At 47.0% G+C, this 72,089-nt stretch overlaps 1 pseudogene; it reads left to right on the forward strand.

The window, feature by feature from the left end:
* Positions 1-5,487: 5,487 nt before the first annotated feature.
* LOC146871822 (ras-related protein Rab-2A-like) lies at positions 5,488-36,503 on the forward strand (annotated as a pseudogene).
* The last annotated feature ends 35,586 nt before the right edge of the window (positions 36,504-72,089 follow it).

The following is a 72,089-nucleotide window of genomic DNA, read 5'->3' on the forward strand; positions in this document are numbered from 1 at the left end:
GAATCAGACATCCTGCATACAGCACAATCTTGGTTCCATTCCTCCTACAGTACTGAAACTGCACTGGTGGAGATTTCCGAGGCCAACCCGCCCTGGAAGGGCGGGTTCAACAGGTCTGGCTGCCGCCGGTCGCTTCAGCTCCACAGCCGGTTACCACAGGTGTCCCTCAGGGGTCTTCCCTTAGCCCCCTTCTTTTTAACATCTTCGTTACTCCTCTGGTCTATTTGGCCGAGGACTTGGGGGCTAAGGTGATAGCCTACGCAGACGACACCCAGCTTCTCTTTACATGGAAAAAGGATGAGGATTCTGTATCTTTTGTCAGCACTTCTCGTCTTCAGACTTTGATTGGCTTGCGGCCGCTCAACTCAAATGCAACGAAGACAAGTCCGAGATCCTCCTCTATGGTAAATTCCCTCCTGGCTTCAGAGACACGATCTGGCCTTCAGGGTTCCCTTTACCATCTTCTAACAGAAATTCCGCTAAGAAGTTGGGAGTGTGGTTAGAGGATAACCTTTCCTTTTCCACCCAGGTAAAGAAGCTCTCCGTCAGCTGTTTTGGCCTCCTTAAAACATTAAGGAGCTTTCTCCCTCTCCTCCCCATGCTGGCTAAAGAGACTGTCATCCGTGCCTTTATCCTTTCCCGATTGGACTACGACAACGCTTTGTATGTTGGCATCCCTGGATACTCTTTGTATAGACTCCAGGTCATTCATAATGTGCCCCCAGGCTTCTGCTAGGAATTTCCAAGAGGAGTAGTGTGTGTGAATATCTCCGCACACTCCACTGGCTTCCCGTGGCTGATCGGGTCAAATTTAAATCCCTGGTGATTGCCCATCGAGCCCTCCATGGTCATGGTCCCGCTTATTTGCAGAAGCGGTTCTCCTTCTACGTCCCACGGAGACAACTACACTCATCAGCTCTTCTTCTAGTTACAGAACCCCGCTTCATTCGCCATAAGTTGGTCGGGTGCTCCCTGGCCGTCAAGGCTGCTCAGGCATGGAATACTCTTCTGTTTCCTTTGCGCAATACTCAAGACCCGTTAGCCTTCAAGAAACTTTTAAAAACCTACCTCTTCCCCTAGTGACAGTTAGGTGACCCCTCTTGGACCCGCCCCGGGACACTCCTCGGAGTAGCTGTGCGCGTTATAAGAGTATGTAACATAACATAAAAGGGAAAATATTGTCAAAATCTGGTCAGACAGTGCAGAGGAAAACATTTTGCATTGATAATTAAATGTTACATTGAAATATTTCTCGACATTTTGCCCAGATAGATTACCAAAATTTCAACACATTGGAACAATCGTGTAGTAGATGAATTAAAGTGCCTGTGAAGGAAGAACAAGACCATTATAGAGGAGAGGAGGTGGGGGAGAACTTTGATATGCATTCAGGAGTAATGAGAACCCTGTTATAAATGAAAAATAAGGATTGTGTAATACGAGCTGCTTTGGATGTTTATAATAATTTTAGCCAAAATTGATTCCAAGTAGGGGTATAGAGTGAAATGGATAAATCAACTTCCCACAGTAGCTCATTAGGTGTTTTGGATCTTTCAGGGATAGGTGACAATAACATCTTATAGAGAAATGCAGCCTTTGGTATAGAGTCAGTAGCGATGTTGTATAATGGTGTAGGGGGAATAAGTTATGGAGTGGCGGGGGAAATGTTATTAGTTGTTAAGTAAGACTGCCAAGAAGATAATAAAAGATATTCATGGAAAAATGAATTTGGTAAATTATATTGTGATTGCAATTGGCAAAAGGGAATAACAGAGTTAGGTTAGACAAGCTGATAAATCGACAGAATACCCTGTCCCTTCCAGTGTTAATAGTAGAATGATCTATGTCTAAATTTGATAAATGTGTTATATCAAATAGAGGAGGTCAAGAAACATTGATAAGGATCGAAACCAATAGAAAATACATTGTGTACCAATTGTTGGGAGTATTTCAGTATAGGGTTATTTGATATTAAGGTGCAGATAGATATATAAATTATGTTTTCAAATGAGAAATCCTTTAATAAAGAGCATTCAAATACAATCCATCGTGGCATGGAAGTGTCACCAAATTCATGAGTTAAGGCAAAAAACTGTCTAATTAGAAATGCAGAGTGATATAATTTAAAATCCAGAAAATGAACACCACCCTCATTCTTGGGACGTTTGAGTTTAGCTAAAGCAATACGGAAATGTTTATTATTCCATAGAAATTTAGTGCAGATGAAATTAATTTGAGAGAAATAAGAACTGGGACTCTTAAAAGGTAACATAGACTATGTATAAAAGACAAGTGGAACAATCATCATCTTAATAGTATCCAGTCTGCCCCACCATTATAAGTGGAGAGGAGACCATGTGGAAAGTAATTTCTGGAGTGTGGTCATTAAAGTATTAAACTTGTAACTAATCGTGTTTAAAACATTAGGGGAAAACCATATTCCAAAATATTTTATTTTGGTAGAGCACCAAGTATAATTAGTGTTAGTGAACATATATTGGTGACATGAAGGATTTAAGGGTAATACTTCAGTTTTTGGAAAAATTCAATTTATATCCAGAGATGCTGGAATACAAATGAATTTTGTGTAAAAAGGGAGATAGGGAGGAGAGGGGGTTTGACATATAATCCAAAATATCATCAGCATAAGCAGACAGTTTAGTTTCATTGGAATTATGAAAAAAACCCAGATAAGTGGGTTAACACGAATGTGTTCAAGGAAAGGTTCTAAACATAAAACAAATAGCAAAGAGGAACGAGGATATCCTTGCCGAGGACCTCTCTGTAACTGAAAATATTTGGAAAAATTATTAACAAATATACTAGCACTTGGAGCAGAGTATATTACTTATATAAATAAAATGAAATTAGGGCCAAAGCCATACCACTGAAGAGTAGTAAACATAAATTGGCAATTAATACAAGCTAAGGCCTTTTCGGCATTGAGAGACAATGCAGCTAGAGGAGATTGATGTTTTTTACCAAAAGCAAATACATTAGAAAACAGACTAGCATTATCAGCAGTCAGTCTGCCCTTAACAAAACCAGACTGATTGGAGACTATAGTTCCGTTACTGGTCAACACCAGACAGGACGCAAGGATTTTGGCAAATATTTTGCAATCATAATCAATTAATGAAATGGTACGGTAGTTTTTACAAAGGGAGTGATCTTTATCAGGTTTGGGAATATGGACAATCCTGGCTTCTAGAGAGGAACCAGTGGCCTTAGATTCTGCAAGAAAAGAGTTAAAAAGTTCAAGTAATTTAGGGGCAAAAATGGAGGAAAAAGCAGAAAAAAAAATCAATAGAAAGGCCATCAGGACCAGGAGCCTTGGATTTTTGTAAGGTTCTGATGGCATCTGTTATTTCCTGGAGAGTAATATCAACTTCCAATAGATCAAATTGATCAGGTAAAGATTGGGGGGGGGGGGGTGGTAGGTAGACCATTAAAAAAGGTGTGCATATTTTGTTCTGAGGGGAAAGTGTAATCAGAGTACAATAACTGGTAATATTCTTGAAAAACGGTAGAAATATCTGTATCAGAGGAAGCCATTTTGTTGGTATGCTCATTTAGAATGGGACCGATATTTTTATGTTCAGATTCGATTTTTAAAAATTGGCCAGCATCTTTCCTGTTTTGACCTCCGTGATATATAGATTTGACGTCGGCATCATCAGTGGCAAGTTTGTTAAGAGCAGACTTGACTTTAATTAACTTGTGTAATACCGAAAAGGATTTAGATGAAAAGTAAATATGTTTCAATGCTTTAAGTTGTTGTACTAAAGTAGTATATTTGGCATGGTTGGTTTTTTTCTTTCTTGATGTGTAGGCTATAGTGAAGGCACAAAACGAGGCCTTAAAGACATCCCAAGTATTAGGTACAGGTGTGTTCGAAGGTTGATTGATTTAAAAGAAATTGTTAATAAAGGTAGTAGCTTCAGATAAGAAGTTATTATCGGATAGAAGAAAGTTATTTAATTTACTCTGACCAGTTTTAGGATTGTTCAGAGAAAGGTCAAATGAAGAAAAAACAGGAGCATGGTCAGGAATAAAAATAGAGCCAATCTCTGATGATTGGATGGAGGAAAGTAGAGGTTTACTAGCCAGAATATAAACCATTCTGGAACGAGTATGGTGGACATTGGAGGAAAAATGTGAATTCAAAAGAGTCAGGATTACAAGTTTTCCAAACATAAAAAAATGGACGGGTTGCAACGGCAGATTGAAATGGTTTGTGAAATTTGTCAGGATTAAATTTACATTTAGATTGTCTGTCTATAAATGAGTCTAACTACTGATGGAATTCTCCTGCAACAATGATGTCAGGGTTCCCTAGGGAGGATAATAAAATCTTGATGATGTTCCAGAAATTGGGATCCGGTTTAACAGGACCATAAATATTAAATAAAAAGATTTCCCTGTTATGAATGAAAATCTTGGCGCTTACCCAACGTCCATCATTATCACATTGAGTTGATCAAATTTGTACATGCAACAATTTATGAAAAAGAATAGCAACACCACCTATATTACTTGGCCTACCCATTTCATTTGATATTTTAGAGATTCTACATCATTATAAGGAGTTTCTTGCAAAAAAGAAACGTGCGTTTAATCTGGACAAGTGAGAGTGTACCTTTTGTCTTTTGACAGGATGTACCAGACCACGAACATTCCACAAGACAACGTTACACATATTGGGGAGTGGGATGAGAGATACAGGGATAAAGGTGATACGCGGCATAACACTGCCGCAACCAGAAAAACACAATTTATTCAAAAAATATGTAACACGATGTAACCAGAACAAATAAAGAAAAAAACATTCATCATGCGGTATAAAAAAAGAGATTGAAGAACTAGGAGAATAGGAAGAAAGAGTGATAGTAAGAAAAAGAGATAGACCAAGGAAAGAGATCCAGATCTAAGATGAAGAGTAGAAAAGATATGCATGGGAAGAGATCCAGATCTAAGATGAAGAGTAGAAAAGATATGCATGGGACGTATCAGCACCGAGAGCAAGAAGAACGGCAGAGGAAAAGAAACTAAGACATAAATGAGATAACAGCCATATAGAAACAATATAGAAAGGAGTAAAGAGAGTATGAAAGTAACAAGAATTAGTTAGAATAATTTAGGAGCGCTGGGAAGAAGTATCCACAGAGTGTGGCGATATACTTTGGGGAAAGGATTTTAGTTTGGATTGTCAAAGGAGCGTGTAGTGCCCTCATGAGCAATTTTACTTAAACATGGATGTAAAATGCCATAACGAATATGTAATTGTCTCATTAGTGGACGAAGAGCAAGAAATTATTTTCCTTCTGGCATTGGTGGTATTAGAGAGATCTTGAGGTAGATAAATGGTGTGGCCAGACCATGCAAGATGACATTTCACTTTTGCTGCCTTCAGCACAAGGATGACATCTGTAAATTCCAAGAATAACATTATAATTCCTCTGGGTCTCTGGTAGAATGAGGTTGTAAATGACCAAGACGGTGTGCACGTTGAATGTTCAGTGGCGGATCATCTTGAAGGTCCAAAAGCTCAGGCAGGAACTTCTTCAAGAAGAGAAGAAGGTCCGGGCCGTCCAAATTTTTGTTGGGCCAGATAGACAAAGGTTATTACGTCTATTTCGATTTTCAAGATCCTCGGTATGCAGCTTGAGTCTTTGGATCTCTTTCTCCAAGATAGAAATCTTGGTAGTTGCATCATGTAAATCACTTTACAGTTTCTCATTTGTAGCAGACATGAAGGGTTTTAATCCCTTCACCTCGTCAAGAATAGAATCAAGAACAGGGTTGTGTGATGACAGAATGGACGAGAGGGGGGTCATTTTTCACCCACTTGGGATTTGTGCCAGATGATGAAGGCTTAGCAGAGGATAAAATATCACTGGCCATTGTAGCGTGATGAAGAGGATGATGTGTTATTTTTGGTGAGCCTGCCCATAAGCTGTATGAACAGCACATAGAAGTATGCCTATATGAAGGAAAAATATGTATCAGCTGGCGTCCAGTATCCAGAGCGAAAAAAATACTCAAAAAGAAAACTCATAAACCCAGCATGTGATAAAAGTGGCAATGTCTATGTAAAAACAATACTGTATGAATACAACAGAAAAGAAAAGAAAGAAAAAGCTTTTTTAAATGGCATTTATGAAGTAAAAAAACAAACATTAGATAGATAAAATGCCATAAAAGCACAGCAAATATGCAGTATAGAGAATAGTGCTACAGAAAAGCATACAGGAAGAGGGAAAAAAACATTCCCAGGCGTTAATTGATAAAACGCCTGTATTTCCTCGGCTAGAAGCCATGGGACGTAAGCGGCAGGATTATATAACGGCAGCCACCTGCGTCTGAGGAGAGAAACTCAAGGCCGGGGCTCCGGGTCAAAGAAGTGTGCAGAGGAAGTCTGGGCAGCTCTAAATGCCACTCCGACCATTGAGGGCATCATGAGAAAGAGTGCAGCTGCCCCAAAACACAATTAGAAAAGGCTGCAGATAGAAGAAAGCTTGGCGCTCGAGTGGAGCTCAGCCGAATGCCATCCTCTTCGGAGTGCAGACCAAGCCCCCTCCTGAAATCCTTTCTTATGCAGCCTTTAATACTCGCAAGGCAAAAGCTATAGTTAAAAATAATTGCTGACCCCCCTCAATTCCTAATTCTTGTTTACTTTAGCAAAAGCTACAAAACTGCCTTACAGACGTGTGTTCCGTATGTCTTGCTCCAAACTTTCAAAGTGAGATTCAATCTTGTCTGCAAATTGCAGGATACGTTGAACACAATAATCAATAAAACCTCAGAGTTGCCGTAGATCATCCCTGTCTTCCAAAACCAGAGCTTTAGCAACTGATATCAACAAGCTTCCTTCTGGTTTAATGCCCCCTGCTGAATTAATATGCTGCAATTACATTACAAAACACACCTTAATCTGGCTATTATCTTAACCGATGGCTGAGCCACTCTACACCAACACCTCAAGCACCTCCTTTACCCTGCAGCAATGCTCTTGTCATCCCTACCACACACCAATTTGTCATCCTGGAAGAATATTACACCCGTGTACCGTCAAACCATCTGTGCTTGACGCTCTGAAGCTTGGTTTAATGACAAGGTCAACCCCAAAAGCATAATTGGAACTGGTACACTCAGAAGGGAACTGGTATTCTCAAAAGAATACAAGGTGACAAACTCTGATTTGTACTCTGGATATTACCAGTATTCCGCTCAAACATTGAAAACTACTCTGCATGATCCTTATTACTGAAATTTCAATGATGTTGGGCACCAATGACCATCCTCTCAGTTGCTTTTATTTATATGTTTTAAAAAACATGAAAGTCTTTGTGCTGACCTTGCAAGTAGCCACCATCCAACTAGTGCCAAATGCTTCTGGTTCCTTGGTGACTCCTAGTTTCAGTAATCTTTTCAACCCTGCCTTCAGTTTCTCGTGTACTGTTACATGTATATTGCACAGTTTATGACCTACAGTTATAGCTGATTCTTTTATTGCCATATTTTGACAAAACTGTTTTGTTCTACCTAAATTGATTTTAAACACATACATCGGTCAGTGGTCTCACCTCACCTACTTCTCTACTTAAAGTTTGGTTCCTGAAAACGAAGTGCTCATACAAGCACCAGTGGACTGTTAATGCACTGCACAGATAAGTGATCCTCTATACACTGGCAGTCCTTCCACATTTAGCTGTATAATGAAGCACCTGTTTCTTTTAGATAAGTGATTATTCATTTGTAGAAGTCTTCTAGAGCCTTTACAGAGCATCCACAGACCATGAAGCTTATTGCAACAAATATAGATGTAACACATAGAAGATCCATTAATATTTGGTGAAGATTCATTGCAGGAAGCCCTCATCAAATCCAGCCATTGGTAGCACACCAACAAAATTAACTAAAATGTGATTAGCACTGTTTTGAAGGGAACATTCTACTCTACTCCACATGTAAGGATTCATACACATTACAGCACCAGTCCAGAATTGGTTGTTCTTAGGAACTCACTTTCTCTTTACCTTTTCAGGGGTCGAGTTTGGTGCCCGAATGATAACCATTGAGGGAAAATCCATCAAGCTACAGGTCTGGGACACGGTGAGAAGGGGAACATTTGACTATCCTTGCGGGCCCACTCATCTCTCACCAGGTCATTCTCATCAGCCTCTCTGTCCTACTGTCTCAACCTTGTTATGCTGCACCCACAACCTGATCACAACCACCCTTGCTGAACTGGATGAGTGCCCAAGTATGCCAACGCCCACTGACACACTGGAAGACCTGCCATTTTAGGCAGGGGCGTAACACAGGGCCGCTGCGGGGGGCCCCGCATGTGCCCTTACTCTGGAGGGGGCACCCCATCCACTTCCAAAGCCTACATGCAAAGGCTGCAGTAAACACGGCAGCTGCACGGGATGGGACTCTCAACACAGTGAAAGTCACACATAACAAACGTGCACAATCAATGGTTGTTGGCAGAGAAATGAAATGAAATGAAATGAAATGAAATGAAAGAGGCATTTGTAAAGCGCATGGCTACCCTAGGGCCTCCCAGCGCTGAGAACCAGGTGTACAGAACGCTGACTGCTTATGCGCTGGGGAAAAGATGCGTCTTCAGTAGTTTCCGGAAGGGTAGGTATTCTTCCTCCATACGAATGGAGTGTGGGAGGATATTCCAAGTCTTTGATGCAACGTAGGAAAAAGAGCGACCTCCGCATCTGGATCTAAGGATTCTCGGGACCATAGCCAGGTGTTTACTACCAGAGCGAAGGTGTCTATTGGGATGGTATGGGGAAACTATCTTTTGAAGGATTGGAGGGCCATTCTTGGTCAGGACCTTATGCGTAATACATAGGGCCTTGAATTTGATTCTTTCAGAGATCGGAAGCCAGTGCAATTGTCTGATTGCTCCTTTAGCTGATTCTCTCCGTGGGATTTGTAGGAGGATTCTTGCTGCACAGTTCTGGACCTTCTGCAAAATGCTTATTGTAGATAGGGGAGCTCCTAGATATAAGGCATTAGCGTAGTCCAGGCGTGACAGAACCAATGCTTGAAGGAGCAGTTTTTTTGCATGGAATGGGAGAAGAGGAAGGATCTTTCTAGCTGTTTTCATGATCCCGAAACAGCACCCAGCAACCTTGTTGGCCTGTGTCTTCATATCCAATTTTTCGTCCAACCACACTCCTAGACTCTTAATGTGGTTTTTAGGAGTGGGTGGGGATCCCATGCAGCTGGGCCAGGCCAGGAACAGTTCTGGGGGCAAGGGCTTTCCCAGCAGCATAAGTTCTGTTTTTGCTCCATTCAGTTGGAGGCAGGACTGTTTCATCCAGGCTGATATTTCCTCAAGGCATCTCGAGAGATTGCATTGTGGCTGTCCAAGATTTTTGAGAGAAACAATCAGCTGAGTGTCATCGGCATACATCACTATTTGTATGCCGAATGCCTCCACAATTTTGGCTAGAGGACTCATATAAATGTTAAAAAGAGTAGGGCTAAGAGAGGAGCCCTGGGGCACTCCACTCTTCAGGGGTATCTTCCCAGAGGACACGTTCTCCTCGAAAACCTGGAAAGTGCGACCTTCTAGAAAGGAGGCTAGCCAACTCAGTGCTAAACCAGTCACCCCCATCTCGAAGCACCTTGAAATCAAGGTTTGATGGTTGACGGTATCGAATGCTGCACTGAGGTCAAGGAGGATCAGTGCAGCTGATCCTCCTGAGTCCATAATTTTCCTTGTCTCCTCCAGTACTGCGACCAGGGCAGTTTCCGTACCTTGGAGAGCTCTAAAGCCGGTCTGAGTACGGTGCAGGCAGTTATATTCCTCCAGATAGGAGGAGAGGGTAGTGTTAACATGCTTCTCTGCAATTTTAGCTATTCCCGGGAGCAGAGAAATAGGGCGATAGTTAGCCATTAATTCCGGATCCGATCCTGGTTTTTTTAACAGGGCTTTCACCATGGCTTCCTTCCATAGTGCGGGGACTGTGCCTGCTGCCAAAGAGGAGTTGATCAGTGTAGCGATGACAGGAGCTATTTCTAGGGCAACCTTCTGTAGCACAGTGGGAGGCGCCTGGTCATTTGGGGAACCTGATTTTAGTTTATTGAGTATAGACACCACTATGTCTGCGTTTAAGGGCGGGAAGAATTCCAAACTTTGATCTCGACGGCCTCTATTTTCCACCGTTGAGAGGTCACGATTAAAGTTATCGACGGTCGAGAAGGCTGAGTAGATCGCCTGAACCTTATCGTGAAAGAATTCTGCTAGATTGTTACATCGCCCTTGTAAATCAGTCGGTGTCAATGATATTACGGGAGGGGAGGTCAGGGCTTTAAATATTTTAAAGATTTCTCTGGGTGCATTGGGCGCAGATGGAATTTTTGCCTCATAAAACGTAGATTGGGCTTTGGAGATCTTTGTTTTATACAGTTTTAATGCATCACGATAAATTTTCTTTTTCTGAGGTGAAAAATCTTTCCTCCAGTGCCTCTCGAGCACCTTGCAGTTCCGTTTTAGGTCTCTTAGCTCCATGGTAAACCATGCCACTTTTTTTGTGCCTTTTTTGATGTCTTTAAGTTTTATCGGGGCAAGTACATCCAATGAATTTTTAATCCATTGATTAAATTGTAGGTTAGCAATTTCGGGGTCAGATTCAAGACTGGGGCGTGTTTCTTTAAGAATGGCAACCCATTCCTCTCTGGAGATACTTGACCATCTCCGGTTCGGGATTTTGGTGTGGCTTTCGACCTTCCTGCTCACGGAGGTCAGCCAAGAGAACGAAATTAAATGGTGGTCCGTCCAAGGGAGCGGCAGGGGATCCTCCATTTGGAGGTGGATATTGGAAAAGATTGGATCCAACAGGTGTCCCTTGACATGGGTAGGGCCCATCACTTTCTGGGACAGCAGTAAGACCTCTAATGCGTCAGTTACTTCCTCCACATAGGTGGCCGAGCGGGTTTCGAGATGTAGGTTAAGGTCTCCCAACACAGTGTAATTAGGCAAGGAACTGACCGATGTGGAAATATTCTCCACCAAGTCCCCAATAAAGGATCCTATAGCTCCTGGGGGTCGGTATATTAGCATGCCTGAAAAAGTACATGTGGGAGATAACTTGATAGAAAAGGAGCAGCTTTCGCAATCCCGGATAAGTCCATCCGAGATTCGGCAGCCTAAGAACTCCTTGTGAATAATGGCAAGTCCACCTCCTCGGCCACTGCATCGATCTTGCCTCTGGATGGAGTAGCCTTGGGGGAGCGCCTGGACAACCGAAGGATTAGACCAATCCGTAAGCCAGGTCTCAGTAAGAAATATTACGTCTGGTCTGGTCTCCTCTAGAAGTAGTCTAATTTCTAGCGAATGCTTAGGTAGAGAACGACAGTTTACCAACTTCATATTGAAGTTGGTTTTTAGGGGGCAGGTCTTATCTGTCTGATCTTCAAATTTCAGGGCAAACTTACAATTTGTACATTTACTCTGTTCAAAGGGAGGGCCCAAGCAGTGATGACACTTGTCCATGCCCCGGAGTTTCTTCAGTTGGTCAGCTGAATATGAGTGCAGACTTATGGTTGCAGGGGCAGGGGAAATGGCCTCTGGTCTCGGTCGGGCGCAGACGGGCTTGCGCCAGCGGCGCGCCCGCTGCGCGCGTCCGCTGCGCGTTCGCCACATCCGCCCCTTTTGACCGAGGACGTGCAAGCTGTCAGCGCCAACTGCACCGCTAACCCCCTCCTCCCAAGATGTCAGCCGCCCAGTCGCCCCCGGAGTATTGAACACAACTCCGTTTCTGTCCCCACGCTAGATGCCCCAACTGTCCAACAATTCAATGAAGGTGAGGAGTGCAAATAGCAAGTTTAAAAACAATTCAAGTGTTTTTAAAAGTCGATGTTTAAGAACAAAGTTAAAACGATGTTTTTTTAAAATAGCAGGTTAACACAATAGAACGCACAGCTTACAGACGCACAGCTTCCTTTACTGCCGCCTGGTTCAAGTGCGCGCTCGCCACATCCGCCCCTTTTGACCGAGGACGTGCAAGCTGTCAGCGCCAACTGCACCGCTAACCCCCTCCTCCCAAGATGTCAGCCGCCCAGTCGCCCCCGGAGTATTGAACACAACTCCGTTTCTGTCCCCACGCTAGATGCCCCAACTGTCCAACAATTCAATGAAGGTGAGGAGTGCAAATAGCAAGTTTAAAAACAATTAAAGTGTTTTTAAAAGTCGATGTTTAAGAACAAAGTTAAAACGATGTTTTTTTTAAAATAGCAGGTTAACAAAATAGAACGCACAGCTTACAGACGCACATCTTCCTTTACTGCCGCCTGGTTCAAGTGCGCGCTCGCCACATCCGCCCCTTTTGACCGAGGACGTGCAAGCTGTCAGCGCCAACTGCACCGCTAACCCCCTCCTCCCAAGATGTCAGCCGCCCAGTCGCCCCCGGAGTATTGAACACAACTCCGTTTCTGTCCCCACGCTAGATGCCCCAACTGTCCAACAATTCAATGAAGGTGAGGAGTGCAAATAGCAAGTTTAAAAACAATTCAAGTGTTTTTAAAAGTCGATGTTTAAGAACAAAGTTAAAACGATGTTTTTTTAAAATAGCAGGTTAACACAATAGAACGCACAGCTTACAGACGCACAGCTTCCTTTACTGCCGCCTGGTTCAAGTGCGCGCTCGCCACATCCGCCCCTTTTGACCGAGGACGTGCAAGCTGTCAGCGCCAACTGCACCGCTAACCCCCTCCTCCCAAGATGTCAGCCGCCCAGTCGCCCCCGGAGTATTGAACACAACTCCGTTTCTGTCCCCACGCTAGATGCCCCAACTGTCCAACAATTCAATGAAGGTGAGGAGTGCAAATAGCAAGTTTAAAAACAATTCAAGTGTTTTTAAAAGTCGATGTTTAAGAACAAAGTTAAAACGATGTTTTTTTAAAATAGCAGGTTAACACAATAGAACGCACAGCTTACAGATGCACAGCTTCCTTTACTGCCGCCTGGTTCAAGTGCGCGCTCGCCACATCCGCCCCTTTTGACCGAGGACGTGCAAGCTGTCAGCGCCAACTGCACCGCTAACCCCCTCCTCCCAAGATGTCAGCCGCCCAGTCGCCCCCGGAGTATTGAACACAACTCCGTTTCTGTCCCCACGCTAGATGCCCCAACTGTCCAACAATTCAATGAAGGTGAGGAGTGCAAATAGCAAGTTTAAAAACAATTCAAGTGTTTTTAAAAGTCGATGTTTAAGAACAAAGTTAAAACGATGTTTTTTTAAAATAGCAGGTTAACACAATAGAACGCACAGCTTACAGACGCACAGCTTCCTTTACTGCCGCCTGGTTCCCTCGGAAGTGCTGTATCTGTGTCCGCGGCTAGTATTGGAGAAGGCCCTCGGTAAAACGTCCCTCCATGTCTCTTTATATCAGTGAGGATGGTAACACCTGCAGAGCCCCGGGTGAGAGAGAGGAAAGGCAACACAGGGAAGGACAAAGGTAAACGAGAAATAGATCCTTACAAGGCACATTAGAGAGGGGGAGAAAGAGACAGAGAACTGCGAGGCAGATGCGGGAGGAGACAGATGTGAGACAGAAACAGGCGAGAGACAGCTGCCAGAATGAGAGTAGAGAGGTAATAAAGAAGCAGGCAGGTGAGAAAGGGACAGGGTAGAGAGACAGAAGAGACAGGTGTGTGAGTGATAGGTGAAACACCATGGGTGCGTTAGAGGGGAGGCCAGTTAAAAAGGTACAATAGAAACTGTGAGAAGAAAAGAGAGAGAGAAAGAGTGAGTGAGATTGGGGCTGGGGTTGGTAAAGAGACAGCCATGTTATAAAGGACAACTGAGGAAAACAGGGTGGAGGAGACAGATGTGAGAGAGATAGCAGACAAGTGAGAGACAGTTAAAGATAGAATGGGAGAGAAGTGATCGAGCTAGAACAGTAAGAAAGAAAGACAGTTGAGAAAGAGAGAGACCGTTGTTGGGAGGAAGATAAGTTAAACACAGCTGAGAGATATGGAAGAAGAGATTTGTGTGGGAGAGGTGATAAAGATATAGAGGCAAATGGGAAAGAGACAGCTTGAAGGACACGCAGCTAGGGGCATGGGAGAGGGAGAAGGGCTGGGCGGGGAAGACAGGTGAGCGGGATAGATTGGGTGATTAAGAGAGAGAAGTGAAAAAAGGACTGCAGAGTAGATAAGAGAAACCAAGATAGGGAGGAGACAGACGTTTGAGACAGATGAAAAGAGGTGAAAGACAACTCAGAGAGGTAAATATGGTAGCAGATGAGAAGGTTATAAAGAGACAGCCAAGAAAGCAATAGGCTTGAGAGAGCATAAGTAGTCACAAAAGAGAGCAATGAGAAAGAGACATACAGGTTAGAGAGAGAGGTGAGAAAGGGAAAAGCTAAAAGAGGCGATTAAGCGACAGACAGGTGAGTATGGGGCTGCAGAGAGAGAGAGAAAGAGGGGAGAAGGGATGGTGGACAAACTGAGGGAGAGACAGAGAGTGGGGAGATAGGAGAGAGCATGGTGATAGAGACAAATTAGAAAGAGGAGAGAGGGGGTGGAGTGGGTAGAAATAGCTAGTTGATAAAGGGACATGCATGATATAAAGAAACCGGTATGGAGAAGAGGTAGAAAAGAGGTAATTAAATTATAATTATGTGTGAGCGATAGCTGAGCAAGAGTGGGGAGAAGGGTGAAAGAGGTAATAAATAGACATATATGTAATCAAGAAATAACTGATAGGGAAAGTTAGCAGTGAGGATAAAGAGACATTTGAAAGAGAGGGAGAGTTGAGAGAAGAAAATAGGTGACAGAGACGAGTAATATGGAAGGGGGAAAAGACAGACAACGCAGTAGAGAAAAGATGACAAAAAAAATCCCGGAAGAAAGGGCAGAGGGGAGGAGTAAGTTAAAAGACAGAGAAAGGGAGGGGAGAATCATAGGACATGGAAGACGTTGAGGAGAGAGTAAACAGAGGCCGCATGAGTTAGATTATTAGTAGGAGAAGACACAAATGGGTAGAATAGCTATGGGAAGGGAAAACCTGCAGAGGAGTAGAACACAAACGAGAAAAGTGAGCATGTCCTATTGCAAATATAGATTAACATTCTGGTGTTCTAATATGGAGAATGTGTATGTATGTAGAGCGTTGGCCACTGCACTGAGAACAGCATCACCCGGTAGAGCAGTAACTTATCCTTAGCTATACATTTTCTTGAAATGGCTGTTTTTTAACATTTTCTCAGTTTCCTAGTTATCCGAAGGCAATATGTAACATAGGGAAACCACGAAGATGGCAATGAAGGCTCCACTGTAATGACTTTTACAGTATCTCAGAGAGATAGGTGTCATTGGAACTGAAAATCTCAAATTTCTTCAGGGGCAGTACCTTCTAATGACTTTTTAAGGCACAAAACGCCTTTGTAATAAATAGCTCTATGGGCCAGACATAGTACCCTTAATTCTATGGAGCAAAACATAATGTGGATTCTTCACTCTGTAAATCAATCACATAGTTTGGTCTTGAGCCATCTGAAACATGTAAATCTGTCCAGCAGTTATCTTGACAAGAAGGACACTGTCATAGTGCATACTAAATAAAATGGTAACTCTCATAAATGGAGCCCTTTTCACTGAGCCCAAGAATGGAAGAAGATTTCTGGCCAGCCTGGACTAAACCTTTCACTTCTGTCCTAATTTTGGGAACTAAAGAGAGTTGATGGCCAGTATAGAGACTCCGGTTCTTAACGGCAGAGCTGGTTCATGATGCTGCCATAAGGAACCCCGACCAAGAAAACAGAGACTAAGATCGAATAGCCACTCCATTTTGTGACATTTCATTTTGTCTGCCACTGAAAGTTGGTTTACTTACTCTCATCCCCTAAAGAAGCTGTTATTTGCTCTCTCTCTATTGTCAGACATGAGAGGATAGAATACAACAACCTTCACTCTAAAATAGCGCATGCCTCCTGATTTAGAAGAAGAGGCAGCACCAAGCCTCAGGATGATGGCAGTCTAATTTCTGCCCTTCAAGATTGAGTCTTCGAACTTGCCACTACAAATGGTTCTGGAATGAAATGGTAATCAGTAGTAGAGTTAACCAGCTGTAGACTAGCCAGAGATGGCCAAGAAACCAGAAGCCTGGAGTGGCACACTGCTAGTTGAAATTCTGATCTGAAAATAGCTGGTAATAAAGGTATCTGTCTGACCCGGGCTGAATAGAGTAGGCAAGTAAAAAAGTAGCTCAGTGGCACTGAAAAGGCAAAGAGGACCATTTGGAACTTAAAGACTGTAGGAATTCTGGAAGAGTGAGAGAGTACATGCTAAGGGGTAGGCAAGGAGAAGAACGTGGAGCAGTGGTGAGCAGGAGGATGCATAGATGAGCTGGAGAGGTTCTGTACTGCAACAAAACACTGTGGAACACTGACAGTTGGAGCTAAACTCCTTTTTAAGTGTACTGATACTTGAGCATGTTCAAGTGATCAGAGGTTTCTTAAAGGCATTTGCTGTATTCAGTTTACTGACATGCAAGACAACAGCTAATGCTGTGCTTGGTTTGGTTGTTGATGCTGGCTCTTGGATGAAGGCAATTATTCCATGATTAAATCTTGCCACTCAGAGGCCACAATCTCTGTGAGCGATTAAGAATGTGGGAATACAGCCTGGCAACTACCTTCCTCCAGATGAAACCTTATTTGGGTGTCATATTTAGTGCTGAAAGTTCAGTCTAGTTGGAAGTCCAGACATATATCCTTTAAAAAACAAAGGATAAACTGCAGAACCTTGTGTTAAGTAAAACTTACAAACATGCTGCTGGATCATTTCATGTACCACTTCCTCCAACACATGGTCAATACTGGCAAATAAGAACTTGGTCTAAAATTGTCAGTCATCCGTGGGCAGACATTCTTTTTTGAAGGTGAGGATTCACAACAGCTATTTTAATCTATTGTGAGACCACACCCTCTTGCCATACCATGGGCAGATACCACAACATGCTGCTGGGCAGGAACCCAACAGTGCCTCATCCAGTGAGATAGGGAGGAAAACAAATGAATTCCTGACTAGATAATATTCATATTTTGTGCTGGATTATAATGATCTTGTGTTGAAAAGCAAGAGTCCCAGTTGGTCACCAAACTTTGTGAAGGCAATGCCATCAGGAAGAGGCCGGATAGATGAGTAAGCTAACGGAACCCCTAGCAGCACGATGTTATGGCTTCCATTATTGTAGTAATATAATACATATGTTTGCCTTTTCCACTTCCTAATGGAGCTGTAGGTGCGTCCTACAGCAAGCTCTGTCTTCCTCAAATTCACTCTTCCTCCACCTTCTTTCTGCTGTTCTACACATCTCCCTTTGGTGATAAATGGACAAACTAAACAAGGGTTTAGACTTATGCCTATCAGATAGACTGGCTGTCTCAGACAGAGGCACCATCTTCAAACACGTGTTTATGGTTTAATAAAAAGCCTCAAGTGTTCTGCCTACCATGTCCCCAAATCCTGAAACAAAGTATTGAGCTTACCAGTTGTAAGACCTGGGGTCACCGGGCCCTAAGGGGGTAACGTGACTCGAGCGGGTGGGCACCCGAAGGCTTAAGTGTAAAGCGACCACACAACACACACATCCCCTGAAGCAGGAAACGCACACAATAATGGACGCCACACAGTAGGTTCAATGAAAATCAATCAAGTTTATCTAAGCAGTTAGATGCAAATGCAGTTCATGAGATGGCAATGGGCATTACTTGAATACATTAGTGTTAGATTCACCAGCAATTCATTATGATGCACTAGGCAGTACCTGAATACATTAGCGTCAGATTCACCAGCAATTCATTATGATGCAATAGGCAGTAACTGACGAACCTGGGGGAGCGGTAAACCCAGCGGTTAACCAGCACGCTGCGCCCCTCCCACCACTAGCGTTTCAGGGCACCACTTGCGGGTTTACCGCTACTCGTGACACCGTTGGCGCTTCAGAGCAAAACTGGAGATCACAGCGCTACACGGGATAGTCAAGCATTAAGCACTTCAGAGCAGAACGTGAGGACACAGCGCTACTCGTAATAAGCAAGCATTGAGCACTTCAGGGCAGAACTTAAGAACACAGCGCTACTCGCAATAATCAGCATTAAGCACTTCAGAGTAGAACTGAAGAACACAGCACTACTCGTAATAATCAGCATTAAGCACTTCAGAGTAGAACTTAAGAACACAGCGCTACTCGTAATAATCAGCATTAAGCACTTCAGAGTAGAACTTAAGAACACAGCGCTACTCGTAATAATCAGTCCGTAAGCGCTTCAGAGCAGAACTTAAGAACACAGCGCTACTCGTAATAATCAAGCATCAAGCACTTCAGAGTAGAACTTAAGAACACAGCGCTACTCGTAATGATCAGGCCTTAAGCACAAGGTCCCCTGTACGCGGCAGTCACGAAGCAAGGGGGCAATCCCACGGAGGGGAATCAGGGTCTCCGATGCAAGGGGGGAATCCCACGGAGGGGAACCAGAGTCTCAGAGTGCGGTGCCGCTCCTGATCGACAGGGGGCGCACCGGGCCCTCCACCAACCTCCCGGGGAGCAGGGGGGTGAGTCCCAGGCCTCTGCACGGCCACGCTACCTCCCAGCCCCCGGGGGTTACCTTGATCTCGGCGTCCTTGGGGTCGGGCAGTCGCTCGGGGGTTCTTCACCTCGTCGGGTCCCGCAGACAGTGCGCTCAGCGGCAGGGGCGGTGATGCGCAGTCCGCCCTCGTCACGTGGGTGCCGGAGCCGGCTTCACGGCCTCTCACGACTCCTGCAGACGCTGCGACGGCAGCGACGGGGCCCCGGGCTTCTCCGCAGGCCCCGTGTCCATGGGGGTCACAAATTAAGCGGGGGCGACGGCGAGCTCAGCGCCCGATGGGGGACTGACTCGGCGGGATCCCAGGCAAGGTCGGGGAGCGCGGGGGTCAAAGCGCTAGTACCTGGTTGATAGTCCAGCAGTTACTTTCAGCTTAGGTTTCAATAGGGAGCTTCAGCCTTAGGTTTCCGCATTCAGTTTCAGCATGAAGTTCCAACGTTTAGTTTCAGCATTCAGTTTCAGCATGAAGTTCCAGCGTTTAATTTCAGCATTCAGTTTCAGCATGAAGTTCCAGCAATCTTAATGGCGCAGATGTCTCTGGCGCCCTTAGGGATTCTGTTTCTTGGGGGTAGGGATTGAGTTGGTGACTAGTTCCTTCCTAGTCAGGTCTGGCAGATGGCCCCTGGGTCCTCCTACCGCTGGGCTAGATCAGTGGGCTGTACAGGATCCCTCACTCACTTAAAAGGCAGTACCTAAGTCCTGTCACTTTCAGAGGCATAAGTCCCTGGCTAGGCCCTACCGTCTACACTCCTGCGTGGATCCTCCAGGTCTGCTTTACCCCAATCGGCCAACTGACTAGAAAATGTTCCCTCCCTCTGTTAAGTAGCCCTAGGTCAGGTGACCTCTATCCAAGGCGGCAAAAGTAAAAACCCCACCTCCCTTCTAGAAGGTTCCAGCACATTCCAGGAGCTTCCCCATTCTACCCATGGGACAAAAAAGGCGGGCTGGTGTCGCAACATTGTTGTGGGGTTCCAGCCAGCTCCTGGCAGCTAGGGTGCTACTAGAAAGACCACTCTGCAGTAGCAGGGGCCTGTGGCAGCCATCTTGGGAGAAGGGAGCACCTGCACCTTAACACTGATTGGCAATGAAAAGGCGCCCGGAGACCTAAGTCCAACATAAAAATGAGGGTGGAAAAAATGAGGCACGACCAAAAATAGAGGGGGAGACCACCCTAGGGCTGACAGGTCTAACACGCGTCCCCCCCAGCCGAAAGAGGGGAGAGCTACCCAACCTCTAGGGAGTTCTCATCGCTAAGGCGGAAAAACCTGGAGAGACCGTCAGCATTGGCGTGGTCAACTCCGGGCCGATGTTCCACCCGAAAGTCCATCCCCTGTAGGGAAATGGACCACCTCAACAACTTGGGGTTTTCGCCTCTCATCTGCATGAGCCAGCGAAGGGGGCGGTGGTCGGTCTGAATTAGGAAGTAAGATCCAAAGAGGTATGGCCTCAACTTCTTCAGCGCCCAGACCACCGCGAAGGCTTCTCTCTCAATGGTGCTCCATCGCTGTTCCTGAGGGAGGAGTCTTCTGGAGATGAAGGCCACAGGTTGATCTTGGCCCTCGGTGTTGAGTTGCGAGAGCACCGCACCTATGCCGTGCTCTGAGGCGTCCGTCTGTACAATGAATTCCTTACTGAAATCTGGAGTTGCGAGTACTGGAGCGGTACACATCGCATGTTTCAGCGTTTCAAATGCCTCCTGGCAAGCAGCTGTCCATATGACCTTGCGAGGTTGCTTCTTAGATGTCAATTCTGTCAAGGGGGTTACGATGGTACCATATCCCTTGACAAACCGGCGGTAATACCCAGTGAGGCCGAGGAAAGCTCGGACCTCTGTTTGGGTCTTGGGGGGCTCCCAAGCCAAGATGGTCTCTATTTTGGCCTGGAGGGGTTGCACCTTACCTCCGCCCACCAGGTGTCCCAGGTACACGACAGATCCCGGGGGCAACGGCGAGCTCAGCGCTCAGCGCCCGATGGGGGGACTGACTCGGGGGGATCCCAGGCAAGGTCGGGGAGCACGGGGGTCACAGCGCTAGTACCTGGTTGATCCCCCAACAGTCCAGCAGTTACTTTCAGCTTAGGTTTTAATAGGAGCTTCAGCCTTAGGTTTCAGCATTCAGTTTCAGCATGAAGTTCCAGCGTTTAGCTTCAGCATTCAGTTTCAGCATGAAATTCCAGCGTTTAATTTCAGCATTCAGTTTCAGCATGAAGTTCCAGCAATCTTAATGGCGCAGATGTCTCTGGCGCCCTTAGGGATTCTGTTTCTTGGGGGTAGGGATTGAGTTGGTGACTAGTTCCTTCCTAGTCAGGTCTGGCAGATGGCCCCTGGGTTCTCCTACCGCTGGGCTAGATCAGTGGGCTGTACAGGATCCCTCACTCACTTAAAAGGCAGTACCTAAGTCCTGTCACTTTCAGAGGCATAAGTCCCTGGCTAGGCCCTACTGCCCACACTCCTGCGTGGATCCTCCAGGTCTGCTTTACCCCAACCGGCCAACTGACTAGAAAATGTTCCCTCCCTCTGTTAAGTAGCCCTAGGTCAGGTGACCTCTATCCAAGGCGGAAAAAGTAAAAACCCCACCTCCCTTCTAGAAGGTTCCAGCACATTCCAGGAGCTTCCCCATTCTACCTATGGGACAAAAAAGGCGGGCTGGTGTCGCAACATTGTTGTGGGGTTCCAGCCACCTCCTGGCAGCTAGGGTGCTACTAGAAAGACCACTCTGCAGTAGCATGGGCCTGTGGCAGCCATCTTGGGAGAAGGGAGCACCTGCACCTTAACACTGATTGGCAATGAAAAGGCGCCCGGAGACCTAAGTCCAAGATAAAAATGAGGGTGGAAAAAATGAGGCACGATCAAAAATAGAGGGGGAGACCACCCTAGGGCTGACAGGTCTAACACCAGTGCTTAGTGTTTTTTGCATTTGCATAAGCTTTCTGATTCATTGATTTTCATTCTTGTCTGCAGTTGTTTGCATTCGGGTTCTGCCATTTCCTCACTTAAATAAAAGATCTTTTTAGATCTTCTGATTTCCTCTCTGCCAGCCCCAGCATTGTATACACTAAGAACAATAGTAATTTGTCTAAAATGCCTCTTTCTTGTATCACTAACATACCTACACCCCCGGGTTAGCACGCAGTCTGGTTGATGCCATTTAGTGTGTGCAGCCTGCAGACCTTTTTAGGTCTTGCCCGAGCCAGCGCATGCTCTTGCAAGACATTTAGTAAGTGGGCTTTTAAAAGTCTGACCACGTGCTTTTGCTGGCCTCAAGCTTGCGGTTATGCGCGCGAGCATGCGCACAGCCGCCATCTGGCTTTCCTCGCGGCACCCTTACAGTGCGCCTCGCTCTGCCCCTCCCCCACCACAGAGCGCGTCATCGCGATCGCATTCACGGCCGCGTTACTTTTACGGCCGCGTGGCCAATGCTTGTTTATTTTATTTGCAGCGTGCCATCCTCATTTTGAAGCATGGCCAGCCTATGTGTTCCCGGTTGGTATTAGCAATGCGAGGTAGATAGAAGGCATGACTGAGATGCAGTTGTGCAAGACGCAGCACAGGAGAAAGGGTCCTTTGGTTATGGCCTCATGGTTGTGTGAAGAGGATGTGAATTGGAAGGACTGAAAAAGGCAGGCTGTTGATGTGCCTCCTTCATGAGCAGCAACAATCCTTTATTTGCACCAGTTACTACTTTGCCTGTTTCCAGACCCCTGGGATGCCAGAGCTTTGGTTGCCCCGGGACTTTTAGTCGATGGTCTGTGCTCCCCTGATCTATTTCGGACTAGTGCTGCAGGGGTGTCCTCTTCGCTTCGCTGCTCGGTGCTGCTGTGCGAAGGGTAGCACAGGACACAGCTGAGCAAGAGAGAGGTGCTCTCACTTTAATAATGGTGGCTCGCTGTATTCAACTTGTTTTAATTGATCACTCAGACCGAAAGCTGCGCATGGTTCAGTTTTCCATGCCGCCTGGTCCCGCCCTCCAAACCTTCCCAGCTCGGTCACTTCCTCGTAGTCTGCCTGCTGTGCTGAAGTTCCTCAGTCCCCACGCCCTCTACATAGCGCTTTATTTACCTTTCTACCTTTATGGAAGGGCATGTCCTGGCTGCAGGCGGTTTCCCGTTCCGGGTGAGGCTTCTTCAAGGAACGCTCTTCCATCTCAGACTCGTCCCGAACTACAGCTTCACAGCATGCATACATCTTCAAGGCATATTTGCCTACAGAGCAACCCACTGTACACTCTTATGACTTCCAACAACAGCCAGTATCAATGAACGTTAACACAAAAACAGCACTAAAAATATTACATTGCAAACCGATTGCTTGTTTATGGTATAGAGGGCAGTGGGATGCCCCTGCTGGTGATTAATCTGCTGCCTTCCCCCCCTTGTATTTCCTTTGCTATGACCTTATGCAACTTGAAACTATTGTCACGTGATACGTTCTTCTTAATCACCATTTGAAATGGTTGTCACCTTCTGTGGACTGTATAGTGCTCAGATTCCCTTGGGCCATGTACGCGCCTAATAAAACTTAATAAAAATAAAAAATAAGGAAGGATAGGACATTACAGATAGGGACTCTAGAGCTATGCGGGGTATGTAGACAATCATGATACTTGACATAGGCATAGCTCTGCAAAGGTAGAATGGGCCATGGAACAGACGTCACTGAGTGCTGACCGGGATATATACAAGAGGATAGTCGCACTCGGCGAGCAAAGTAAAAAGCTTCTTTTGCCTGCGCAGAGCCAAATGGGCCCTAGAGTGCTGAAGTGCATATATGGGGGCATAGGCATTAACGTCTTACTATTAAGCCCCCAGGCCCCAGCTGCCTTTTACTGCAATACGCCAGTTACATGACCGACTCCCCCTCAACCACCGTTCAGTAGCTTGGACTGACGCTTGGCAGGTACACGCATATCAAAGGGACAGTGCAATATGCCTTACTCTTCCCCTGTACAATTCGCCTTTCAATTCCATAGGCCAAACGTGACTGACTCGGGCATCAGCCCTACCGTCATCCTTAATGTACCTCTGTAATAGCTGGCTGTCTATGCGCCATCCCTGCTGGTTTTTTTTATTGATTCTTTCCCAAACCCATAGACTTCTTAAATGCATGTTACTTATTTCTAGCCCTACTGGCTTTCATTGGCTAGCTGCAGTATATGGGAATGTTTAATAATTTCAATTTGGGAATATGCCTTTGCCTACAAGTAGGTATATGGATTAACGGTACTACAAATATATTTATCAATCTACATATATTTATCGGTCTACCTCTCGAGGGTTACCACGAGACACACCACATACATCACAATCCGTCTTGCAGTATGAGACATAAATGCTAACAAAAATACATATGATGTACTAGTGTCCAAAATGTTGAAAACTTTATTTTGTACAAAAATTCTAGACCGCGTTAAGCTGATGTAATTTGAAGTGATAAAACCTGCTTTAGTTTGTTTTGTGTACCGTAATGTTAATGATAAACTAATTAAGCGCTGAGCTTTGTGTGTGTGTGTCTGTGTGTGCGCGCAGCAGTAGAGGGAGATACTGCACCCCCCTCCTCTACCTTGAAAAATAGTGCACTTTTTAACACAACATTATGCTGCTGCACAAGGTGGTGATGCAGAACCCATTTGCCCTCAAGGATCCATGGCACCTACATCATTACACTTCCTATTATACATTAATATATAATTGCACTTCAAGCCTCATAATTACAATCCACATATATCAACTCCGCTCCAAAACACATAATTACACTTCACAAAATTCAACTCAGCAATGTGCCCCATATTTACACTCCACATAATTCCACACAATGCCACACCACACAATTCAACACCACATAATTCCATACCGCACAACATCATTGCACTCCACTCCATAGCACATAATCACACTCCACAGAAATTTACTCCATACCATACAGCAATACTCCACATAAATACACTCCACACCATGCCACATAAATCTGCTCAACACAATTTCACTCAATGCCACACATTACAATTCAGCACAATTCAACTCCACACAATTCCATTCCACGCCACAAAATTTCACTCGACACAATTCCACTGCACACCACATACATCAATCCACACCACAGAATTCCACATCATGTCTCATAATTCAACAGCACACAATATAATTCCACTCAATACTTGCCACTTCCCCACACACAATACCAGATCAGCCCACTACACTTAATACCACATGATTCTGATCCACATAATTCCATTGCACAAGCATACACTCAACCAACATTTCTCATATTGGTTCACTTCACATCTTTCAGCACAGTTTCTTTACCATAACTTTTCAAAAAATCCAAATTGCAAACACACACTCTCCTCCGTCTTTTGTGTCTTGTGCATACACAAACGCAGTTTCTTAATGCATCTATAACTTCCTCTCCCCTTCATTCTCTCTCACTCACTCTTTCTACTACTCTATCTAGTCTTCATTCACCACTTTATACACTAACTACCAATCCCTCTCAATCTTACTTTGTCTATTTTATACAGCTCCCAAACCAATCTATTGACTATCCCACATAATTCCATTACATAAATACACTATACACCACATAATTCCCACCCAACACAATTTCACAACTAACAAGTCCAATTCAAACAACATAATTCCACTACAAACAACATACAATCATTCCACGCCAAACAAAAAAGGAAAGTAAAAAACAATATCATTTACAATACCAATAGCTCAAACTCTCGCAAATGCGAGACCTATTGCATTGCAAATGCTTGTTTAACTTGAGATACAAAATAGTCTCAATCCACAGCCTGAAGATTTGTGTAAACTGGGAATAGTTCTGCTGAAAGTGTCTATATGTTGTGCAGTTTTGAAAGTCCTTGCAAAGGTGAAAGGTGAGGGACATAGATTGCATGTAGGTGAGCAGGGCCCCTTTATGACACCTTGCCGGGGGGCCTCCCTAAGGTTTTGTTACGCCACTGATTTTATGGTACCCTCCCCTCTCCCAGTTTGATGACTGTATGTGTTCCTCCACTATTCAGGGTCTCTCTGAAAGCAACCACTGCGAAAAGAGTTTCCAATGACAAGCTGGTCTTCTATGTGATGTCAATAAGGCCTGAAAAACATCAAGGGTTATAAAAAGAAATCATTAAAAGAAAAAAAAAGCTCTATATTACTTTGATGATAACAAAGACATTGACTTTGACAAATCTATACCTTTACTCACTGTTAAATTGTCTTATGGGCTGTAAGGGGTGAGGCCAACCCATAGGTTTAGTGTACCACATACAAGCCTGTGTAGGAGATGTATGCCACTAGGATTGCTACCCATACCCTTATTATACATGAGACACTAAGTGAACAGTATTGCAGAACGAGGAATAAGAAAGTAGAAAGAGGCAGGTGGCACAGTATAAATGTGGTGAGGTAGCAGTTAAAAAGGGGTGTGGCACAAGAAAAGAGTAAAAATACCACAAAAAGGGGGATGGCGTGACACAAACCAGAGTAAAGCATCACAAAGGGGGGGTACACATATCAAAGGGAGGGTGTGGCATCACACCATCCATCAACACCCACTTGCTCTTTTTACCAATTACACACAACTATACAATCCTTACACGTACTCCACTGCTTGCTTTACCTATTCCAGTGATTAAATCTAACACAAACACTCATAACTCTTGTCCATCCCCTCTTACACACACATACTCTTCTTCAAAACACATGACCACCCATGTACTATTCAAATCGTACTCACCAGCAGTACTGCACATACAAATCTTTCACCGAAAACCACAATAATATCTACTCACTATTCCACAAAAATAAAACAGACAATTCAATACATTATATTCCTTACACATATATTTCCTATGTAATCATGTATCTATATATTTATTTTGTCCTATTGTAGAAGAAAAACAATTACTCTTGAAAGCTTTACTCTGTCCTACCATCACCGTACACCTCTATCCATTCATTCTCTAGCTTTACTCTCTCTCTCTCTCATCCCAAACCCTTTCTACTACTATGATCTCAAAAATAACCCTTCTAGACTCTGCCCTCCTTTACACCTCCTGGCTCCCCCCAAACATCAGTTTACAATGATCTCCCAAGCAACCCTACTAAATTCTCCCCCGTGTTATCGGTCCTTTGACTCATCCCAAACCTCATTTTTCTACCCTGATTTTCTTTCTCCCTAATCCTTTTCTACAGGCTCTTCCTCCTCCATCTCTCCTTTACTCTTCCCAGACTTCAGCTTAATACTATGATCTCCCAATTAACACTTCTATTATTCTTCCCTCCTCTATCCCTCCATTACTCTATTCAATCCAACTAACAGACTCACATGTCCTCCGTTCAAATGAACTCGTACCTCCCTATACTAATACTGTACTCTTATTTCCCTATACTAATCCACCACTAATCTTTTTGGGTTCCGAAGTAGCGTGCTCTCTGAAAAGCTCATCAACACCTTGTCTGGTGTAGTATGCGCTATATAAATACAATTACAATAACAGTTAGGAGCAGGGTGGAAAAAAAGAGGGCAAGCCTGCACTGAGGGGTGAAAGACATTGCAAGAACTCAGGTGATGTGAAACAGCGTGGAAGTTTGAGGTAATACATAAGGCAACTTAGGCTGCATAGAGTGGGGTTGCGATGCCCTTAGGACGTGACGTAGCATAGAGAGGGGTAGAAACAGCCTACGAATTATGTGGGGTGACTCAAAGGCAATTCTTTACATCATCTGGGTTGCAAGAGACCCAAAGAGTATAGAAAGTACTGGGGCGAGGTGGAACTAAATGGTTTGAGCTATGGTACCCCAGTATGATGAAAGATTGCAAAAAACTGCCTGACCTTGCAAAGGTGGAGGCATAAGGCTGTAGATGGAGAATGACAAAACAAAAGGAAGTGCGAGAGAGAACAATAACATAGGTGTGGTAGAGAGAGATGACACAATGTTGGGGAGGTAGAAATTGCACCAAGAGGTAGAAAAAGGAATAGCAGACGGAGTAAAGACTACGCAAGTGAGTGAAGGAAGAAGAAACTGCAGAAGTGAAATGACAGACCCATGGTTACAAATTTTTGTAGGACTAGTTCAAATTCCTGCAGGAGCAAGCCGGTCTTCCTCAGTTCAAAGGTCATCTGTTTAGGATCCGCGCAATCAATGAGAGTACACAGCTATGTCACTTGAACTCAGTTATATTAATGTACAGGTATAGAAAGTTTTTTTTTAAATTGAACATGTCCTTCTTAAAAAACCGTCAGAAGGGAGAAAGAACCTGTTCCTTTTATCACAAAGACGGGATTGGGGGTTATCCAGCATTCTTCTGACACTTTCCTGCCCCTCCTATCTCCTTCCTCACACTGTTCTTCACTCTCTAGCAAGCTCTTTAGTCCCTGCAGCCTGCTTTTTTGTTCTGGATTATGTTACCTCTCTTTCCCAGAGACTTTCAGAATGTGGTCTAGACCTCTGGGCTATCACGAATCGTTACAGTGATAGCACATCTACTTTTCTGACCACGCAGCTCTATTTTTACTGCTATTATGATACTGCAAATGAGCAACACATTCATTGTTCTCCTGGCCATATGGTGGTATATGAGTGATTTTTGTTTGTTTTTATTTCTTTGTATTTCCAATTGTTCACTCTGGTATGAATAGGCTGGGCAAGAATCCTTCGGCTCAATCACCCGATCCTATTACTGGGGAGCAGCGGGAGCTCTGCTGTTGTACGACATCACAAGGTAAATCTTTAGTTCTGCTTTACCGCGCTCTTCTTACACTTTCTTTTCTTGTTTCCCCCACCCCTGTTCTGTTGCTACACTGCATCTTTTTTTTCCCCCTTGTGCCTCTTTTAGATTGATGTTAATATTTCTTTTATAATAAGCCATTTTAATCTAGGATTTTTAGTGCCTTCACCCTCCTCTGTATCACTCCTTAGGCCCTGATCACAGCATTCAGTCACAAACTTACATTTGTGGCTGAAAAAGGTTTGCAAGTCAGGCTGAAATTGCGCCTGATACATGAGTTTTCACCCGGGATTTGGCCAATTGTGCAGACTTTTTGCACACTCTGGACTTGTTAAATTCATATGTAATTTGCATGTCAGGCCCGTTTCTGAAATGTCCACCTAAGAATCGGGCTTAAATGATACATCTACTAGCAATAATTAGTGGGTGCACAATTTGAAACGGATATCTTGTTCAGTTGTAAACTTACCCTTCAACTTTTCTACTCAGTTTCCTAGCTATTCTGTCACCCCACAATCTAAGCGATCAAATTGAAGTGAGTGTTTGCATGCTTATGTTTGCATCTCATTCTGTCTCCTTTTCTTGCTCTACTTTAGACTTGAGACCTTCAACCACCTAACATCATGGCTTGAGGATGCCCGTCAGCATTCCAGCTCCGACATGGTGATCATGCTGATTGGTAACAAGAGGTGAGGGTGTTAATATAATGAAGATGGGGAGACGCAGCAATTTGTTATACTATGGCCAGGTGCAGAGTGATTCGCTGAGTGCATAGCCCTCTACCTCGGGCTGCATAGACAATGGTCTATATTTATGCAGCGAAATGTCCCAAATGGCATGGTTTGTATGATAGAAGTTCCAATCTCACAATGTGAAGAATACATGCAAATGTCTCCGTCCACTCAGAAGGTGAGTAAGGGTGTCATTTCACTCACAAATGGCATGTGGCAATTGTCACGATCAGCTAGCTACATTTGGCATCAGGAAGGTATCTCCGTTCACCAACATAAAGTATACTAGTCTCTCAACCCACCCAAATGGCATGTACGAATGAATGATTGGTAAAAATCTTTCAACTCGCACCATACTTTCAAATAGTTTAAACCAAATGTATTGGTTGTAGGGAAGAATGCCCTCATCAAGCTACATGGGCCATGGGGAAGAAATACCCAGACCTCTCCTTGTGTTCTAGACAAGGGTCTCTGTCCAACAACAACGAGCACACAACCTGTGTCCTTATCTTATATTGTGGAGCATATGAATGGGCGTTTCAATCCAGCAAAGTACGGGTTCAAGGGTTCCAGTACATCAACATGGAGAATACAGCAGTGTGTCCCGGTTAACATATATGGGGTACATTAGAGCACCATGATGACATTTTCAGACAAGTCTCCCAATCACTCCTCACTGGGTATATGGATAAGTGTTCCACCACACAAAGATGGTGCATATGTTCTAGTGTCCCATGAAGTATATATTTGTCTGTCTATAACTAGCATTCAGGATTTTATAGCTGAATATCCCAAACCACTTAATATCTTCTTCTGAAAGGGCCTCCACATGGGTCATCTGGGCAAGTGTTCTAGTTTGCCAACATGAGGCATACACTAGGGTTACTATCAAAAACGTGGTATTTCAGTACCCCTGCATAGCACCTATGCTAGTGCCACAGTTCATTCACAATGATGGTGACTACGCATTATTGGGGAGTGTATGGACGAGTGTCCCTCTCTATAAGCCTGAACTGTAGTGACAATAGTTCTGTTTAATCCCTGTGAGTGTTTGTGGACTAAAGTCTGGATCCGCCAACATCAGGTTTTCATGCATGTTTTTCAAACAATTGAAATAGAGTGTACAGGTGTCCCGACTCACCAACAAGAAGCATATAGTCTTAGATCTACCAAAATAAGGCTAATGGATTTGATCCCATTACCTCTAAATGAGTGTTCCAGTCTGCCATCATTGGGCGTACAAACAAGTGTTCTGTTCAACTAAAGAATGCCTTATGAATCAATATTGTAATCCACTGGTTAAGAGGGGCTGTTTTCTAAGCACTAAGATATGAAAGAAGACATTTTACACTGGGTGACTACATAGTCTGCGGTGAATTATGATAAAAGGGATAATCACTCAATTTAATGCAAAGTTGATCCTGCACCAAAAGAGAATAAGCAGAAGTGCACAAGGAGACTGTAATACTCTTTATCACAAAAGTGATCTCTGAAATGTGGTAGCACACATTCCATATTTTGTCTCTTGCACATCAATCATGCCATTATCACCTTATTAATTTATTGGCAGATTACAGGCAAGGGCCAGTTGATACCGGGGAGCTTTAAAGTTGTGAGTAAACAGTAAAAATCACAATATGAAATGCTATAAAAAGGTCGAAAAATTAAAACATAACATTTAGAAACTGCTACATGGGGTGAACAGAATATTCATGATGGGCAAAGACCCCTACTCATTTTGATAGTTGCTTCCAAGACAAAGCTATTTTACACTTTGAAGCGCTGATGAAAAGGCACACCTGGGTATGGTTTTAATTTTTTTTTAAATATTTAAATCTTTCCACAAAAAGTGTTCACCACCAGAAATGGGCAGTTTTTGTGCAAGGTACTTTGAGGGCCCCTAAAACATGTTTTTATGCATGATGGAGGCCGGATTTAAGGTCTTTATCACATCTATGGGGATCGCTTTAGCTTCATAAAAATTGGTCTTGTGTCCTGGTTATTTCTTTTGCCCTTGGTCAGCCTGGCTACCTTTATATGTAATAGTTTTGCTCATTCATAGAGACTAAGAAGATTATAATATAAAGATTTCTTTGGCACATAGTCTTGCACCCACTGGAAATCATTAGTGACCAAGAATGTCACTTTAAAATGTTACGTTATGTTAATCGCACTTATAGAGCGCATGGTTACCCTGGGGTGTCCTGGCGCTAAGCACTGCCTACTAAGGAGCGTGAAGGAGTATGCTACTGGTTAAAGAGCCATGTTTTCAACCCCTTCTTAAAGGAGAGGAGATCTGAGGCGTACCTAAGAAAGAAGGGGAGATCGTTCCAAGCCTTTGAAGCGCAGGTGATAAAGCTCCTGCCTCCCCAATTGACTTTTTTAAATGAAGGGACCAGGACTTGTTTAGCTCCTACTGAGCGTAGCATTCTTCCTGGGACGTACCACTGAAATGTTTGCCTCCGGAAATCAGGTCCTACTCCATTAATAGCCTTAAAGAAAGTACAAAGTGCTTTAAAGCGTACTCTGTTTGGCCGGGAGCCAGTGGAGTTGCTTAAGTGCTATACGGAAACAAATTTCGGAGTCCCTGACAGCTGTCTGGCTGCTGCATTCTGAGCAAGTTGAAGCCTATCGATATGTTGCTTTTGGGCATTTAGATAAAGGCCATTGCAGTAATCAAGGTGTGACATTATGAGGGCCGTGACCACTATCTTGAGGCTATTTTCAGTAAGGAAAAACTTGATTTTCCTTATGATTCTGAGTGGCAAAAAGCAAGCTGAGATCGCCATACTTATTTGGTCACCCAGGGTAAGTTTATTGTCCACCAACACCCCCAGATTCTTTGCTTTTTTTGTGGGTGTGGGACAAGTTACCAAATCTTCCGTCCACCAGTCAGGTGTCCACACATGTGTATTGTTCCCAAACCTTATGACCTCAGTTTTACTGGAGTCTAGTTTTAAACAGTTGGTGGACATCCATCCAGAGATGGCGACCATACAATCGTGGAAACGTTCCCCTGTCTCCTTTTCAGCCCCCTTCTCTCAGTGACAACACTATTTGAGTGTTTTCGGCGTATGAGGTGAGTTGGAAACCAAAAGGATCTTATCACTCCTGCCAGGGGTGCCACATAAACATTGAAAAGCGTCGGGCTGAGGGGCGAGCCCTGTGGCACCCACATGTTGCATAGGATTTACTACATATGGGTACAACTGCTACATTTGGAAAACGGGACAATGATACCGGTCTTGGGGGTTGTGAAGATAAATACATATTTTACATATTATGTGAGAATTTCGCAAAACTCGAGGATTCAGGCAACAAGATGTGGCTTATCACAAAATTGAGTGTCTTCAAGAAATAACTCTGTATCATAATTTGTTTGTGAATTTGTGATAGGTCTTGCCAAAGACAGACTATCAAATGGGGTACACGAGGTTGCCAGTATTTAATAATGATCATATAATAAGGAATACTAAAAAGGCAGAAAGAGTAATAGCCAACCAAGGTTTACAATTAACTGTGTGTGCCTAATAGTATGGACTTGGTGATGTCTGATAAATTGGCACAGATGGGTGCTTTATCACATTTAAGTATTGCTATGCAATGTTCTATTATCCAATTGCATTTTACACATCTGTGCTGTTTTTCTGTCTTTGTAGAGCGGAGGGGGGACTGCTGGAAGTGCATGGCATTGCTTAACTGCATGGGATTGTACCATGTCAGTATTTGTGTTTTTACTAGATGGTTGTGTAGGAACGTGGATAATTATGTGTTGTACGTGTGGGACCTCACCATGTAATATTGTCGTTATTGGGTCCAGTTGGGTTTCTTTATTTGAACCCTTAGCTCAGTCCTGGGTGGTTATGTCCCAGAGCAGTCAGGCTTACTCAAAGGAACAAGTGTAAGCATCTAAAAATACCAAAACACTCAATAAATAAGAAACACAACACAATGAAAATCTCACACCAATTTATAGAATTAGGGTCTTTTTATCTTAAAATAGACACCAAAACGACAAAGATGTATGGAGGGTAACCATAGAAATATACATTTTCAAAGGTAAGTACATCCTTTAAAAATAAAATAAATTGTGGTAAGCGTTTTAGCAGTTAGTAGCCAAGTGTCTAGAACAGCTACTTCTCTTCACTTGGATGAGCCTTGACGGGTCAAGGGCCAGTCACAGGGACCACTCGGGTCCAAGGAGACAGTTAACTGTCAAATCCAGCAGTTTGAGTCCTCGGTGCTCTTTTCTCCTTTACCATGGTCCAGTCAAGAAGTAATCCTGATGCTGGGGATGCAGAATGCTGAGCCTGCAGAAGAGGTGCGGTGAGTGTTCCTGGGGCCACACTGGTATGCCAGGGATCATCTTCAGCCTCAGGACTTTATCTTCCACGTTGCAGCAGAGGATTCTAGTGCAGGTCAGACATCACTGGTCTCATGGTTACATCAGTCTCAGTGGTTGCTTGTGGGTAAGTAAATATTTACTTTTTGCGGACCAAGGTCCACCTCGACCTTGGCCACGGGTCCAACAAACTTAGAGATGCCTATGGAAAGGTCAGGACTCGGTTGGTCACTGGGCACTTAGGCATTCGGCCACAGGCAGGATTCTTGGAAAACTGGACTCTCATGGAGTGCAGGGTTCCCTAGCATTTGGTGTTCCTCAAGCTTAACTAGCCCTTGGAGTCACTTCTTCCATCCTGGTACAAGTGTAGCTCTTTTCCAAACTGGAATGGCATAGTGAGCAAAAAAACGATGGATTTAGGTCCAGCTCTCTATACTGGGGTGAATGCATGACATTGTTCTGCATTCTGTCCATCAATTGTTCTTTTTGCATTTGTCACCCCGAGTGGGACGGGTATGCTCAGACGTGGGTCCCGTGCTCTCCATGCCACTGGAATCCAGCTATCCTGGCTGAAGAGGGGTGAAACCTCGAAACCGGTCCTAGGATGCTTGTTTCCAGTCCAGGGAAGACCTGCTTGGCAGTTCGGGCTGGACTGTTCCCATGAGGCACAGGATCAAGACTGATTTGCATATGGCTGGGTCCAAACTGGAATGGCATGGTGAGCAACAAAAAAAACGATGGATTTAGGCCCAGATCTCTGTACTGGGGTGAATGTATGACATTGTTCTGCATTCTGTCCATCAATTGTTCCTTTTTGCACTTTCCCATAAGTGGGCACAGCAGGCACTGTCCTCTTTGCGGTTCCCTTGGGTGCAGGAGATCCAGTCCAGTCTTTGTGCAGCCTCTCTTTGCTGACTCCAGGGAGCAACAGGACAGTCTTTTCTCTGTCTTCTTTTCAGTCCAGTAGTGTTCTGAGGACGGTGGGTCTGGGGTGCCACTATTATGCCATCTCGTTTGTGGGAGGGGAGGATTCACTAGCCAATAGGCAGTAGTTCCCATGAGGCAACCCTTCCCACTTTACATCACTTCGTGGTGTTTTGGCCATGAAACAATGCTGGGATAACCTTCTGTACCTAAATCCAAGATGGCGCAAGCCGCCTTCCCCTGGGCATACCTCTAGGGTCTACCCAGCACATTTCTTCTTTTTTAAAACACATTTTGGCATTAATCAGTGGCATCAATTTAGGTGGTTTCTTTACATTAAATAATAAAATAGACAACCAACAGTAGTCAGGCATTGTTTCTTTCCAGCTACCCCCCAATCTTCTCTCCCCACTCCATGTCCCCATTACGTTAACTCTTCCTGTTTGAATAGTTCTTTCTGGGCTGGGACCTTTTAATATTTTTCCCATATCACGAGTACCCTCCATAGTTCCTGATTTCTGCTTCGAGTGTCCTGGCCATAGGGTGCATCCACTCCAAACATATTCCCTGGTATAAATAATAAAAAATGAAATATTGCAAAATCTGGCAGGCACGGTCAAAATCACATTCATATTAAAAGTTACCTTAAATCAGATTTCAGAAATGAGTCTGGTTTAATCTAGCGATTAATGTGATACCTTGGAGTAATATCTTTGGTGGTGCCAAATGGAAGTTGGCACTTAGCACAGTGGTTAGTGAAACTCTATATTAGTCAATGGGACTACCAGCTTTGCTACAGTGAAATTTGCAATTTCCTGTTTTCGCTATCAGGGCATTTATAAACCCAAAAGAAACATGCCATTCTTTTTTAATATTTAACACTCTTCCTGGTGGGATACAAATGCCTTTCTGAGGGGTTGTATATTAATATTTAATAGGAAGTTTATGACCTGCAAAAGGGTTTATTTTGCTATGTCGAGTTGGAAGTTTTAATGCTGCCCAACTAGACTTCTGTGACACTCTTAAAGCTAGTGTAGTGGTAGCACAGTTAAGTGGAATTTAACTTACTAGTCCGTGTTACCTCTTGTACTAGGGGCTAATAGGTAAGTTAAATAAGCCAATCCGCTATTAGCTAATTGTACACACACTTTGGGGGTCAGAGCATATGCACTGGGACCTAGACAGAAGGGCCCAGTGCAATACAGAGTTGAAAACCAGCTGCATCAGTTCAAAATCTTGAAGATTGATCATGCAAAGAGAGATCCTTTCCATACAAGTTGTTTAGTGACAAAATTGCATAAAGATTAATACAATTGGTTTACAAAATTGCCACACTGAGATGTGTTAAGTTCATCATGTCTTGGCAATCAACAAGACATGCATCCTTTCATCATTGCTTCACATAAGTCAGTAAGACTGGCTCTTATTGCCGTCTTTGCCCCCAGAATAGCATTCTATAACTCAGACTTGCCAGGCTTCCTTTCTTGAAATCCCAGAAAGGTTCCTACTTGCCCTGTGCAGGATCTCCTTGACTCCTCAGGCTAACATATTCTTTAGTCGGCTGCTGCTCACCTCAGTATATTGTAGCTCTCGCCATCAAGCAGATTTCCAAGGCTACGTTAGTGACCACAAGGTACCATGATATGACAGACCTGCGTATCGGAAATATCAAGTCTTTATTTCCCACTGTTTACTTATTTCCAGAGGTATTATTACAAAGTACTCATGATTGATCTTCATGAATCTTTGCTCTGCATCTCCGTTTTGAAATGTTGTCTCCTGACCTTGTATTTCTTACAGTAATCCTGTCTTTGTTTCATAGTGATTTGGAATCCAGACGGGATGGAAAGAAAGAGAAGCTTTTGCTCGTGAGCATGGTCTTATCTTCATGGAAACCTCAGCAAAGACAACAGCCAACGTGGAGGAGGTGAAGTGGAGGGAAAGTGTTAAAGTTGCTCATGTGAAATTAGATACAGTTTTCAATTCACTCTGCCTTCTGTTAAAGCTTCACAGTCTATATATTGGCAGTAATATGTTTGATCTCTTCTTTTGTTCTGTTCAGGCCTTCATCAACACAGCCAAACAGATCTACAAGAACATCCAGCAAGGCCTGTTTGACGTCAACAATGAGGTGCAACTTGAGGGCTGATGCTTTATGAAAAGAGGCAGTGAGTTTTAGGTTGTAATTACAGGAGTTATGGTTTAAGACATAGTAAATATGGTGAGGCTAGTTAGGATGCAATTTCAGCTGCTGGGTAATAAATTGTATTCCTTTTAAAAACATATGACACAAATGACATGCAAAAAAAGTATAACTTTTATTGGTTCCAGTTACACTTCAAGGATGATGTTAAATAGTGTTCCTTACATGGGGGCACAGTCTCTGTCTCCATCTCCAGTGGTTACTTCATTCCCTCTGATAACACTCACACTATGCATCCCTCTTCCAAGGGACCCCTTCCCCTTTGTGAATGTTTGTAAAAGCATTTTTAAGAGTGTGAGAAGTTGGCCAGGTATATGCTGTTCACTAGTTCTAGTGACCACCTTGTACCATGCCAAGCAACCCTTATGGTGTGGTTGTAAGTCAACCTTTTCGGACTAGCCGCCCTAGTGGTAGCGTAGGCTAAGCAGTCTTTGAGGCTAAACTCGTGAAGCGTGTTAAGCAAGCTGTTTTACCAATAGTAATCCCCTTTTATACCAATGAAAGGACACCACACAGATATATATTCAAAATATATATGTATTTATTTCTCAAAGTAACCCCTAGTCTCTTTATGAGCACAGGAGCACAAATCGTCAAGCAAGATTATCACAGAATACACAGAAGTTGCACGTTATATGGATAGGCCCTGGTGGCCACTCAAACCATATACTAAAATAGTGGTATAAGTACCACGAACAGAAAAGGGAAAAGGCCTAGGGCCTCTAGAATCGCTGGGCCTACAAGGAGCTAACGTCAGTTAGTGACCAGGAGGTCCACGGGTGGCGTGTGCAGAGCAAATAGTCACACGCGTGCTCCCATAGGTTTCAATGGGTGCGTAAAAAGTACAAAGTTACTGCAAAAGGAATCTTCCGGATGACCTAGGAACTTAAGATTTGGAACACAGGCACTAGAGATGTATTACTACACATGGGCACCGGAGTACCAGCTTTACCTCACCCACAGGAAGCGGGTGCATAGGCCTCAAAGTGCGTCGGGTTTCTTCTATCTGTTCCGTTGAGCCTGGGACAAAGATGCTGCAGGCGGTCGGTCGGGAAGAGATGCAGTGGATCCAAGAGTGGATCGGAGATGTTGAAGACCTGTAAGCAGAGGGGACAGTGTTCACAGTCACTAGCCAGTGACCAGCGTGGCACCAGGTGGGTACCAGGCGATGTCGGGTGCAAACAGGAAGGAAGGTGTAGCTTGACTCTGCAGCCACGTGGTCCCTGAAGGTCGACGACGTCCAGGAGTCGAGTCACGAGCTGTCCCACGCAGGCTCTCGCTGTCGGCGGTGTCGGCGACTTGATCGTAGCAAACAAGCCTTGGCAAAAGCAATTGTTGTAGGCAAGGAGTTTAAGCTGATGGTTCTGACCAGCAAGGTCAGAGGAACTGCTCCTTTGGAGGGGAGCAAGGGCCAGTCTGGAGCAACCAGACCAGCGGTGTTTGTCGTAGATTTCGTCGCCAAGATGGCCACTAGCCAGCGGGCCAGCAACCGGTTAGGCGCGTCGAGTGGCAAAATGCAGAAGGGCCCCACGCAGATCGTGGAGATGCTGGAGGGCTCACCTTTGGTGCAGATGCTGCTCGAGGGTTGGGCTTCTCAGGACCCAAAGCACAACTTGGAGGGAGCCTCGGTTGTTGCACTGGTCAGCTTGTCGTGGTCGTTTCAAGATGGCTGGCTCCACGTGTCTCGGTGCCTCCACGGGTCTCCTCTTTGCAGGGACTGTGGATCGGGCGGTGAGAGGTCTGGAGGTCCAGGTCTTGTCAGTCTCTGGGCTCGGGCTCCGGCGGGAGGCGGCGGCAAAGCAGACGTTGATTCGCTGGATGGTGCTTGCGTTAGCAAGGTGGTCACTCCCTGACCACAGGGGAGATTGTCTTCAGTCTTCTGTGCAGCAGAATGTCGAAGTTCCCGTCTTCTTCTTAGTTTCAAGTTGATTCCAGGATGTCTGAAGTCTTAGGACACAGCTCCTACCTTTATTCGGATTCTAGGGGCCGGACTACCTGCTAGGTCCCTCCCTATGGGTGGGACCAGGAAGGGGGGTGGTTACACCCCCAATCCTTTGTCCAGCTCGCCCCAGGCCCGGGACTGGTGTGCCCCAGGACCGGTTTGAACTGGCATATGCCCCGAGGCTCCTTGTGAGCCACAGGCATGTCTGGTTTCTTTCAAGCCCTACCTGACCAATACACAAAATCCTGTCTGGGGTGGTGCTCGCACCTCCCCTGGCAGGAAACCCTTTGTCCACACCTCCCAAGCTGGAAGGACTCCCAGCAGCGGGAGGGCAGACTTGTGTCTGTGGTGGCAGCATCCATTTTGTGGAGCTGAGGCTATGTCTGATTTTACCCGGGTTTCAGGTACTGTACATGTCGTGTCCCTCTAGAAGGGTGGAATGCTAACCCCGTCGCCAGAATTGGCGAGGGGTTAGTATTCCAATTCGTATGACACCTTACTCGACATGTTTTGATAAAGCCAAACCAAAGATAGCATTTAACCGCGAGGTTCATAATGCACTTAAGAGTATATGGTATGACGATATCTGGAAACAGTAGAAGGAAGTTGTTCCGACCACTGCAGACAGGCTCAGCTCATGCCAGAGCACCATCTCACATGGAACCAAGCACTCTGCCTTCAGGATTGTTAAGGCCTGCCATAGGAGTGACTTAGAGGTTACCAGGTGTCCCATTTAAGGTTAGGTATAGGTATACTACACCTAAGTAAGAGGTGATTACACCAACTTACCCCAGCTGAGTGATCAGCCAGTTGTGTCAGATTGTTAGGCCAAGCCTGGGGTGGCATAATACATGCTGCAGCCCCTGGCAGGCCTTGGGTACACCAATGCCCTGGGTACCTAGTGTACACTGGTACAGGGGCTGACAGGGTGATCCACTTCCAATTGGTTATGCACCTAGGGTGCATAGTTTTAATTTAGTAGAGAGAACAGCAGGCTGGGGGTCTGATTGGCAGGCCCACAGCCTCAATATGTCAAAAACCAGTGAAGCAAAAAGCAAAAATTTGGGGTGACCATAGGATAGCAGACCCTACTCTCCTACACAACCCCCCCCCAAACGCTGGGACATTAAACTAGCCTTGACCAGTCTCGTCTTCATGTCCTAAGTGGAAGTACCTGGAGAGACCATCTGCATTCCCATGGTCAGTACCTGGCCGGTGCTCCACTGTAAAGTCCATCCCCTGTAGGGAAATGGACCACCTAAGCAGTTTGGGGTTTTCACCCTTCATCTGATTTAGCCACAAGAGGGGCTTATGGTCGGTCTGAATCTTGAAGTGAGTGCCAAACAAGTATGGCCTCAGCTTCTTCAGGGCCCACACCACAGCAAAGGCCTCCCTCTCAATAGCTGACCAATTCTTCTCTCTGGGGGTCAACCTTCTGCTAATAAAAGCAATGGGTTGGTCTTGACCATCTACATTAAGTTGTGACAGCACAGCTCCCACACCCAACTCAGAAGCATCTGTTTGGACAATAAACTCTTTGGAGTAGTCAGGACTTTTCAGGATAGGTGCAGAGCACATGGCCTCCTTCAGGTCATCAAATGCCTTTTGACAGCTTACTGTCCACTGAACCTTTTTGGGCATCTTCTTGGATGTCAGATCATTAAGAGGAGTCACAATGGACCCATAGTTCTTAACAAACTTCCTGTAATACCCAGTCAAGCCCAAGAAAGCTCGAACTTGAGTCTGGGTGGTTGGAGGGGACCAATCCTTGATGGACTGTATCTTACTCTCCAGTGGTTGAACTTGGCCCCCACCTACAAGGTGGCCCAAATACACAACCTTACTCTGCCCTATCTGGCACTTAGTAGCCTTGATAGTGAGGCCTGCCCTTTGCAGAGCCTCAAGAGCCTTCTTCAGGTGGATCAGGTGATCCTCCCAGGTGGAACTAAAGACAGCAATGTCATCAAGATATGCTGCGCAAAAGTCATCCAACCCAGTAAGGACTTGGTTCACCAGCCTTTGGAAGGTGGCAGGTGCATTCTTCAGACCAAAGGGCATCACCACAAACTGATAATGCCCACCTGGGGTTGAGAATGCTGTTTTGGCCTTAGACTCCTCAGCTAATCTGATTTGCCAATAGCCAGCTGTTAAGTCAAATGTGCTCAAAAACTTTGCAGAAGCTAGTTTGTCTATGAGCTCATCTGCCCTTGGAATAGGGTGTGCATCTGTCCTGGTGACAGCATTGAGTCCTCTGTAATCCACACAGAACCTCATCTCTCTCTTGCCATCTTTGGTGTGAGGTTTGGGGACCAGAACCACTGGGCTAGCCCAGGGGCTCTCTGAGGGTTCAATGACACCTAATTCCAGCATTTTATGTACCTCAGCCTTTATACAGTCCCTGACGTGGTCAGGTTGTCTGTAAAGTTTGTTCTTTACAGGCAGACTGTCACCAGTGTCCACAACATGGGTACACCAGTCAGTTTGACTAGGTATCAAGGAAAACATATGTGAAAATGATTGTAGAACCTGTCTACATTCAGTCTGCTGATGGGCAGTGAGGTTGCCTCCAAGGGTCACTCCTTCAACTGAGCCATCTTCAGGGTTCTGAGACAACAGGTCTGGGAGAGGGTCACTCTCTTCCTCCTGTCCCTCATCTGTAGCCATGAGCAAGCCCATGTCTGCCCTGTCAACATATGCTTTAAGCCTGTTAACATGGAGTACCCTGTGGGGACTCCTGGGAGTTCCTAGGTCCACCAAGTAGGTGACCTCTCCCTTCTTTTCCAGGATTGTATGGGGTCCAGACCATTTGTCTTGGAGTGCTGCTGGGGCCACTGGCTCCAACACCCATACCTTCTGTCCTGGCTGATACTCAACCAAGACAGCCTTTTGGTCATGCCAAGCTTTCTGTAAGGCCTGGCTTGCCTCAAGGTTTTTAGATGCCTTCTCCATATACTCAGCCATCCTGGAGCGGAGACCAAGTACATAGTCCACTATGTCTAGCTTAGGCTTTTTGAGAGGTAACTCCCATCCTTCCTTCACCAAACACAGTGGGCCTCTCACAGGGTGCCCAAACAACAATTCAAAGGGGCTGTAGCCAACTCCTTTTTGTGGGACCTCTCTGTAAGCAAACAGAAGGCAGGGTAGAAGGATATCCCATCTTCGCCTGAGCTTTTCAGGTAATCCTTTGATCATACCCTTTAGGGTCTTGTTGAATCTCTCAACAAGCCCATTGCATTGTGGGTGATAAGGGGTGGTGAACTTGTAGTTGACACCACATTCCTTCCACATAGCTGTCAAGTATCCTGACATAAAGTTGGTACCTCTGTCAGATACTACCTCCTTAGGAAACCCCACTCTGGAGAATACTCCCAGCAGGGCCCTGGCCACAACAGGAGCTGTAGTGGTCCTAAGGGGAATTGCCTCTGGATACCTGGTGGCATGATCCACTACCACCAGTATAAATCTGTGCCCAGATGCAGTGGGAGGATCCATGGGACCCACTATGTCTATTCCCACTCTTTCAAAGGGGACCCCCACCACAGGTAGTGGTATTAGGGGGGCCTTTGTTGTGCCACCTGATTTGCCACTGGCTTGGCAGGTAACACAGGAGCGACAAAACTCCTTTGTATCTTCATTCATATGAGGCCAGTGAAAGTGAGGGACAAGTCTGTCCCAGGTCTTGTTCTGGCCTAGGTGTCCTGCTAAAGGAATATCATGGGCCAAGGTAAGAAGGAAGCCCCTAAATTGCAGAGGTATGACCAACCTCCTGGTTGCACCAGGCTTGGGGTCTCTAGCCTCTGAATAAAGGAGCCCTTCATCCCAATACACTTTATGGGTACCTTGAGCATTCCCAGCAGCCTCAGCAGCAGCCAGCTGTCTGAGGGGTTCAAGAGAGGGACAGGATAACTGAGCCTGCCTCAAGTCAGCCCTTGAAGGTCCCCCTGTCCCCAGAAACTCAACCTGGTCAGGTTCAAGCTCTTCAGGGACAGTTCCTTCAGGGTCCTCTAGATCAGCTTCCTGGGAAGGCTGATCATCACTCTGAGGCAGGGGGGAAGGCACAGCCTTGACCCTCCTGTTCTTCTTCTTGGTAGGTGCTTGGTCCATTGTTCCAGGATCCAAGACCTGAGGTTCAGTGAGGCACTTTTTGGCCTGTGACCTGGTCACAGCAAGGACATGTGATGATATACCTAACATCTCTGCATGAGTCCTGTACTCCACTTCTGACCATAGAGAACTCTCTAGGTCATTGCCCAACAAACATTCTACTGGGAGGTCTGCACTAACCACAACCCTTTTGAGGCCAGTTACCCCTCCCCATGAGAAGTTAACAACTGCCACACTATGTGAAGTAGTGGCATTGCTGGCATTGGTCACCAGGTAGTTCTCACCTGGTATGTACTGTCCAGGATCCACAAAGCCTGGTGTCACCATAGTGACACTGGCACATGTGTCCCTGTAAGCTTGAGCCACTTTTTCATTTATTAAAGGAGTCTGTCTGTACTTGCCCAGGTTACTGGGGCTCACAGCCAGGGACAAATCAATGTCCCCATCACAGATCAAGACTGCCTGTGTAAGGGTTCTGTCTAAGTCAGAATCTCCTTCAGTTCCCATAGTGATTCCCACTACACCCTTTGTCTGGGGACCAACACTGCTAACAGTAGTACTGGGAGCAGGTGCCTTAGGGGCAACAGTGTTGGGGGCTCCACCCTTTTTGCAATCACTAGTCCAGTGAGTTGTATTTTTACAATGATTGCACCAGGGTTTCTTCTGACCTTCTTTCTTCTTCTTGGACTGTTGGGACCCACCCTCCTTAGCAGTAGTTTGGGGCCCTGTCGAAGACTTCTGGTCTTTAGGTTTCTGATCTCCACCCTTTTGGTCTGTTTTCTTCTGATCACCCCCTTGGCCCTGGTTCTGGTTCTTTTGCTTAACCCTGGTTCTGACCCATTTGTCTGCCTTCTTTCCCAATTCTTGGGGAGAGGTCAGATCAGAGTCAACCAAGTGTTGATGCAGTTGCTGGTTTTGACAGTTATTTAAAATCTGTTCTCTCATCATCAAATTATACAATCCTGTAAAATCAGATACCTTACTTCCCAGCAACCAACCCTCCAAAGCCTTAGTGGCACATTCAATGTATTCAGACCAGTCCTGAGTCTGTGTCTTTTGGGTGTCTCTGAACATTAACCTGTACTGCTCAGTGGTTAAGCCTAACCCATCAACTAGAACACTCTTCAGGACTCTGTAGTTTCTGACATCCTCTTCTCTAACAGTGAGGAGTCTGTCTCTGCCTCTTCCTTCAAAGGAGAGCCAGAGGATTGCTGCCCACTGATCTTCAGGAACCTGCTGTACTTTGCAGGCTCTCTCAAGAGCAGTTATCCACTTGTGGATGTCATCCCCACTTTTGTAGGGGGGCACAACCTTAGACAGGTTTCTATTGTCGAAAACCCTATCTTTGTCCTTAGGGACAATGCTGCCACCAGTGGGTATAGACCCACTCTCTTTATGCTGTCTAGCCTTGCTAAGTTTCTCTTCCATCAGGGCTACTTCTAGCTCCTGCTTCCTGATCCTCAGCTGGGCCTCTTGCATCTTGGCCTCATGTTCCCTCCTCTGAGGGGTGGTCATCCTTCTCCTGGAGTGACCTTGAGAGCCTCTAGAGCCATGGGAAGCATTGGAGTCACCTGAGCGATTCCTTTGCCTTCCAAGCCCTGTGTTAAGTCCACTGGGGAGATCCAGTGGGTTGAACCCACTGTCAGTCCCCAATAGCCTTGGTTTAGCTGGGCCAAGTATAATACTTGGCACTGGGCTAGTTCTCCCTTCATCCTCACTACTGTCAGTATCCTTTTCACTCTCATCCTCTGTGGTAGGCATCCCATCTAAGGGGTGACTATTGGGAAGGGGTACTTCAGTGGCATCTTTAGAAGGGGGGCCTCCTGTTCCTGTCCCTAGGGGGGCTAACTGGGAAGCTTTCTTGAGTGCTCTCTGATTCTCATCATTCTGTAAGAGCTCTCTGAGCTCAGCAGAGTTTGGGTTCTTGGGCTGTTTAAGGCCTCTAAGAGTTGCCAAATGCCTGAGCTCATTCTGATTAAGGGTAGCAAAGCTGGATGGTGCCCTCTGGGGGTCACTCTCAACAGAGATGGGTACAGTGGACCCCTCTGCCCCGGCCATTGCTCTTAAGTGTGGGTGGATGTGTTGCAATCTACCTACACTTGGGTTTACCTACTAAACCTATCTAGTAGTTGTAGTCAGGGTGTGCTACTCCCTTTGCTCTACAACAACTAAGTTCAGTAGAACTTAAGTATATCTAATCTTGTTTTATATGTACCTACAGGTACCTATGTGATCTTTCAATTGGTAACCAAGAGATTACAATGGTAAAACACAGCAAGCTCAAATCCAACCGCTGCTCACCAATGTGAGAAGTTGGCCTGGTATATGCTGTTCACTAGTTCTAGTGACCACCTTGTACCATGCCAAGCAACCCTTATGGTGTGGTTGTAAGTCAACCTTTTCGGACTAGCCGCCCTAGTGGTAGCGTAGGCTAAGCAGTCTTTGAGGCTAAACTCGTGAAGCGTGTTAAGCAAGCTGTTTTACCAATAGTAATCCCCTTTTATACCAATGAAAGGACACCACACAGATATATATTCAAAATATATATGTATTTATTTCTCAAAGTAACCCCTAGTCTCTTTATGAGCACAGGAGCACAAATCGTCAAGCAAGATTATCACAGAATACACAGAAGTTGCACGTTATATGGATAGGCCCTGGTGGCCACTCAAACCATATACTAAAATAGTGGTATAAGTACCACGAACAGAAAAGGGAAAAGGCCTAGGGCCTCTAGAATCGCTGGGCCTACAAGGAGCTAACGTCAGTTAGTGACCAGGAGGTCCACGGGTGGCGTGTGCAGAGCAAATAGTCACACGCGTGCTCCCATAGGTTTCAATGGGTGCGTAAAAAGTACAAAGTTACTGCAAAAGGAATCTTCCGGATGACCTAGGAACTTAAGATTTGGAACACAGGCACTAGAGATGTATTACTACACATGGGCACCGGAGTACCAGCTTTACCTCACCCACAGGAAGCGGGTGCATAGGCCTCAAAGTGCGTCGGGTTTCTTCTATCTGTTCCGTTGAGCCTGGGACAAAGATGCTGCAGGCGGTCGGTCGGGAAGAGATGCAGTGGATCCAAGAGTGGATCGGAGATGTTGAAGACCTGTAAGCAGAGGGGACAGTGTTCACAGTCACTAGCCAGTGACCAGCGTGGCACCAGGTGGGTACCAGGCGATGTCGGGTGCAAACAGGAAGGAAGGTGTAGCTTGACTCTGCAGCCACGTGGTCCCTGAAGGTCGACGACGTCCAGGAGTCGAGTCACGAGCTGTCCCACGCAGGCTCTCGCTGTCGGCGGTGTCGGCGACTTGATCGTAGCAAACAAGCCTTGGCAAAAGCAATTGTTGTAGGCAAGGAGTTTAAGCTGATGGTTCTGACCAGCAAGGTCAGAGGAACTGCTCCTTTGGAGGGGAGCAAGGGCCAGTCTGGAGCAACCAGACCAGCGGTGTTTGTCGTAGATTTCGTCGCCAAGATGGCCACTAGCCAGCGGGCCAGCAACCGGTTAGGCGCGTCGAGTGGCAAAATGCAGAAGGGCCCCACGCAGATCGTGGAGATGCTGGAGGGCTCACCTTTGGTGCAGATGCTGCTCGAGGGTTGGGCTTCTCAGGACCCAAAGCACAACTTGGAGGGAGCCTCGGTTGTTGCACTGGTCAGCTTGTCGTGGTCGTTTCAAGATGGCTGGCTCCACGTGTCTCGGTGCCTCCACGGGTCTCCTCTTTGCAGGGACTGTGGATCGGGCGGTGAGAGGTCTGGAGGTCCAGGTCTTGTCAGTCTCTGGGCTCGGGCTCCGGCGGGAGGCGGCGGCAAAGCAGACGTTGATTCGCTGGATGGTGCTTGCGTTAGCAAGGTGGTCACTCCCTGACCACAGGGGAGATTGTCTTCAGTCTTCTGTGCAGCAGAATGTCGAAGTTCCCGTCTTCTTCTTAGTTTCAAGTTGATTCCAGGATGTCTGAAGTCTTAGGACACAGCTCCTACCTTTATTCGGATTCTAGGGGCCGGACTACCTGCTAGGTCCCTCCCTATGGGTGGGACCAGGAAGGGGGGTGGTTACACCCCCAATCCTTTGTCCAGCTCGCCCCAGGCCCGGGACTGGTGTGCCCCAGGACCGGTTTGAACTGGCATATGCCCCGAGGCTCCTTGTGAGCCACAGGCATGTCTGGTTTCTTTCAAGCCCTACCTGACCAATACACAAAATCCTGTCTGGGGTGGTGCTCGCACCTCCCCTGGCAGGAAACCCTTTGTCCACACCTCCCAAGCTGGAAGGACTCCCAGCAGCGGGAGGGCAGACTTGTGTCTGTGGTGGCAGCATCCATTTTGTGGAGCTGAGGCTATGTCTGATTTTACCCGGGTTTCAGGTACTGTACATGTCGTGTCCCTCTAGAAGGGTGGAATGCTAACCCCGTCGCCAGAATTGGCGAGGGGTTAGTATTCCAATTCGTATGACACCTTACTCGACATGTTTTGATAAAGCCAAACCAAAGATAGCATTTAACCGCGAGGTTCATAATGCACTTAAGAGTATATGGTATGACGATATCTGGAAACAGTAGAAGGAAGTTGTTCCGACCACTGCAGACAGGCTCAGCTCATGCCAGAGCACCATCTCACATGGAACCAAGCACTCTGCCTTCAGGATTGTTAAGGCCTGCCATAGGAGTGACTTAGAGGTTACCAGGTGTCCCATTTAAGGTTAGGTATAGGTATACTACACCTAAGTAAGAGGTGATTACACCAACTTACCCCAGCTGAGTGATCAGCCAGTTGTGTCAGATTGTTAGGCCAAGCCTGGGGTGGCATAATACATGCTGCAGCCCCTGGCAGGCCTTGGGTACACCAATGCCCTGGGTACCTAGTGTACACTGGTACAGGGGCTGACAGGGTGATCCACTTCCAATTGGTTATGCACCTAGGGTGCATAGTTTTAATTTAGTAGAGAGAACAGCAGGCTGGGGGTCTGATTGGCAGGCCCACAGCCTCAATATGTCAAAAACCAGTGAAGCAAAAAGCAAAAATTTGGGGTGACCATAGGATAGCAGACCCTACTCTCCTACAAAGAGCAGGCAGTGGTATCACAGACCACTGCCTGCTCTTAAAAAATGAAAAGAAAACTTCATTTTTCTTTTTGTAAAGCATCTCGTTTTCCTTTAAGGAAAACGGGCTGCTTTACAAAAATAATGATTGCTTTATTTAAAAGCAATCACAGACCTGGTGGTCTGCTGATCTCAGCAGGCCACCATCCCTGTGATTTTGCAATTCCTAGGGGGTCGGAAATTGTGACCTACCTCATTATTATTCATGCGGTAGGTCATTTGCGACCCCTTAGGAAAAGGTACACTGCACACTTACATGCATGCCGTTTTGCGATTCCCTAATTGCCAATCGCAAAGATTTGCAGTTAGGGAATCGCGAAACATTTTTGTTTATTCATCTGGCCCTTAGTGTCAGGTGGCGGGTGGCCTGTTTCTCTGCCAGGGCGATGGAGTTACTTACATGACGTAGCTTTTGCCACATTTAGAAATGACAGCCAAACATTTCTTAAACCATTGCCGAAAACCGCCGTGACTGCCACTGGTTTTTGCAGTTTGGTGCAGTGCTCCGTCAACATGATGGAGCCCTGCACCAAACTGTTTTCTTTTTTTATTTACAAAAAGAAAAAACAGAGCAGGATTTTGTTTTTGAAAATAAAAAATAAAATGCTCTCATTGCCATGGGAGTGCTCTCCATGGCGAGGAGAGCATTTAGCAGTTTTCACTGGCCCTTACAGCTAGGGATTTCCTGGTGGTGACCTCTGATTACTCCCATCTAAATTAGGTGAGCGGAATTAGAGGTCTGCCTCTGACAGCCCTTACTCCACAGAGCTGTTGAAGAGGTTTAATCACGGCAGAGATGGAGTAGTCTCTGCCGTGATTAAACCATAGTACCGCCCACAACTAAATTCGGTGGGCAGACCATATCTTGGCTGCAAGCATACTCTGTCACCAATGAGACTGAGGATGCTTACAGCTAACACATAAATTGGGCACATAGTGGCAACAGAGTAATAAGACTATGGTTGGGGGGGGGGGAATTCCTAGAATCTTGTAGAAGGTGCACCCAGATTTTGATCTGGACATATAAATCGCAAAAGTGCAGTTTGCTGGTAACTTAAACTTGCTTCCATAATAAGCTCCTTGTAGCCAGTGGGAGCAGGGGTTGTAATTTTCTTCTCTTCTCATAAAGTAGCCCTTCACACATGAGGTATGAAAGCGTTAAAGTAATTCTTTAAGTAAGATGTTAACCTATGGCTCCTGTTTTATTTAGAACTGTACAATACATCTGCTAAAGTAAGGAATACAAAAGTACAATTATATACAAGTGTCAGTAAGGTAACCAGCTCTAACCACAGGTTCTCCTTTATGGGATCTTCAGTGATGGTCATAAGCACTGAAAGTCCAATCCATGACAGTGATTTCACAGCATGAAAACTATTGCGTACTGTAAGAAATTGGGTTACTGGTTCAGGGGTGTAAAACTCTATAATCCTTGTCCGGGTGAAATCACAGGCAAACCCCAAATTAACCTGTGCTCAGCCATCTAGTAGCTAGGCACTGAGCAGTCAGGCTTAACTTAGAGGCAACATGTAAAGTATTTAGGCTACAGTTCAAATGGTAATAAAGTGAAACACAACACAGGAAAAATGTAATAAATAATTTATGACCAAAACATCAGGTAATCCAATCAGTACTACCGGAGATATCCAGTTTTAAAGATTTAATTCAAAATAGTGCCACAAAGCACCAACTGTAGTTATTTGGTCTCGCTAGACTGGGAAAAAGTCACAAGTTCATGCCGACCGTGATGGAGTGCGGCCTGGCTACAGGTACCCAGTTAGGCCTGCTGAAAAAAGTACCTTAAATCCTGGTTGCAGAGAGATGGAGTCCCGTGTCGATGTGTCGTACAGCAGCAGTTCCGGGCGGAGGGACTGCGATAGCGATGTGAGGTCCTTGCGTAGAGATGCTTAGCGCAGCTGCGGTTCCTGTGAGATGCATTGGATGATGCAGGGTACTTGTGTGGAGATGCGTTGCGCAGCGGCAGATCCGATGAACTGGGGGGCTGGGAGGCGAAGTCCTGCATCAGGAATACATTGCACACCAGTTTCGATTTGGAGTCTCGAGAGGCGATGCAGTTCTGCTGGGACCACAGATGGGCCCCCAGAGCACTTTCAGGCCCTCATTCAAGGGTCCAGGACTAAGTAAGCACCAGGAATCACAGTTGGCAGAGTCCACCTCGCTTCAAGGATGTTGGAGCCTGTTCTGTCACTGAGGCTCTGATCAGCAGGTGAAGCCAACTAGCCCTTGGGTCACTCTGGTGGTCTAGGGCCAAGATGCAGGTCCAGTCCTTCTCACTCAGGCAGGAGGACAGCACAGCAGAGCAGCTGAGTGGCAGACCTTCTTTCAGCACAGCAGACCTTCCTCTGAGTCTTCCACAGGCCCAGATATGTAATCAAGAGTTGGGTCTGACGATCCAATATTTATACCTGGTTCCCACTTTGAAGTAGGAGAAGGTTCTGGAGGTTCCTATCCCCAGAGGTGTTTGCAATTTCCTGCTTACCTGCCCTGGCTCCAGATTGTCTGGGGTCACAATAGACTAGTGTCAATCCCTTTGTGAGTGCGCTCAGGCAGAGCCTTTGTCATGTGCAAGTGTGGTAGGTGACCACTCCCCCCCTTCAAGTCCGAGATGGGCCATCCTGCCAACACCTCTGACCCTTTGTCTCACTGTTTGGGACCAGTACACAAAAGCCACGTACCAGCTATACCTAGTCACGTGACCATGGAACAGGCTACAGGCACCAAACGGTTATGACAAGAAAATGCCAACTTTCTAAAAGTATGAAAAAAGCAGCTACGATGCACTCAAAGAATCTAATTTAAACATGAATATACACAACTTAGCTAATAGACCAACTAATCATCGTTTGGTGTGCACCAGGTTGAGGGGCTCTGCAGGCCTCTGAATACTGAAAGTGAACAAAAATGCCCAGATAAATATCTGGGGATGCCCAGTGCACTACAAGAATACACAATCCAGTGTGAATCAAAACTTCATATAAATATACAATTTTACTCCACTCGTGGAAAAAACAATTAGGCAATGTTCAATGTGACAAGAGTTCACTGAATCAAAAAATCAAAAAAAGAGTCCAATCAATCTTTCTTGATGATCCAAAACGATTCTTCTTTATTAATGAAGAATATCGATGAGTGGAAATCAACAGCATACACAAATAATCATTCAGACAACCGTCTCAATTTTGAATTTCCCAATGCATTTCGGGCTATGTAGAGAGAAAGCCCTTCGTCAGGGGAATCTGTGGGAAATGAACAATAGTAAACTATATGCACTCCAAATCATCACATTATGAGGATGGACATTATGACTCATAAGCGGACTAGAACAAAACTAAACAGCGTTCTCAATCTGAAGAAAACTGAACAAGATGATCATGTTATAAGAAACAGAATGAAAACGGAATGAAAAGATCCCCAAGTGCAATATTAAATAATGAAAAACGAAACACACACGCAAAAGTGCAAAAACACCCGAAACCGTAGTCGCAGAAAGCAAGTGACAAAATAGGTGCAAAAAACAAAATGCTACCTTAAACGGTTGTAATACAAGTGTCAAGGAAACGATAACAATGAACCAACGTCTCCTGCGATGCGTGCCCTAAGGAGATCAACAATGACAGTGATAAACCGCATGGGAAGTGAGTTACTCAAATGACGTGAGTGACCAAACGAAACAAATCTTACCACAACAGTATGCAAAACGGCAGCGAGGCCGAATTTTGAAAGGATATCTGAGGACTTCTGTGAAAAAATAACACAAGTGAACCATGCATCAAGAGACACGGTCTAGTTTACAAAAAAAGATACGGAATAATGTGCAGAAATTAAAATCAAGTGGCATGCATGCTCGCGGCTTACCCGGAAACACGAACGCGAACGCTGAGGAAACAGACGATGGTTAACGCATGCGTATAGAGTGAACCAGTGAGTTTAAAGACAAAAAGAAGAAAGGGAAAACAGACAACGTGAACGAAACATAAAAAGTGGTAATGTGGCGGCCATCATGGAAACGACTGTGCACTAATGCAGACTATGAAGAGAATCAACGCCACCAGATCAAATATATCAAAAGGAAGGCCAAAAGTAAAATAAAAATGACAATAATGGTTGAGAGCTGCAAGTAAACATTGAACAATGAAAATTACGAAACAATTAATGCAATAAGGGATAATGTTGAAAAGGAAGCGAAATAAAAATAACAAAATAGCAAAATACAAATAACAATACTGATTGAGAGCTGCTAATAAACATAAAATAATAGGAATGAATGCAATACAGACTCATGTAGCAAATAGAGCACCAGACCGAGAGATCAAGAAATAGCAGACATGGCAGCACAGGTCATGATGTTTATAGAAAACAGGCTAATTCAAATTTATCATTCAACCCCAAGGGGGACAAAGATTGCATAAACCAAATCCAATGAGATTCACGCTGGGATAAAAATTTTGACATATTTCGCCCCGGGATCACCTCAACAATTTCAAGAACTCCGAATTTGAGCTGAGCAATGGTGTGGTTAGCTGCTTGCCAGTGTTGAGCCAGCGGGGAACTAATAGTTTTAGTACGAATCCGACTTTTGTGTTCAGTGATCCGAGTTCGAAGAATGCGTTCAGTTTTACCAACATAACATGAATCACAGGGACATTTAATACCATAAATAACATGATGGCTGTTACAGTTAGCATTGAAATTCAAGTTGATTTTTCTCCCAGTGCGGGGGTGTGGCAAACTATTGCCTACCATCACATTATTACAATGAGAACAGTTGTTACATTTAGACATACCCTTGTAAACCATATGGGATCTCATACAGGATTTATTCAACATTTCTTTTAAGTTCAATGACCTTTTGTAGGCAAATAGTGGAACATCAGTAAACAATCCTTTGAGATCGGGTTCACATTTAAGCAAGTCCCATCTCTGTAGTATGCTCTTTTTTAACAAGTGAGAATCGGTGGAAAATGTGGAAACAAACACCTATCTCGTTTTATTGGTATCTACTGTTTTCTTTTTAAGTAAATCATCTCGATTAAGGGATATCGCCCTTTTGGCTGACTGGTCTACAATGTGTGCAGGATAACCTCTGGTTAAAAACTTGTTTTTTGACGCTTCAATCGTCTGAAGGCTCACCACTGCATCAGAAGTGATGCGCTTAATCCTTAGAAACTGTGAATAAGGAAGGTGGCGTTTCAGGGGCCATGGATGGAAACTTTGAAACAAAAGAGAGTTGTTGCGATCAGTAGGTTTGGTAAAAACAGTCGTCTGAATCAGAGAACCAGATAAAGTCAATAGTACATCCAAAAATGCAATACTGGAAGATTCAATCTGATGTGTAAATTGAATGCGAGGATTATTGTGATTCTGTCATGATTCGAAACGCCGCCCCGCACCATAGCGGCGCTAGAACACCAACAACCGGAATCCCAGGCGCCGGCCGGCATCACGTGATCTCCGGAAGCACACATAACGCGGCTCCTCCCAGGAGGCGGGGCCAATGATTCCTTTCATCGAGGCTGAGCGTTTGGACTCGGACGCTATCTTGGCTACCCGCTTGTCTCCGTTTCCTGTGTGACTCCGCTTCCTGCTTGCTTGGAGATCCAGGTAACTTTCCTAGTCCTACCGGGGTGTGTTGCGCCTCGTGGCACTCCTCCTCCGCTGGCGCCGCCAGCGACGCCGAAGACTTTACTCTGCTTGGCTCTCTGCTCAGTTTCCGGGCAGCGAGCAAGACTTCCATCGAATTCCTTCTTCTTTCTGGTGAGAAACCCCCCCGCGCTCCTCCGCCCCAGGATTCCGGGCGTCACGTTGAAGCGCCGGGTTTCCTCACCGCCTTCCCTTCAGGTTCCTTCGTATCCGGCCCGGGAGAAACCCGATCCGGCTCCTAGCGCTCCTCCGTCCAAGGATTGAGGGCGTGACGTAGTAGCGCCAGGAACAGTCATCGCTTGACCAAGGACTTCTCCGTAAAGGAACGGAAGAAGTACAGAGCACTCCCAGCGCTCCTCCGCCCTTGAAGACTCCGAGAGGCGTCGAGTGGTAGCGCCTACCCCAGCCAACTAATCACCTCTTCGAGACACTTGGCTCTACGTCCCAGCTACCCGTGAAGCAACGAGGTAGCCACCTGACCAAGCCCCACTTTCCGCTAAACACCTTGAGGCGCCCCCCCCCCACACGGGACTTAGCAGTTCTGGTGTTGGGCGGACTTACCTCGCAGGGAGGACAGGAGCCCAGGTGAGCAGTAAACTCAGGCCCAGGGTGGGGGCTGAGCCCGAAAGAACCGCCTTGGAGTAACCTGTCTTCTTCTCTCTTTTCAGGTCTCCATCCCCGCGGTCCCTACCCTTCCTTCCCTCGCCCACCTGTCTCCCAAGTCCGAGGGTGTTATACATACGCCGGACTGGGGACGGATGGGAGGTGGACCCATAACTAGCATCATCGTTATCCCGAGGAGAGGATCCCAGGGCAGCATAACAGAATCATTGGCCCACGAAATATCCTCCTCCTGATTTCGGTGGTGTTGGTCATGGCCACCTTGGACGACGTGTTAGCCGCGTTGGCCCAAGTGCAGCTAGAATTAGCAGCTTCCAGAGCTGATTCCGTAGCCTTACACTCACGCTTGGACCGCTTACAGCGTAACCCCTTTGACGCAGGTCCAATCCAACCGGTCCCTGTCCCCCCGGTAGTGGTAGAGATGCCCACACAAATACCCCTGGCCCCCCCTGAAAGGTTTCATGGGGATATACAGAAGGTGCAGGTCTTCCTAACCCAAATACAACTGCACTTTCAGTGTAAACCGAAACTATTCGTCACCAATCAGGCCCGAGTAGCGTTCTTGATATCATATCTAACCGGAGAGGCAGCACAGTGGGCAGTACCTCTAGTGAGGAGAGATGATGCCCTCCTCTACGACTGGGAGTCTTTCCGGCAGGAGTTTGAAAAGACCTTCGACCGCCGGGCAGACACCTTCTCAGCTGATTGGGATCTCCTTGACCTGCGACAATCCAGCTCGGACTATTTGGGGTACGTTAACAGCTTTCGGCGGTTGGTGGCAGAAACCGACTGGCCGGAGTCCAAGCAGACCGCGATCTTCTACCGCGGGTTGACGGAGGATCTTAAGGACGTCATCGCCCAGATCGACCCGCAACCAGTCCATTGCGCTGCCATGATAGAGCTGGCTTCCCGTCTGGAATACCGACTCCGGGAGAGGAAAGGGGAGAATACCCGAAGGGACAAACACCCCTCGCAGCGGGAGGCACCCCGGATGTCGGAATCATCAGCGTCCCGAGGTGACCCCATGGAGATCGGAACGGTGAGAGCGTCCCTGACCCTGACCGAGCGAGATCACCGACGGAAACAAGGCCTCTGCCTCTACTGCGGCAAGAAGGGCCATTTCTTGCGCGAATGCCCGGTACGTCCCAAGAACAATAGGCCTAAAGCCAGCCTAGCCACGGTCGGTGTGGGAGAAACGGCGTCGGGAAACCTACGAGCTTGAAGGGTCTGGGAAGGAAGTCTTCAAGCTGTCACTTCATCCCTTCCCTGGAAGCTGACGGTACCAGAGAACCCGACCACCTGTTTCTCACCGTACAGGTAACCCTAGACAAGAACCCTATGGCAGTACGGGCCATGATCGATTCGGGAGCCACGGGCTGCTTCATGGACATTACAGAGGCGGAACGGTTGAGAATTCCTTTGCGCACGAAACCCGTGCCCGAGATGGTATATGCGGTAGACGGCAAGGAGCTGGACTCCGGTCCCATTCGACAAATAACCCCGTTGTTATGGATCACCATAGGAAAAGACCATGGCGAATGTATTGCCCTAAACATCATCCATGCACCTAGATGCAAGCTCATTCTTGGGTTACCTTGGCTGAGACGACACGAGCCTTCCATCCACTGGTCCTCCAATTCAATCACTTTCGAATCCTCTTTTTGTCAGGCCCAGTGCCGCTTACGGGGGACCCCGGAGGAGGAAACAACCAGGGTCTCCCAGTTCGTGGCCACTGCGGCGGAGAAGGAGGTGTCTCTCCCCGATTGCTATGCTCGGTATGCGGCGGTCTTTGATAAAGTAAAGGCCGAGGAGCTGCCACCCCACCGTGAGTACGACTGCCGCATCGACCTGGTTCCAGGAGCCGAACTACCCTGCAGCCGAGTATACGCCCTTACGGGCCCGGAAACCAAACACCTAAGAGAGTACCTGGAAGAGTATCTAAGACTGGGGTTCATTCGCCCCTCGAGCTCACCAGCAGCTTCACCCCTGTTTTTCATTCCCAAGGCGAACGGCGAACGGCGATGCTGTATCGATTACCGCACGCTCAACGCCCAGACCGTCAAGAACCAATACCCCTTGCCTCTCATTCCTGTGCTATTGGAGCAAGTACAGGGGGCGAAGATCTACACCAGGTTGGACCTCCGGGGGGCTTACCACCTGGTTAGGATTCGCGCGGGCGACGAATGGAAGACCGCCTTTAAAACGCGGTTCGGCCTGTACGAATACTTAGTGATGCCTTTTGGGCTGTGTAACGCCCCGGCCGCGTTCCAATACTTCCTCAACGAAGTATTGAGGGAGTTCCTGGACCGATATGTCATAGTGTACATCGACGACATCCTGATCTTTTCATCCAATCAGGAAGAACACGTCGGTCACGTCCAAAAGGTGTTGGCGGCCCTGGAAAGAAACCGACTGTTTTGCAAACTCACCAAGTGTGAGTTCCATGTCACCACGGTGGAATTCCTTGGGGTCCTCCTCACGCCAGAGGGGCAGGTCATGACGGAGCGCAAGGTACAGGCGGTAGCCGAGTGGCCCCAGCCCACATCCGTGAAAGACATTCAAAGCTTCCTGGGTTTCTCAAACTTCTACAGGAGATTCATTCATCAGTTCTCGCACTTGGTAACACCACTCACCAAGCTAACGCATAAAAGGGTTCCCTTTATATGGTCCGTAGAAGCCCAGAGAGCGTTCAACCAGCTGAAGAGTGCCTTCACCCGCGCTCCCATCTTGCGACATGCGAACCCTGACCTACCCTTCCTGGTCGAGGCGGACGCTTCGGACGAAGCAGTCGGAGCAATCCTATCCCAACGACAACCGGACACGGGAGTGCTCCACCCGGTCGCCTACATGTCCAAGAAACTGAGTCCAGCCGAGCTCAACTACACCATCTCAGAGAAGGAGCTCCTCGCCATTCGGGAGGCGTTTCTGGAATGGCGACACTGGTTGATGGGGGCCCGACATCAGGTGACGGTGTAAACGGACCATCGGAACCTTCAATTCCTATGATCGGCCCGACACCTATCCCCCAGGCAACAGAGGTGGATGCTCTTCTTTGTAGAGTACCACTTCTTGGTCACCTATCGACCTGGAGCGCTCAATCGAAAGGCCGATTGTAGGAGAGTAGGGTCTGCTATCCTATGGTCACCCCAAATTTTTGCTTTTTGCTTCACTGGTTTTTGACATATTGAGGCTGTGGGCCTGCCAATCAGACCCCCAGCCTGCTGTTCTCTCTACTAAATTAAAACTATGCACCCTAGGTGCATAACCAATTGGAAGTGGATCACCCTGTCAGCCCCTGTACCAGTGTACACTAGGTACCCAGGGCATTGGTGTACCCAAGGCCTGCCAAGGGCTGCAGCATGTATTATGCCACCCCAGGCTTGGCCTAACAATTTGACACAACTGGCTGATCACTCAGCTGGGGTAAGTTGGTGTAATCACCTCTTACTTAGGTGTAGTATACCTATACCTAACCTTAAATGGGACACCTGGTAACCTATAAGTCACTCCTATGGCAGGCCTTAACAATCCTGAAGGCAGAGTGCTTGGTTCCATGTGAGATGGTGCTCTGGCATGAGCTGAGCCTGTCTGCAGTGGTCGGAACAACTTCCTTCTACTGTTTCCAGATATCGTCATACCATATACTCTTAAGTGCATTATGAACCTCGCGGTTAAATGCTAACTTTGGTTTGGCTTTATCAAAACATGTCGAGTAAGGTGTCATACGAATTGGAATACTAACCCCTCACCAATTCTGGCGACGGGGTTAGCATTCCACCCTTCTAGAGGGACACGACATGTACAGTGCCTGAAACCCGGGTAAAATCAGACATAGCCTCAGCTCCACAAAATGGATGCTGCCACCACAGACACAAGTCTGCCCTCCTGCTGCTGGGAGTCCTTCCAGCTTGGGAGGTGTGGACAAAGGGTTTCCTGCCAGGGGAGGTGCGTGCACCACCCCAGACAGGATTTTGTGTATTGGTCAGGTAGGGCTTGAAAGAAACCAGACATGCCTGTGGCTCACAAGGAGCCTCGGTGCATATGCCAGTTCAAACCGGTCCTGGGGCACGCCAGTCCCGGGCCTGGGGCGAGCTGGACAAAGGATTGGGGGTGTAACCACCCCCCTTCCTGGTCCCACCCATAGGGAGGGACCTAGCAGGTAGTCCGGCCCCTAGAATCCGCTTAAAGGTAGGAGCTGTGTCCTAAGACTTCAGACATCCTGGAATCAACTTGAAACTAAGAAGAAGACGGGAACTTCGACATTCTGCTGCACAGAAGACTGAAGAAAATCTCCCCTGTGGTCAGGGAGTGACCACCTTGCTAACGCAAGCACCATCCAGCGAATCAACGTCTGCTTTGCCGCCGCCTCCCGCCAGAGCCCGAGCCCAGAGACTGACAAGACCTGGACCTCCAGACCTCTCACCGCCCGATCCACAGTCCCTGCAAAGAGGAGACCCGTGGAGGCACCGAGACACGTGGAGCCAGCCATCTTGAAACGACTACGACAAGCTGACCAGTGCAACAACCGAGGCTCCCTCCAAGTTGTGCTTTGGGTCCTGAGAAGCCCAACCCTCGAGCAGCATCTGCACCAAAGGTGAGCCCTCCAGCATCTCCACGATCTGCGTGGGGCCCTTCTGCATTTTGCCACTCGACGCGCCTAACCGGTTGCTGGCCCGCTGGCTAGTGGCCATCTTGGCGACGAAATCTACGACAAACACCGCTGGTCTGGTTGCTCCAGACTGGCCCTTGCTCCCCTCCAAAGGAGCAGTTCCTCTGACCTTGCTGGTCAGAACCATCAGCTTAAACTCCTTGCCTACAACAAATGCTTTTGCCAAGGCTTGTTTGCTTCGATCAAGTCGCCGACACCGCCGACAGCGAGAGCCTGCGTGGGACAGCTCGTGACTCGACTCCTGGACGTCGTCGACCTTCAGGGACCACGTGGCTGCAGAGTCAAGCTACACCTTCCTTCCTGTTTGCACCCGACATCGCCTGGTACCCACCTGGTGCCACGCTGGTCACTGGCTAGTGACTGTGAACACTGTCCCCTCTGCTTACAGGTCTTCAACATCTCCGATCCACTCTTGGATCCACTGCATCTCTTCCCGACCGACCGCCTGCAGCACTTTTGTCTACAGGCCCCACGGAACAGATAGAAGAAACCCGACGCACTTCGAGGCCTATGCACCCGCTTCCTGTGGGTGAGGTAAAGCTGGCACACCTGTGCCCAAGTGTAGTATTACATCTCTAGTGCCTGTGTTCCAAATCTTAAGTTCCTAGGTCATCCGGAAGATTCCTTTTGCAGTAACTTTGTACTTTTTACGCACCCATTGAAACCTATGGGAGCAGGCGTGTGACTATTTGCTCTGCACACGCCACCCGTGGACCTCCTGGTCACTAACTGACGTTAGCTCCTTGTAGGCCCAGCGATTCTAGAGGCCCTAGGCCTTTTCCCTTTTCTGTTCGTGGTACTTATACCACTATTTTAGTATATGGTTCGAGTGGCCACCAGGGCCTATCCATATAAAGTGCAACTTCTGTGTATTCTGTGATAATCTTGTTTGACGATTTGTGCTCCTGTGCTCATAAAGAGACTAGGGGTTACTTTGAGAAATAAATACATATATATTTTGAATATATATCTGTGTGGTGTCCTTTCATTGGTATAAAAGGGGGTTACTATTGGTAAAACAGCTTGCTTAACACGCATCACGAGTTTAGCCTCAAAGACTGCTTAGCCTACGCTACCACTAGGGCAGCTAGTCCGAAAAGGTTGACTTACAACCACACCATAAGGGTTGCTTGGCATGGTACAAGGTGGTCACTAGAACTAGTGAACAGCATATACCAGGCCAACTTCTCACATTGGTGAGCAGCGGTTGGATTTGAGCTTGCTGTGTTTTACCATTGTAATCTCTTGGTTACCAATTGAAAGATCACATAGGTACCTGTAGGTACATATAAAACAAGATTAGATATACATAAGTTCTACTGAACTTAGTTGTTGTAGAGCAAAGGGAGTAGCACACCCTGACTACAACTACTAGATAGGTTTAGTAGGTAAACCCAAGTGTAGGTAGATTGCAACACATCCACCCACACTTAAGAGCAATGGCTGGGGCAGAGGGGTCCACTGTACCCATCTCTGTTGAGAGTGACCCCCCGAGGGCACCATCCATCTATGCTACCCTTAATCAAAATGAGCTCAGGCAGCTGGCAACTCTTAGAGGCCTTAAACAGCCCAAGAACCCTACCTCTGCTTTGCTCAGAGAGCTCTTGCAAGAAGATGAAAATCAAAAAGAGCTCAGGAAAGCTTCCCAGTTAGCCCCCTTAGGGACAGGAACAGGAGGCCCCCCTTCTGAAGATGCCACTGAGGTACCCCTTTCCAATAGTCACCCCTTAGATGGGATGCCTACCACAGAGGATGAGAGTGAAAAGGATACTGACAGTAGTGAGGATGAAGGGAGAACTAGCCCAGTGCCAAGTGTTATACTTGGCCCAGCTAAACTAAGGCTATTGGGGACTGACAGTGGGTTCACCCCACTGGATCTCCCCAGTGGACTTAACACAGGGCTTGGAAGGCAAAGGAATCGCTCAGGTGACTCCAATGCTTCCCATGGCTCTAGAGGCTCTCAAGGTCACTCCAGGAGAAGGATGACCACCCCTCAGAGGAGGGAACATGAGGCCAAGATGCAAGAAGCTCAGCTGAGGATCAGGAAGCAGGAGCTAGAAGTAGCCCTGATGGAAGAGAAACTTAGCAAGGCTAGACAGCATAAAGAGAGTGGGTCTATACCCACTGGTGGCAGCATTGTCCCTAAGGACAAAGATAGGGTTTTCGATAATAGAAACCTGTCTAAGGTTGTGCCCCCCTACAAAAGTGGGGATGACATCCACAAGTGGATAACTGCTCTTGAGAGGGCCTGCAAAGTACAGCAGGTTCCTGAAGACCAGTGGGCAGCAATCCTCTGGCTCTCCTTTGAGGGAAGAGGCAGAGACAGACTCCTCACTGTTAGAGAAGAGGATGTCAGAAACTACAGAGTCCTGAAGAGTGTTCTAGTTGATGGGTTAGGCTTAACCACTGAGCAGTACAGGTTAATGTTCAGAGACACCCAAAAGACACAGACTCAGGACTGGTCTGAATACATTGAATGTGCCACTAAGGCTTTGGAGGGTTGGTTGCTGGGAAGTAAGGTATCTGATTTTACAGGATTGTATAATTTGATGATGAGAGAACAGATTTTAAATAACTGTCAAAACCAGCAACTGCATCAACACTTGGTTGACTCTGATCTGACCTCTCCCCAAGAATTGGGAAAGAAGGCAGACAAATGGGTCAGAACCAGGGTTAAGCAAAAGAACCAGAACCAGGGCCAAGGGGGTGATCAGAAGAAAACAGACCAAAAGGGTGGAGATCAGAAACCTAAAGACCAGAAGTCTTCAACAGGGCCCCAAACTACTACTAAGGAGGGTGGGTCCCAACAGTCCAAAAAGAAGAAAGAAGGTCAAAAGAAACCCTGGTGCAATCATTGCAAGAATACAACTCACTGGACTAGTGATTGCAAAAAGGGTGGAGCCCCCAACACTGTTGCCCCTAAGGCACCTGCTCCCAGTACTACTGTTAGCAGTGTTGGTCCCCAGACAAAGGGTGTAGTGGGAATCACTATGGGAACTGAAGGAGATTCTGACTTAGACAGAACCCTGACACAGGCAGTCTTGATCTGTGATGGGGACATTGATTTGTCCCTGACTGTGAGCCCCAGTAACCTGGGCAAGTACAGACAGACTCCTTTAATTAATGACAAAGTGGCTCAAGCCTACAGGGACACATGTGCCAGTGTCACTATGGTGACCCCAGGCTTTGTGGACCCTGGACAGTACATACCAGGTGAGAACTACCTGGTGGCCAATGCCAGCAATGCCACTACTTCACATAGTGTGGCAGTTGTTAACTTCTCATGGGGAGGGGTAACTGGCCTCAAAAGGGTTGTGGTTAGTGCAGACCTCCCAGTAGAATGTTTGTTGGGCAATGACCTAGAGAGTTCTCTATGGTCAGAAGTGGAGTACAGGACTCATGCAGAGATGTTAGGTATATCATCACATGTCCTTGCTGTGACCAGGTCACAGGCCAAAAAGTGCCTCACTGAACCACAGGTCTTGGATCCTGGAACAATGGACCAAGCACCTACCAAGAAGAAGAACAGGAGGGTCAAGGCTGTGCCTTCCCCCCTGCCTCAGAGTGATGATCAGCCTTCCCAGGAAGCTGATCTAGAGGACCCTGAAGGAACTGTCCCTGAAGAGCTTGAACCTGACCAGGTTGAGTTTCTGGGGACAGGGGGACCTTCAAGGGCTGACTTGAGGCAGGCTCAGTTATCCTGTCCCTCTCTTGAACCCCTCAGACGGCTGGCTGCTGCTGAGGCTGCTGGGAATGCTCAAGGTACCCATAAAGTGTATTGGGATGAAGGGCTCCTTTATTCAGAGGCTAGAGACCCCAAGCCTGGTGCAACCAGGAGGTTGGTTATACCTCTGCAATTTAGGGGCTTCCTTCTTACCTTGGCCCATGATATTCCTTTAGCAGGACACCTAGGCCAGAACAAGACCTGGGACAGACTTGTCCCTCACTTTCACTGGCCTCATATGAATGAAGATACAAAGGAGTTTTGTCGCTCCTGTGTTACCTGCCAAGCCAGTGGCAAATCAGGTGGCACAACAAAGGCCCCCCTGATACCACTACCTGTGGTGGGGGTTCCCTTTGAAAGAGTGGGAATAGACATAGTGGGTCCCATGGATCCTCCCACTGCATCTGGGCACAGATTTATACTGGTGGTAGTGGATCATGCCACCAGGTATCCAGAGGCAATTCCCCTTAGGACCACTACAGCTCCTGTTGTGGCCAGGGCCCTGCTGGGAGTATTCTCCAGAGTGGGGTTTCCTAAGGAGGTAGTATCTGACAGAGGTACCAACTTTATGTCAGGATACTTAACAGCTATGTGGAAGGAATGTGGTGTCAACTACAAGTTCACCACCCCTTATCACCCACAATGCAATGGGCTTGTTGAGAGATTCAACAAGACCCTAAAGGGTATGATCAAAGGATTACCTGAAAAGCTCAGGCGAAGATGGGACATCCTTCTACCCTGCCTTCTGTTTGCTTACAGAGAGGTCCCACAAAAAGGAGTTGGCTACAGCCCCTTTGAATTGTTGTTTGGGCACCCTGTGAGAGGCCCACTGTGTTTGGTGAAGGAAGGCTGGGAGTTACCTCTCAAAAAGCCTAAGCTAGACATAGTGGACTATGTACTTGGTCTCCGCTCCAGGATGGCTGAGTATATGGAGAAGGCATCCAAAAACCTTGAGGCAAGCCAGGCCTTACAGAAAGCTTGGCATGACCAAAAGGCTGTCTTGATTGAGTTTCAGCCAGGACAGAAGGTATGGGTGTTGGAGCCAGTGGCCCCAGCAGCACTCCAAGACAAATGGTCTGGACCCCATACAATCCTGGAAAAGAAGGGAGAGGTCACCTACTTGGTCGACCTAGGAACTCCCAGGAGTCCCCACAGGGTACTCCATGTTAACAGGCTTAAAGCATATGTTGACAGGGCAGACATGGGCTTGCTCATGGCTACAGATGAGGGACAGGAGGAAGAGAGTGACCCTCTCCCAGACCTGTTGTCTCAGAACCCTGAAGATGGCTCAGTTGAAGGAGTGACCCTTGGAGGCAACCTCACTGCCCATCAGCAGACTGAATGTAGACAGGTTCTACAATCATTTTCACATATGTTTTCCTTGATACCTAGTCAAACTGACTGGTGTACCCATGTGGTGGACACTGGTGACAGTCTGCCTGTAAAGAACAAACTTTACAGACAACCTGACCACGTCAGGGACTGTATAAAGGCTGAGGTACATAAAATGCTGGAATTAGGTGTCATTGAACCCTCAGAGAGCCCCTGGGCTAGCCCAGTGGTTCTGGTCCCCAAACCTCACACCAAAGATGGCAAGAAAGAGATGAGGTTCTGTGTGGATTACAGAGGACTCAATGCTGTCACCAGGACAGATGCACACCCTAGTCCAAGGGCAGATGAGCTCATAGACAAACTAGCTTCTGCAAAGTTTTTGAGCACATTTGACTTAACAGCTGGCTATTGGCAAATCAGATTAGCTGAGGAGTCTAAGGCCAAAACAGCATTCTCAACCCCAGGTGGGCATTATCAGTTTGTGGTGATGCCCTTTGGTCTGAAGAATGCACCTGCCACCTTCCAAAGGCTGGTGAACCAAGTCCTTACTGGGTTGGATGACTTTTGTGCAGCATATCTTGATGACATTGCTGTCTTTAGCTCCACCTGGGAGGATCACCTGATCCACCTGAAGAAGGCTCTTGAGGCCCTGCAGAGGGCAGGCCTCACTATCAAGGCTACTAAGTGCCAGATAGGGCAGAGTAAGGTTGTATATTTGGGCCACCTTGTAGGTGGAGGCCAAGTTCAACCACTGGAGAGTAAGATACAATCCATCAAGGACTGGTCCCCTCCAACCACCCAGACTCAAGTTCGAGCTTTCTTGGGCTTGACTGGGTACTACAGGAAGTTTGTTAAGAACTATGGGTCCATTGTGACTCCTCTTAATGATCTGACATCCAAGAAGATGCCCAAAAAGGTTCAGTGGACAGTAAGCTGTCAAAAGGCATTTGATGACCTGAAGGAGGCCATGTGCTCTGCACCTATCCTGAAAAGTCCTGACTACTCCAAAGAGTTTATTGTCCAAACAGATGCTTCTGAGTTGGGTGTGGGAGCTTTGCTGTCACAACTTAATGTAGATGGTCAAGACCAACCCATTGCTTTTATTAGCAGAAGGTTGACCCCCAGAGAGAAGAATTGGTCAGCTATTGAGAGGGAGGCCTTTGCTGTGGTGTGGGCCCTGAAGAAGCTGAGGCCATACTTGTTTGGCACTCACTTCAAGATTCAGACCGACCATAAGCCCCTCTTGTGGCTAAATCAGATGAAGGGTGAAAACCCCAAACTGCTTAGGTGGTCCATTTCCCTACAGGGGATGGACTTTACAGTGGAGCACCGGCCAGGTACTGACCATGGGAATGCAGATGGTCTCTCCAGGTACTTCCACTTAGGACATGAAGACGAGACTGGTCAAGGCTAGTTTAATGTCCCAGCGTTTGGGGGGGGGTTGTGTAGGAGAGTAGGGTCTGCTATCCTATGGTCACCCCAAATTTTTGCTTTTTGCTTCACTGGTTTTTGACATATTGAGGCTGTGGGCCTGCCAATCAGACCCCCAGCCTGCTGTTCTCTCTACTAAATTAAAACTATGCACCCTAGGTGCATAACCAATTGGAAGTGGATCACCCTGTCAGCCCCTGTACCAGTGTACACTAGGTACCCAGGGCATTGGTGTACCCAAGGCCTGCCAAGGGCTGCAGCATGTATTATGCCACCCCAGGCTTGGCCTAACAATTTGACACAACTGGCTGATCACTCAGCTGGGGTAAGTTGGTGTAATCACCTCTTACTTAGGTGTAGTATACCTATACCTAACCTTAAATGGGACACCTGGTAACCTATAAGTCACTCCTATGGCAGGCCTTAACAATCCTGAAGGCAGAGTGCTTGGTTCCATGTGAGATGGTGCTCTGGCATGAGCTGAGCCTGTCTGCAGTGGTCGGAACAACTTCCTTCTACTGTTTCCAGATATCGTCATACCATATACTCTTAAGTGCATTATGAACCTCGCGGTTAAATGCTAACTTTGGTTTGGCTTTATCAAAACATGTCGAGTAAGGTGTCATACGAATTGGAATACTAACCCCTCACCAATTCTGGCGACGGGGTTAGCATTCCACCCTTCTAGAGGGACACGACATGTACAGTGCCTGAAACCCGGGTAAAATCAGACATAGCCTCAGCTCCACAAAATGGATGCTGCCACCACAGACACAAGTCTGCCCTCCTGCTGCTGGGAGTCCTTCCAGCTTGGGAGGTGTGGACAAAGGGTTTCCTGCCAGGGGAGGTGCGTGCACCACCCCAGACAGGATTTTGTGTATTGGTCAGGTAGGGCTTGAAAGAAACCAGACATGCCTGTGGCTCACAAGGAGCCTCGGTGCATATGCCAGTTCAAACCGGTCCTGGGGCACGCCAGTCCCGGGCCTGGGGCGAGCTGGACAAAGGATTGGGGGTGTAACCACCCCCCTTCCTGGTCCCACCCATAGGGAGGGACCTAGCAGGTAGTCCGGCCCCTAGAATCCGCTTAAAGGTAGGAGCTGTGTCCTAAGACTTCAGACATCCTGGAATCAACTTGAAACTAAGAAGAAGACGGGAACTTCGACATTCTGCTGCACAGAAGACTGAAGAAAATCTCCCCTGTGGTCAGGGAGTGACCACCTTGCTAACGCAAGCACCATCCAGCGAATCAACGTCTGCTTTGCCGCCGCCTCCCGCCGGAGCCCGAGCCCAGAGACTGACAAGACCTGGACCTCCAGACCTCTCACCGCCCGATCCACAGTCCCTGCAAAGAGGAGACCCGTGGAGGCACCGAGACACGTGGAGCCAGCCATCTTGAAACGACTACGACAAGCTGACCAGTGCAACAACCGAGGCTCCCTCCAAGTTGTGCTTTGGGTCCTGAGAAGCCCAACCCTCGAGCAGCATCTGCACCAAAGGTGAGCCCTCCAGCATCTCCACGATCTGCGTGGGGCCCTTCTGCATTTTGCCACTCGACGCGCCTAACCGGTTGCTGGCCCGCTGGCTAGTGGCCATCTTGGCGACGAAATCTACGACAAACACCGCTGGTCTGGTTGCTCCAGACTGGCCCTTGCTCCCCTCCAAAGGAGCAGTTCCTCTGACCTTGCTGGTCAGAACCATCAGCTTAAACTCCTTGCCTACAACAAATGCTTTTGCCAAGGCTTGTTTGCTTCGATCAAGTCGCCGACACCGCCGACAGCGAGAGCCTGCGTGGGACAGCTCGTGACTCGACTCCTGGACGTCGTCGACCTTCAGGGACCACGTGGCTGCAGAGTCAAGCTACACCTTCCTTCCTGTTTGCACCCGACATCGCCTGGTACCCACCTGGTGCCACGCTGGTCACTGGCTAGTGACTGTGAACACTGTCCCCTCTGCTTACAGGTCTTCAACATCTCCGATCCACTCTTGGATCCACTGCATCTCTTCCCGACCGACCGCCTGCAGCACTTTTGTCTACAGGCCCCACGGAACAGATAGAAGAAACCTGACGCACTTCGAGGCCTATGCACCCGCTTCCTGTGGGTGAGGTAAAGCTGGCACACCTGTGCCCAAGTGTAGTATTACATCTCTAGTGCCTGTGTTCCAAATCTTAAGTTCCTAGGTCATCCGGAAGATTCCTTTTGCAGTAACTTTGTACTTTTTACGCACCCATTGAAACCTATGGGAGCACGCGTGTGACTATTTGCTCTGCACACGCCACCCGTGGACCTCCTGGTCACTAACTGACGTTAGCTCCTTGTAGGCCCAGCGATTCTAGAGGCCCTAGGCCTTTTCCCTTTTCTGTTCGTGGTACTTATACCACTATTTTAGTATATGGTTCGAGTGGCCACCAGGGCCTATCCATATAAAGTGCAACTTCTGTGTATTCTGTGATAATCTTGTTTGACGATTTGTGCTCCTGTGCTCATAAAGAGACTAGGGGTTACTTTGAGAAATAAATACATATATATTTTGAATATATATCTGTGTGGTGTCCTTTCATTGGTATAAAAGGGGGTTACTATTGGTAAAACAGCTTGCTTAACACGCATCACGAGTTTAGCCTCAAAGACTGCTTAGCCTACGCTACCACTAGGGCGGCTAGTCCGAAAAGGTTGACTTACAACCACACCATAAGGGTTGCTTGGCATGGTACAAGGTGGTCACTAGAACTAGTGAACAGCATATACCAGGCCAACTTCTCACACCGATGCCCTATCCCGCCTGAATACCCAGGACCTTCCTAGGAGCACCCCCGAACAATCCCTTGTCTCACCTGACCTGGTCATAGGTCGTGTAGAGACCGACTCCTTCCTACAGAAAGTGAAACAAGGACTCCGCACCTTCGCCTGGACCACATGGTTGAAGAGCCATAAGGAATGGCGCCTCCACCAAGGTCTTCCCCTGTGCGGATCCAGACTCCTAGTACCCACGCCCCGGCTTCGCAAGATCGTTTTCTCCTGGTGCCACGAACAGCCCTGTGCGGGGCACATGGGAGGGACCAAGACCCTGGAAAGAGTGCTAAGACAATTCTGGTGGCCCTCAGTCAGACCTGACGTGCTGCTGTGGGTCCAGCAGTGCACGATCTGTGCGCAAATGAAAACTGACCATCTGAGGAAGCAAGGGCTCCTGATGCCTCTCCCCACGCCGATGAACCCCTGGGAAAGAATCTCGATAGACTTCGTGGTGGGGCTACCCAAAGACCAGGGATGCACCGCCATCATTGTGGTGGTGGATTACCTCACCAAAATGGGCCACTTTATCGCTTGTAAACAAGTCCCGTCGGCCGGGGGGTTGGCGTCCCTTCTATTGAGACATGTGGTGAGACTGCATGGACTCCCGTTAGGAATAGTGTCTGACCGAGGCTCGCAGTTCACGGCCAGATTCTGGAAGGTGTGGTGTGAACAGCTCGGCATCCGCTCTTCCCTCTCCACAAGCTTCCACCCGCAGACGGATGGCCAAACCGAGCGACTTAACCAGACGCTAAAACAATACTTGCGCTGCTATGTGGACCGGGCGGCGAACTCATGGGTGGATTTGCTCTGGGTGGCGGAAGTGGCCTACAACAACGCACAACACTCCGCTACACGTCACACCCCCTTCTTCCTAGCCTCAGGGTTCCTCCCTCGCTTCATTCCATTCCTACTCCCTCGTGAGAGCACGCCCCTTCCCGATCTCCAAAGTCGACTAGGTGCCATCTGCTCTGCTCTCCGACAAGCCCGGTCTCACCTTCTGGTTACAAAAGGGAAGTATAAGGCCCAAGCCGACAAGCATCGCCGACCCGCTCCGGTCTACCATAAAGGGGACAGAGTGTGGTTGTCCACCAGGAACATCCGATTCCGGAAACCCAGCGTCTTCAATCCTAAGTTCATCGGTCCCTACCCGGTGGTGCGACACGTGAACCCGGTGGCGGTGCAGCTCCGGTTGCCTCCTCATCTGCGCATCCACCCGGTGTTTCACGTGTCCTTGCTCAAACCTTCGCTGTGCCCCGTTCGGAAAGCGCCAGCTCCGGTGTGGGTCCACCAGGACCGGGAGTACGTGGTGCGGCGTGTCCTGGACTCCAAGATGGTGCGGGGCAAGCTGTGGTACCTCTTGGCCTGGAAGGGGTATGGCCCGGAGGAGGACTCCTGGGAACCAGCTTCGGCAGTGCATGCAGCTCGCCTGGTGGCGGCCTTCCACCGCCGCTCGCCCGCCCGGCCGGGGGGGCCCCGGCGGTCGTGGGGGCGCCGGTGTGAGGGGGGGTGTGCTGTCATGATTCGAAACGCCGCCCCGCACCATAGCGGCGCTAGAACACCAACAACCAGAATCCCAGGCGCCGGCCGGCATCACGTGATCTCCGGAAGCACACATAACGCGGCTCCTCCCAGGAGGCGGGGCCAATGATTCCTTTCATCGAGGCTGAGCGTTTGGACTCGGACGCTATCTTGGCTACCCGCTTGTCTCCGTTTCCTGTGTGACTCCGCTTCCTGCTTGCTTGGAGATCCAGGTAACTTTCCTAGTCCTACCGGGGTGTGTTGCGCCTCGTGGCACTCCTTCTCCGCTGGCGCCGCCAGCGACGCCGAAGACTTTACTCCGCTTGGCTCTCTGCTCAGTTTCCGGGCAGCGAGCAAGACTTCCATCGAATTCCTTCTTCTTTCTGGTGAGAAACCCCCCCGCGCTCCTCCGCCCCAGGATTCCGGGCGTGACGTTGAAGCGCCGGGTTTCCTCACCGCCTTCCCTTCAGGTTCCTTCGTATCCGGCCCGGGAGAAACCCGATCCGGCTCCTAGCGCTCCTCCGCCCAAGGATTGAGGGCGTGACGTAGTAGCGCCAGGAACAGTCATCGCTTGACCAAGGACTTCTCCGTAAAGGAACGGAAGAAGTACAGAGCACTCCCAGCGCTCCTCCGCCCTTGAAGACTCCGAGAGGCGTCGAGTGGTAGCGCCTACCCCAGCCAACTAATCACCTCTTCGAGACACTTGGCTCTACGTCCCAGCTACCCGTGAAGCAACGAGGTAGCCACCTGACCAAGCCCCACATTCCGCTAAACACCTTGAGGCGCTCCCCCCCCCCCACACGGGACTTAGCAGTTCTGGTGTTGCGCGGACTTACCTCGCAGGGAGGACAGGAGCCCAAGTGAGCAGTAAACTCAGGCCCAGGGTGGGGGCTGAGCCCGAAAGAACCGCCTTGGAGTAACCTGTCTTCTTCTCTCTTTTCAGGTCTCCATCCCCGCGGTCCCTACCCTTCCTTCCCTCGCCCACCTGTCTCCCAAGTCCGAGGGTGTTATACATATGCCGGACTGGGGACGGATGGGAGGTGGACCCATAACTAGCATCATCGTTATCCCGAGGAGAGGATCCCAGGGCAGCATAACAGATTCAGTATCAGAATCTGTTTTTCCAAGTCGCAACGTGACCCGTGCCAAATGATGAGGATATCATCAATATAGCGACGGTATAACGTAAGGTTATCAGTCCATCCACTGTCTGCAAAAATGTTTTCAGTTTCAAATTTAAGCATGAAAATATTAGCGTAGCTGGGGGCTCCAGAAAAGCCCATCGAAGTGCCATTGGCTTGGAGGAAAAACTGACCCTTCCATTGAAAATAACTGTGAAACAAACAAAAATTCAAAATTTCAATCAAAAAAACGTTATTGGCTCTAACATCATTTTCACGTAGTAATGCCCATTCAATGGCTTCAATACCGTCACTGTGAGGGATAGACGTGTAAAGTGAAACAACGTCAATCGTACATAACCAAAGTTGATGAGTATTGGAGATTTGAGTATTTTGAAGTATAGTGAGTAAATGTGTTGTGTCTTGAACATAAGACAAACTGTTTTGTACAATCGGTTGAAAAAAAGTATCAAGGTACCGCCCAAGCGGATCATGGATGGAATCACATCCGGAGACAATGGGTCTCAACGGGGGGTTGATTATTTGTGTATGCTGTTGATTTCCACTCATCGATATTCTTCAGTAATAAAGAAGAATCGTTTTGGATCATCAAGAAAGATTGATTGGACTCTTTTTTTGATTTTTTAATTCAGTGAACTCTTGTCACATTGAACATTGCCTAATTGTTTTTTCCACGAGTGGAGTAAAATTGTATATTTATATGAAGTTTTGATTCACACTGGATTGTGTATTCTTGTAGTGCACTGGGCATCCCCAGATATTTATCTGGGCATTTTTGTTAACTTCCTAAAAGTGCCATTTTCAGAATTGTGACTTAAAATCCAACTTACCATTAAAGAGGGCTATTAGTTACAATTCTATAGACACCAAACTCAAGCAGTCTACCTGCTGGCAATTGAAAGTTATCACTTACTAAATGTAAACGGGAAACCCAAGGATATCAAATGGGAGATGTAGGTAGGTCTTGCAGTAGTGCAAGAGTTTTTCACTACCAGGGCATGTACATCTTAAAGGTACATGTCCAACCTTTTAAATACATTGCATCCTGCACTCTGGGCTATTCAGGGTCTACCCTTGGAGTGACCTATTTGTATTAAAAAGAAAAACTTGGACGTGGCAATAGGTTTATTTTGGCAGGTCGAAATGGCAGTTGAAAACTGCACACACAGGCTGCAATGCCAGGTCTGAGACATGTTTTACAGGGCTACTTAAGTGGGTTGCTCAATCAGTGCTGCAGACCCACTAGTAGTATTGAATGTACAGGCCTTGGGTACATGGGGTACCACTTTACTACGGACTTACAAGCAAATTAAATGTGCCAAATATGTATAACTAATTCTACCAGGTTTAGGGAAAAGAGAGCGCAAGCACTTTAGCACTGGTTAGCAGTGGTATAGTGCACAGAGTCCTATGGTCAACAAAAACAAGATCAGCAGTAAAGGAGGGGTGAAGGCAGAAGGTTTGGGGAAAGACCACCATAAAGCTGACCGGTCTAACACGTACA

Source organism: Triturus cristatus, chromosome 1_1, assembly GCF_964204655.1.
Source record: "Triturus cristatus chromosome 1_1, aTriCri1.1, whole genome shotgun sequence".
Classification (NCBI taxonomy): Eukaryota; Metazoa; Chordata; class Amphibia; order Caudata; family Salamandridae; genus Triturus; species Triturus cristatus.